The sequence below is a fragment of the Taudactylus pleione genome, unplaced genomic scaffold, assembly GCF_031769625.1.
Source record: "Taudactylus pleione unplaced genomic scaffold, aTauple2 ptg000218l, whole genome shotgun sequence".
Taxonomy (NCBI): domain Eukaryota; kingdom Metazoa; phylum Chordata; class Amphibia; order Anura; family Myobatrachidae; genus Taudactylus; species Taudactylus pleione.
In genome coordinates, this window is record NW_028284620.1 from 400 (window position 1) to 72,488 (window position 72,089).

The 72,089-nt window shown below is 42.6% G+C and overlaps 1 protein-coding gene across 1 annotated transcript; it reads left to right on the plus strand.

Annotated features, from left to right (window-relative positions):
* Positions 1–969: 969 nt before the first annotated feature.
* KIT (KIT proto-oncogene, receptor tyrosine kinase) lies at positions 970–31,525 on the plus strand (the record flags this gene model as incomplete). Its single annotated transcript, XM_088478782.1, has 18 exons — positions 970–1,104; positions 4,011–4,170; positions 5,286–5,475; positions 6,458–6,573; positions 6,669–6,783; positions 8,100–8,281; positions 8,441–8,541; positions 8,648–8,774; positions 9,370–9,474; positions 9,559–9,669; positions 19,020–19,170; positions 21,470–21,549; positions 21,833–21,960; positions 23,757–23,879; positions 25,908–26,019; positions 26,565–26,664; positions 27,852–27,957; positions 29,954–31,525. Coding segments are annotated over 18 exons (2,265 nt in total), but the record flags the coding sequence as incomplete, so codon positions are not given.
* Between the last annotated feature and the right edge of the window lie 40,564 nt (positions 31,526–72,089).

Genomic DNA, 72,089 nt, shown 5'->3' on the forward strand with positions numbered 1-72,089 from the left:
TACAATTTGTGGTGCTATTGAAATGCATTACGATGTAAGTGGCCAAGACACATGACACTTAGAAGTACGAGGATCCCATATTTATGCAAAAGTGTCACAAATATGTGGGATCGACTTTTTTTTAGAAAATAAAGAATGTGTTTAAAGTAACTTATAGATATATATATATATATATATATATATATATATATATATATATATATATATATATAGTTTATTTCCAGGGGATATATTGTAATTATCGGGGGAATAAATGTCATCCTGTACCAGTGTATATACAGTATAGCTGTGTACTAATCTGTTACATTATGAATGCAATGAAAGGATACCTACTGATATGTAGTAAAAACCCCTGTGGGAAGCCGCCTTGCACTGCATCGTATTACAGGCCAATGGGAAAATGCACTCATAGGAGTGTTCATTCTAATAGCCGTGAACCGGCTCACCCCACCAGCAAATGTGCGCTTAGGGGCTGCGTACAAGAATCCGCAAGCTTGGAGCGTAATGGGGGAGCTTGTGCCCTGGCTGGCGCTTCCTAGTCGTTGTGGCTAATTGAGTTGACCCCTTAGTTTTGTCCTCCTATACAACACAGCAAACCAATAGGCTACAGTTTCATTGTAGACGCTAGTCTTATTGTATCTTATATGTTTTAGTCAATAGTAAAAACCTAAAATATTCTATTAATGTACACCTTTGTGTAACGGGCTGTCTGTCGGTTTTGTTTCTCTTATTTTCCAGGAGAGAGAGAGGGTGACAAGATCTGCTATAATGTGAGATAATAGATTGTAGCTGCTGCAGCAGAAAAATAATGTTTTCATTACATGATCAAATACTAGGCTTTACTTTAGAATATTTCTATGCAAATATAATTATTTGCACAAGACATAATGGTTTGTTGCCATGTTCTAACTAGAGCATATTGTTGGCATCTAACATTTTGTTTGTCTTGTCAATTTTTTTTTTTTTCAGTTCAAAAAAAAACTACCTGTGGTTTTTGTAACAAAATCCAGACTGCTTGTCAAGACAGGGGAACCGTTTGAGGTGACCTGTGTGGTGAGGGATGTTAACGCTGTACAGGTCAACTGGATCAATGCTCTGCATATGGTAAGCAGGGGCTCATCTTGATATACTTAGGGTAAATAATATTAAAATTGGATGTGACATTTGCCACAACAGATCAATCAATTTGTTTTTTTGTCAACAACCCATTCTGTATTGCAAATGAAGACACCTCTTTGAATAATGGCCTTCAAACAGTGCTAAATTATTAAAACGTGGTTGTGCCACTTACGTATTAATTTGCTGTTTTGGTCACATAAAAGCTTTTGTGATTTAAAAGGCTCCTATAATGGAGAGATAGACTGCAGTGTGGTAACAGCTGGTGGGTGTCGTGAATTCTCAGTGCATTATGAACAGAAGTCTCTAGATTCAGCACTGGGCGCCTTGAAGTGTATTCACGTTTTATGTGAAACAATGCTTTTTCCAGAAGTGATGTCTTTTTAGTACCAGCTATCCTGGGAAATAGATTACTGCAAAAAAAATGTCCTGTCTACAAGTAATTATGTGTAAGTATCTCCCATATCAACATCTGACAGCCTTTTTATATGTCGAAAGGCAGATCCTCTTTTAGCCTTATGATTGGCGTTATTTAAAGTCCCCTATATTCTGACTTGGTGCTGAGCTTCAAAATGTGCTGGAGCATTACAATTGCAAAACTACGTCAATTAGTCTGCTGTGGGTGACATGTACTAAGCCATGGACAGTGATAAAGAGGAGAGAGATAAAGTACCAACCAATCAGCTCCTAACAGTCACTTTACAAACTGTATTTGAAAAAATGGCAGGAGCTGATTGGTTGGTACTTTATCTCTCTCCACTTTATCACTCTCCAAGACTTAGTACATCTCCCCGACATAAGAACACTCTTTTTAGAACACCTGTAGTATTTACGTGAAAAAGTATTTTTCATAATATATACACAAAAAAGTTTCATATCCCTCAAAAATTAAATACATTCTAATATATTACAGAAAGTTTTTTATTTGTTGTTTTCTTCATTTCTAATTTAATGTTACACTTATTACTTTATATAAATTAGTAATTAAGTAACTGCCTTAATGGGAGACATGGTTCGTAATCTAATATGATAGGATAGTTTACATCTTAAAACATAAATATTTCCTTCAACTGGTCTGTATTTATCCAGTTAGCGACTAGCGAGGGGACGTGCTATTGTTGTTTAGCCATAGGCTTTTCAAGAAATACAAGTACGCGTGCAATGTGTTCCCATATAGCTGTTACTATGGACATCTCAAATTACAGCATCATGGTAACAGTGTTGTTGAAAGGTCGTGCTCTTATATGTAGTGCAGAGATCTCTTACCCATTGTCCTAACATCATGAATGTAACCTGTGCTGTCTAAAGGGTCAGCGAGCCAGTTGCAAACAGCGTAGACTGGTTTCAGTGTCACAGCATTGGAATTTAGCTGTTCACATTGTAAATACTGCATTATAAGATGTGCCACGTTATAGTTTCCTGAAACAAAACCGTAAACAAAATCGTAATTATTAGTGGAAGGTGTATAGTGCCATCCTTACCAGGATAGTGCACAAGATTTACATTTGTACTATGCAGCTGAAGCAGGTTATGATTATAAACGTATTTATAGATTTAGTTTTGTGACAAGGCGTAAACAATTCAGACTAAGTCATGATGTCACCGGAAAGCTTTATTTGGAATACAGTGTAAACATACTGGCTGAGAGGAGAGCTGGGGCACAGACAAGAAGAAAAAAAGAGATATCTTTAATAGTCATAACTGACCTAATATTAATAGATCTTCTGTTGGCTCTAAAAAAAAAGGCAACAGAAGATCTTTTAATATTAGGTCAGTTATGACTATTTAATTAATTTTTTTAAACTAGAAACAATATATAAACATTATACATAAATATTGTGTGTGAGGTTTGCGTACATGTCCGATGGCGGGGGGAACTGCACATGTGCAGAACTGGTCCTGCAAAATCGCTCGCAGTGCTCCCTAAGCCACAGCTTGATTGAAAGGCTGCGGATGTTTGGGGGTGGGGAGGGGGCGGCCACCGGTCCGTTTTACAAAACGTGGACATGTCAACCCAGGTTTGTAGGTGTGACGAGGCCAGGGTCTGCAGTTTATGCTGGCCCCAGCTGAGCAGTTCCAGTGACAAGTCTAATCAAGCTTAGGCTTACTCACATGGCCAATGGCTACGACCGATGGTTGCGATGGTGATCCTATGCTGAGTTTTGGGACGCAGCACTGGGATCCGCAATGCTGGCAGGAGGCGTCTTTTGTTCTCAGACGCAGCAGCGATGCTATTAGCGTCCATCTCGAAATCACCCCCGATATTTCCCTGTAATCTAGTATTGACCTGCTCCATTGCAGTTTATACCTAATTTATTTAATCTGGTCATTATTGACAGATTTTATTTTACGATAGGAATTTTTCTAGCTTTCTTACAGTAACTGCCTTATACTGCAACAATCTTAATGGTAATCAGTTGTCCCTCACCTTCCCTGCCATAATTAGCATATTCTCTGTAGCATCTTTGAAAACGAAGTAGCATTTTTTGGAGTCTTAAGACCCCCGCTTCCTTCCTCTTTTATAGCAATCCCTGCAGCATCGACCTTCATTTCCTATCTGTCACTTTGTTACATTCCTTTTGTGTGCACATAAAGATATGGCCACCTAGTATTCCGCAATTAGCATATTTTAATGAAGTTGAAACGGTGAATTTACTATCGGCAACATCGCAATAATAATCTGTTCTTCTGTACTAATTCACCACCCAGTGTCTGCATTGTTGTATTTATCAATTAATCTGTCATTAACCAATTGTAAGGAAAATGTTTGCGTTAGACAGTTTGGCGGGCAGATGCTTTCAGCTATTTCTTTGGATGCTTTCTAGCTTGTCATGAGGAATCGGGGTCAAGGTGAAGGAGTTTTTTGTCAAGTTAGTTCTGTAATTTCTTTGCAGACGATCAATGAAAAAAGTCAGTATGTCGACAATAGAAACTTTGAACGGAACAGCACACTGAGAAGCAACGCGGTTCAGTTTAATGAGTCCGGGACATATGTCTGCGAAGCAAAGAATGACATTGGTGCAGTGAAAGTCATGTTCACATTAGATGTTCTTGGTAAGTCTCAGAAAAAAAAATGTCTGGCTTTAGAATTTTTTGTCAAATTTTGATTTAAATTTCTATAAATGAATTCAGCTGGCTGTTTGGTTTGCCGGCCTAAACTGTAATATGTTTCCCAGAGCTTACTTTGTTTTCTGCTTCAGTGTTCGTATTGAGCAACATTTAGCCGATTTGTGGTACTCCAGCAGCTGAGAGTACCTCTGGCCTTCAAGTCTGAAGTGCTAAAGCCAATATTTCTTTCTAGATCGTTTATTGAAGGAATTATTTAGGAACTGTGGGCCTGATTCAGAGCCGGACGCTCTGACCAGAGCGCTCGCTCTGAATCAGGGCCGGCCTACCTAAAATTGGAGCGGCCTCTTGGACGCTCGCATAGCTGTGGGTTACCACCCACAGCTTATGCGAGTGTCCATGATGATGGTCGCGATGGTCAAGACCATCGTGACCATCGGGCTTGCGACGAGACAATTGCGGTAGGGTCTCGTTGCCGCAAGCCCTGGAGTGATTTTGGCTCTATCAGAGCCAAAATCACTCCCACTGACATCACTAGTGATGTCAGTGGGGCCGGACCCAGACGGAAAGCGTTCCCATAGGAACGCCTCCGTCTGGGCAGCCACACCCCCGGCACGCCCACCAAAGGGGGCGTGCTGTCACTCACCATCGACAGCACGCCCCCTTTGGTGCGAGACCCCGAGCGACGGCTTCCCCGTCGCTCGCCGGTCTCGCGCATGCGCACTTGGGCACCATTGACCCGCTTGCGAGCGTACAGCGCTCGTGAGCGGGTCTGAATGAGACCCTGTATACCATGTGAGAGAAACAAATAAATGGAAATATTTAGCTCTGTTCCAGCCCATTATTATATATTTATAACATATAATAGATTATTAATATACTTATCATGTATATGCCAGAAATGTTTACGTGACTTAGGTTTCCACATGAATGGACAGTGTAAGAAGATGAGGACTATAGGCTTGTCTAATAAAATACGGTTATACAACTTGTGGTCTTCAAATTGGAATTACATTTCCTATTATGCTGCACTTTTATATTGTGCTTTTTGAAGGCTCTAATACAGGTTGTAAATGTATGATTGTTGTTATTTTTGTGGCTAGAGATGGGATACATCAGCCTGGATGTCACAGAGAACACAACAGTTGATGTAACTGCTGGGGAGAACCTTGTGTTGAGGGTCTATATTGATGCATACCCCCGACCTGATGAAATAATCTGGACTTACATGAATGAATCCCTGCTGAACACTTCCGGACACTTTGTAGAGTCTCGAGATGAAGGTTACAACAGGTAAATTAATCGTTTCTCCTTCTGGTGATAGTTCTGGACTGAAACATATACTATATAATATGTTCTTAAAAAGTAATAATACATTTACAAAATGACGTCAAATAATGTCAGTCGAGATTTAGACAGTTCAACAGTGTACAGTAATGATATCACGTTAGTGATCATATCAGGGAATTGCAAACCCTACTGTAAATATTACAGATATTGAAGGTCACCTCTGATATTAGTGACCTATATAAAAGTAATCTGCCTACAGGCTTGTGCTCTTAAATTACACCAGGTAGAGCTCATGGGAGGATTGGGACGGGGCGATCATTGTGCCCTCCCACCCTCTTAACACTTCTCCCCTATACACTGCTGCGATGCAGGGAAAGAGGGGAGACTCAGTGGCCAGCGGTAATGGACAGGTGAGAAGTGTTTCAGGGTAGAGGGGCAAGCGCTCTGATCCCCTTCCGCTACCTGGGTCTGCCACTGGTAGAGCTCTGTATGAAATCGCGAATATACCATATGTTTCTTGGCCTCATTATTCAGTCTTATTTGCAAACTCTTGTGGGTGAGCTGCTTTCTACCATTTGGTTTTCTGCCTTTTATGTGTCTTTCTAGTTTGCTGCTATGTGCATCTTTATAGTATATTTTGGTCTTATGTGAATAAATGTTGATTATAATAATTATCATGATAAAACATAGTACATATATCACGATGACGCCATTGATTGGCTGATCACTTAGATGTGATGCTCACATTTTGATATATTTCAGTGCTTTCAGGTTAAAAACAACAGTGTTTTATAACTAAATCTTGGATAGCATATGAAGCCATATTTGCATAGTTTAATGATAGAATCGTGTGACTTTTATTGCTTAACCTTTAGTTGCAGACTCATGCTTGGGATTTGGACTGTGCAATACACAGGCTTGTTCCTGCATCTCATGTAGAAGCTCATATTCCCAATTACTAAAGTGCACTTTATTCACACTGCAGGTATATTAGTGAACTACATCTGATCCGCCTGAAAGGGAGCGAGAAAGGAATTTATACGTTTTACGCCGCCAATTCTGATGCAAACTCATCCGTCAGCTTCAACATATTTGTCAAAAGTAAGTATATTTCTAATTACTCCGCATGGGTTAACACAGCTGTGTTTTTCTGACCAGTTTATATCTAACACTGGTTTTCTTATATATTTCTTCAGCAAAACCAGAAATCCTAATTGCAGAGAAAGTTAGTAATGACGTGCTGCAGTGTGTGGCCTCCGGGTTCCCTCTGCCCTCCATCGAATGGTACTTCTGTCCGGGATCTGAGCAGAGGTAATAAGAAAATTAAATGTTTTGAGATAAATAAATGTTTTTAGATATACTACCATTGCGGGTACATCATTTAGGTAATTCCATAGGATCACCTGTCAGCAATATTGGCACATAATCTTCAGGGCACAGATGGAAAACAGATGGCACTCCTGCTGCCAACCAAGATAACTTGGGGGGGCATATTGAAAAAAAATGATGTACAATTTTCAGAAGCTTTTTAGGGGGGTCTACTTTTGATGGTGGAGGAAATCTGGGCATGTAATCACCCACAGGATACCCTGGCATTCTGTCCGTGGTATTAGCAGATACCTGGCAGAGTCAAATATAACTGAAGGGAACAAGTAACAGGGGGGTATTTGCATTTAGTTGCTCATACACATAAAATAGATTTAGATGGAGAACTCTTTTAATCCTGCTTGAAATTCATGGTTCACAAAAGCAAAATTGACACTGTCTAACTCAGGGTTAATCTATTCAAATATCTCAACTGACAGTAATGTTGGATGCACAGTAAATACTTGTGCATCCAAATAAAGGATGTTGTCCTGATTGCTCCTAACACACTGCCAGGCATTGCTTCTTCCTATATTGGATCTGGTATAAAATACTGGCAGCTCATTAGCCGCCAGTTTAAATCCCAACAACGGCATCCTGGTATCTGAAGATCCCAACAGGGGTGGTAAGTTTTCTATCCCTACCCCTCTCCTAATCCTCCCTTAGTTGTGCCTAACCCTAACCTCCCGCGGTGCCTAACCCTAAAGATGGTGCTTATCCCCCCTGCCGGTTGGCTAACCCTCCCGGGGGTGCCTATACCTAACCCCCCCCTGCAGCTATGATCTAAGAACCCCCGCTTATCTTCGCTCGGGATGCCGGCTATCGGGATTTAGGCGTGGAGCTAAAGATAGGCGTCGGGATTTCGATGCCTGTCTTTAGTCCCGGGTCGGGCTTCCACTGTCGGGATTCTGATGGCCGGCATCCCAGCCACCGGTAATCTAACTATATCCCCCTATATTTCCATGTGTTCTGACATCGACATTTTGTGAGGTTCAGAATCAGGCCCACTGTGTGCTAAGTACAATCACCAGTGTGTGATCCAGTATCATGGGAGTAACACACAAAGCTGTTTTGCAAGGACCACAGTTCATCTAACAATATCTGCCAACTATGCCCTATTGAAGTCTATAAAATGAGGAGGCAGAGGAATGGTGTTTTATTTCCATACAACTGTTCCTGCAGCTGTAAATTGTTCCATCATTCTAGTATGTTACTACAGGATCTGCATTTTAGTTCCTAATCACATGACATTGTTATTGCAGGTGTACAGATTACGCGATGCCGCCATCTGACACTAAGTATAGCCAGGAGAATTCCTCACTTGGGCGTATGGTTGTGGAAAGCTACATCGACGTCAGCTCCATTAAGAAAAACGGCACTGTGCAATGCATTGCGTCCAATGGGGTGGACAGCATTTCATCTCATTTCAGCTTTGCCATCAGAGGTAAATAAAATAATCGCAAATTATTGTTTTCATGATGAGCCAAATTGGTACATGGTCGTGGTAGTACATTGCTATGCGTTTATGAAAGAACACTTTTATGTATTTTATTAAGGTACTTATGAAGAGAATCCTAATGTATTACTCCTCTGTTTCTGTTAGAGAAAGCCCACACTTTGTTCACTCCCCTGCTGATCGGCTTCATAGTAGCTGCTGCTGTGATGTGTGTCGCTGTGACTGTCCTTATGTACAAATATATGCAGGTACGGCGCACGTAGCACAATAATTGCTCATCCTTTGTCTCACGTTGTACTTCTATTTGTATTTAGCGATTACATATTTTTATTTACATCTTCTTTTACTTAATAGAAACCCAAGTATGAAATCCAGTGGAAAGTAGTAGAAGAAATCAATGGAAATAATTACGTTTATATTGACCCAACACAACTTCCTTACGACAACAAATGGGAATTCCCTCGAGACAGGCTGTGCTTTGGTTAGTGCATTAGACTATACAGTTACTGTATTAAACTAGGCACTTCTAAGATTTATTATTTAAACCATGAAATAATAAATTTAATGTCTGGACTTTGCTTCTTTATTTACCAGTTTAAGGGGTCTATTTACTAGGCGGTGTTAGGAGACAGAGTGAAAAGTGATAAGGTACCAGCCAATCAGCTCCTAACTGCCATCTCACAGGCTGTGTTTGAAAAATGACAGTTGGCAGCTGATTGGCTGGCACTTTATCACTTTTCACTCTGTCTCCTAACACTGCTTAGTAAATAGACCGCTAAAACATAATACAGATAGCACACAGTTGTATAAGCTTTGAAAAACTATAAATAGAATATATGATCTGTAAAAAAAATGGCAGAATCTGATTGGTTGCTTTGGGTTACAGATGATTGCTATGGGTTACATCACCTTTATTTTTTATTTTATTTTTTTGCAATTGCCTGCAAACCACATAAATATGCCAAATGTGTTTTATTTTATTTCTTAAACCCTTATATATCATTTTGTCTTACTTTTATATTATATGTATAGTAGCTAAAGTTTTGTTTATTTTTTTTTATTTCTTTTGCAACTAGGCAAAATTCTGGGTGCTGGTGCTTTTGGCAAAGTGGTTGAAGCCACTGCTTATGGCCTTTTGAAAGAAGACAATGCCCTTACCGTTGCTGTGAAGATGCTGAAACGTAAGCTTCGGTGCCTTTTTGTCTCCTGTCAATAGTTAATTACGCTTTACATGTGATGCTGAATAAAAATGTCTGTAATTGCAGCAAGTGCTCATGCCACGGAGAGGGAAGCACTTATGTCTGAACTGAAAGTCTTAAGCTATCTTGGCCATCACAAAAACATTGTGAATCTCCTGGGAGCCTGCACTGTGGGAGGTAAATGAATATATAAGTAACTATCTGGAAATAACCTCATGGAATATGTTTCTTGTAATATAAATCAAATCTACATCCAAGTGTTCTGAAATAGAACACTGGGCAGCTAAAGAGGAAACCACAAATTACTTTTTTAATCAATTGCTGCATGTCATTTAGGGGTTTTCCGATTTTATCAAATCCTTTTCCAATTATAGTAACTTGGAAGGGGTCCCGCGCCCAGAACCTCAATCCTTTGATGTAATTAGCAGGGCCCTGACATTTAAATATAGCTGTCGACTGTGACAATTACTGTCAGCACAGCGTGGCTCTCGCTGCAGACGGGGATTGGCTCTCGCTGCAGACGGGGATACCGACATAGTTGTTCTAATGGAAAGTTGGACTGTAATTGGATCAGCATATGTTGTGTTTATATGTAAGAACCAGGGCGCTGAAAAATACAGCTGATGACATGGCCCCCCGGAACAACGAGTAATATTATTAGGAAAGAGAATCATTTATAAAAAGTGGAGAAAAGCACTTTATCATTGTTGTTATAAACCTCACAGAGAAGTCTTTACCAATCACCCTTTTACACCCACAACCACTGACCTAGATGTCACATACATGTAGCAGCTTTTATGGCAAAGTAGGACCTAATTGTATGGGCCCAAATAGTCTACTGATCAAGGTCAACATCTGGTCAGGATCTATCAGATGTCATTTAGGATGGATAGTAAACCTGATGGATGATCATCCAATTGCACTACAGGTGACTCATTGTGTGTGGCCTGATCAGTCTGAACACTAGACCACAGAGACGTCTGATCGCACTGCTGATGGGCGCAATCATAGTGTCAGGACGGAATGTGTATAGGTTTCAATTTACATCAGTTGAAACTATAATTTCATTTAAAATGTTAAGCTTCATGCTTTGGCACGATTCAGATATGAGCTGTTAAATTATCCAGAAGTGTTCCCAGATTTACCATTGAAGTAACAATCCTTTATTTACCAAGACTCAGTCGTCCATGCTGTATTTATATGTAACCAGTGCTGGAATTGAAAATGATGTGTGTGTGTTTTCACATCTTATAAATCACAAAAACACAGAAATATCTGTAGTCTGGTGATTAGGTGACAGAACGTTTATATACACCGCCTTACTACTTATATTACACCTGCAGTAAATATAGCTCTTTGCAAGGTAACTAAATGGGGAAGTTGGACACACAGATAGTGTGTATTCATGAAACAGGTTGTAAATGCTAAATCTCTGTCATGTGTTACAGACAGGTAATATGATAGATTAGTCTGGTGTATTTTTTTTTTTTAAGAATTACACGGTACTGACAAAAGCGTACGTTCGCGACATAAGCCACCTGGTTGCCTAAGGGGTTAATGATAATTGCTTAATTGCAAGAACAGCTTAAGTCGCAGTGTGTGACTAAGCCGTTGTGGAGCCAGTGAAAATTAAAGCACTGTTAATGTGGACTTGTGCTGCTATATGTGGAGCATAGTAAATGTGTCATCGTCAAACAGAAACACACAATCTATTCAGTAGAGTTCAAGCAGCGATATGCTTTAATGTGCTATCTCTCTCTGTGGTAGATTACGTGCATTGTAAACATGCGCTGGGGCAGATAAAGGGAGCTCACCATCTTATCACTCTCTCACTCTATAAAGCGGTTACAGTGTCTCACACAAGTACAACTTGTGATAATGTATGTGTGTGACAATCAATTTGGTTCTACAAAGAAAGGATCAGTGTTCTCCTTAGATGAGACTAGCAACCACAACTCTTTAATCTGTGTACATGTCCTTGCGTGTGCTGACTCTCCAGACAAGTGTCTCAGTCACATGCTGTTTACCTTAGACGTGTAACTGATTGCAGACTATCTAATAGTTGAAATGGGGGATGGGACTGATTTTTGTGGTAAAAGCTATGCTCATTTAAAGATCGATAAATCTGAAATTTAACGTCTTAAATAAAAGAGATGCTAAACTTATACAATTTTTTTCGGTGAAAGTTTCCATGTCTTCACAGAACTGGAGATATCTGATAAAAGTTGGGTGACAGTGCCTGGTGGTCTGTGTCCTTCACTGATGTTACTGGCAGGGTGCCCGCCCCTATGATCACACATTTTCCTAAAATATCTTCATTTCGAATAAGCTTGTGATAATGATACATATAGATTTTTGAATATTATTAGTAGCTATTTAATATAAGCCCACTTGTATTTTAGGATTAGTCGATTTATTATTCAGACTTCTTTAACTTGTGAATTTTGTATTTGCTATTAATTGGAAAACGCCAGCCTCAGGAACGCTGGTTTACGTTCCGGGTACACTGGTGGAATGGAGGATATTTATTTCCCTGAATTTAATTTCCTACAACTCGTTGCCTATGATAATGGTGCTCCAGCCAATCAGCTCCCAACTGTGATCTGTTTGAAAAATGACAGTTGGGAGCTGATTGGCTTGCGCACCTTTTATCATACACAACGAGTTTTAAAACTCGTTGAGTATGAAAAAACATTGATAAATGGGCCCCAAAATGTTTAAAAATTAAAATGAACCTAATAGAAAGCAGAAAAGTTGCTAAATTTATGAAATTGAAGAATAAAATGATAAATACTACAACTGCATTGTGTTGGTCTGTTCCTTTATCGTTTGGACAGGTTGTTTGAATGTATCAGCACTTCAGCTATATCATGTGGCTCCTCTTCCATTATATTCTAGAGCACATTACTTTGGGAGTTAGTTGTCGTTTTATCCTGAAGACGATACTGAATTTTAAGATTAGATTTAAGAATTTTCAGCTAGATTGATGGATATTCCCACAGAAACCTGGACTACAGTGTTCTGCAACCTTATTTATCTCTGCTCTTCCAAACCAAAATAACCTCAGATGAAATAAATAATTCATTTAGAACACACTTTTTTACCATTAATTACTAACTATACTTGGAAAATCAGTGGGAAAATCATGAGCAGAACATTGTATTCTGAGCCAAATAGGACGCGCTGGTAAGTTTGCAAACTCCTAGAGCGTGTATCTAATCAAAACCAAATATATATATATATATATATATATTAGGGGTGAGCGGGTTCGGATTTCTGAAATCCGAGCCCCCCCGATCCGAGTCAGATCCGAGTCAGGCTCGACTTTTCCCGCCTGACTCGGATCTGAAATCGAGGCAAAACGTCATCATCCCGCCTTCCGGGTCTCGCGGGTTTTGGATCCTATATAAGGTACCCGCGTCGGCGCCATTTTCTCACTCAGCTGTGGACAGTGAAGAGGGAGGGTGGGAGTTAGGGCTGGCTGGGCTGTGTAGTGTAGTGTAGTGTAGTGCAGAGTAGTGTTGTGCTGTGCTGCTGTTGTCCACTACTTCAAAGTCCATAGGGGCTGGCTGTGTTGTGCTGTGCTGCTGTTGTTAATAGGGGCTGTGTCCACTACTTCAAAGTCCATAGGGGCTGGCTGGACTGTGTTGTGCAGTCAGTTCTCCATAGGGGCTGTGTCCACTCCAAAGTCCTGTGCAGTGTCCCAGTCCTAAAGGGGTGCTGTAGTGTTGTCCAGGGGGTGCTCTGTCCATCAGGGGTGCGCCCCCCAAGTGCTAAAAAAATAATATTTTTTCTGTGTTTGTGAATTGTGTGCGCAGTAGCCGCACGTGCATCAACAAAGTAGTGCCAAGCGTGCGCCTGTGTCATAAGTAAAGGGCCGGCTGGCTTGACCGTTAAAGGGTGCTGTAACCCCCAAAGTACACTCCAAACCAAAAAAATATATATTTTCTGTGTTTGTGAATTGTGTGCGCAGTAGCCGCACGTGCATCAACAAAGTAGTGCCAAGCGTGCGCCTGTGTCATAAGTAAAGGGCCGGCTGGCTTGACCGTTAAAGGGTGCTGTAACCCCCAAAGTACACTCCAAACCAAACCCCCAAAAAAAATTATTTTCTGTGTTTGTGAATTGTGTGCGCAGTAGCCGCACGTGCATCAACAAAGTAGTGCCAAGCGTGCGCCTGTGTCATAAGTAAAGGGCCGGCTGGCTTGACCGTTAAAGGGTGCTGTAACCCCCAAAGTACACTCCAGTCCAAACCAAATAACAAAATATTTTCTGTGTTTGTGAATTGTGTGCGCAGTAGCCGCACGTGCATCAACAAAGTAGTGCCAAGCGTGCGCCCCCTGCAAGTGCTGAAAGGAGCACCCACAGTCCACTTGCTGATATGCAAATTGAAGATGTCACTGTTGAAGTACAACAGGATGAGGATACTGGTGTAGCTGGCGCTGAGGAGGAAGTTGGCGAGGAGGATTCTGATGGTGATGTGGTTTGTTTAAATCAGGCTCCGGGGGAGACAGTTGTTGTCCGTGGGATGAAAAAGCCCATCAGGGTCATGCCTGGGCAGAAGACCAAACATTCCACCTCTTTGGTCTGGCAATATTTCTATCCAAATCCGGACAACAACTGTCTTGCCATATGTACCATATGTAAAGGTGACATAAGTAGGGGTAGGGACGTCAACCACCTAGGAACATCCTCCCTTATACGGCACCTGCAGCGCGTTCATACAAAGTTACTGTCAAGTTCAGAAACTTTGGCTAAGACCGTAAGCAGTCCAGGGAGACCTAAATCCCGTTGTCCCTGTTGTATCCAAGCGCCTGCAAACCACACCGTCAACTCCCTCCTCGTCAATTTCCTCCTTAGTCAGGATCGGAAGTAGTCCTGCAGGCCATGTCACTGGCATGACTGACTCTCCTATCCGGGATTCCTCCGGAGGATCCAGCATTGCTACGCCTACTGCTGCCGCTGCTGCTGTTGCTGCTGCTGGGAGTCGTTCATCATCCCAGAGAGGAAGTAGGAACACCACTACTTTTACTAAACAATTGACCCTCCAACAGTCCTTAGCGAGGAGGATGAAGTACGACAGCAGTCATCCTGAAGCAAAACGTATAACTGAGGCCTTGACTGCAATGTTGGTGTTAGACGTGTGTCCGGTATCCGCCATTAGTGCAGTGGGATTTAGACAATTGATGGAGGTAGTGTGTCCCCGGTTCCAAATCCCGTCTAGATTCCACTTCACTAGGCAGGCGATACCGAGACTGTACAGAAACGTCAGAAAAAGTGTCCTCAGTGTCCTGAAAAATGCCGTTGTACACAATGTCCACTTAACCACGGACATGTGGACAAGTGGAACAGGGCAGACTAAGGACTATATGACTGTGACAGCCCACTGGGTAGATGTATCACCTTACGCAGCAACAGCAGCAGCGTCACCAGTAGCAGCATCTCAGAAACGCCAGCTCGTTCCAAGGCAGGCTAAGCTGTGTATCACCGGTTTCAGTAAGAGGCACACCGCCGACAACCTCTTAGAGAAACTGAGGGAAATCATCGCCCAGTGGCTTACCCCACTTAGACTCTCCTGGGGATTTGTGATATCTGACAACGCCACCAATATTGTGCGGGCATTACATCTGGGCAAATTCCAGCACGTCCCATGTTTTGCTCACACAATAAACTTGGTGGTGCAGAATTTTCTGAAAAGCGACAGGGGCGTGCAGGAGACGCTTTGGGTGGCCCGAAAAATTTCTGGCCACTTTCGCCATTCAGCGACTGCGTGCCGAAGACTGGAGTGCCAGCAAACACTCTTGAACCTGCCCCGCCATCACCTGAAGCAAGACGTTGTGACGCGGTGGAACTCAACCCTCTATATGCTTCAGAGGATGGAGAAGCAGCAAAAGGCCATACAAGCCTATACATCCACCTATGACATAGGCAAAGGAGGGGGTATGCACCTGACTCAAGCGCAGTGGAGAATGATTTCTGTGTTGTGCAAGGTTCTCCAGCCCTTCGAACTTGCCACACGTGAAGTCAGTTCAGACACTGCCAGCTTGAGTCAGGTCATTCCCCTCATCAGGCTTTTGCAGAAGCAGCTGGAGAAAGTGAAGGAGGAGCTAAGACGGAGCGATTCCGCTCGGCATGTGGGACTTGTGGATGAAGCCCTTCATTCGCTTTGCCAGGATTCCAGGGTGGTCAATCTGTTGAAATCAGACCACTACATTTTGGCCACCGTGCTCGATCCTAGGTTGAAAGCCTATGTGGTGTCTCTCTTTCCGGCCGACACAAGCCTGCAGAGGTGCAAAGACCTGCTGGTGAACACACTGTCAGCTGAAGCGGAACGTGACACGTCAACAGCTCCTTCTTCATTTTCTCCCGCAACTGGGGCTGCCAGGAAAAAACTTAGGTATCCTAAGCAACCCGCTGGCGGTGATGCAGGGCAGGCAGGACCAAGTTTGGACATCTGGTCCGGACTGAAGGACCTGGCAACAATTTCTGACATGTCTACTGTCACTGCATATGATACTGTCACCATTGACAGAATGGTGGAGGATTACATCGATGACAGCATCCAAGTAGGCATGTCAGACAGTCCATACCTGTACTGGCAGGAAAAAGAGGCAATTTGGAGGCCCCTGTGCAAACTGGCTCTATTTTACCTGAGTTGCCCCCCCTCCAGTGTGTACTCAGAAAGAGTGTTTAGTGCAGCCGGGAACCTTGTCAGCGAAAGGCGTAGGAGGTTGCTTCCACAGAATGTGGAGAAGATGATGTTCATCAAAATGAATTATCAGCTCTTCCAGGGAGACCAGCCTCCAGAACGTACAGAGGGACCTGTGGTGGTGGATTCCAGTGGGGACGAGTTAATACTCTGTGAGGATGAGGATGTACACACTGAAGAGGGTGAGGAATCGGTGGATGAGGAGGATGAGGATGACATCTTGCCTCCGTAGAGCCAGTTTGTGCAGGGACAGATTAATTGCCAGCTTGTTTTGTGGGGGCCCAAACGAACCAATCATTTCAGCCACAGTTGTGTGGCAGACCCTGGCGCTGAAATGATTGGTTTGTTAAAGTGTGCATGTCCTGTTTATACAACATAAGGGTGGGTGGGAGGGCCCAAGGACAATTCCATCTTGCACCTCTTTTTTTTCTTTGCATTATGTACAGCTTGGGGCCTAGTTTTTCAAACTGCCATCCTGTCTGCCACTGCAGTATCACGCCTAGATGGGTCACGTGTTGTGCCGCCCACTCGTGTCGCTTAGCATAGTCATCCAGCTACCTCGGTGCAACCTTTTGGACATAAAAACACTATTGTGAGGTGTTCAGAATAGACTGGAAATGAGTGGAAATTAGGGTTATTGAGGTTAATAATAGCATAGGAGCAGAAAAACCTACAAATTCTGTGATTTTAGCTGTTTTTATGCTTTTTTTCAAAAAAATACAGATCCAAAACACAAAACCCAGAACCCAAAACACGGAAGGGTGGTTTTGGCAAAACCAATCCAGATCCAAAACACGAAGAAAGATCCAAAACCAAAACACAAAACACGAAAAGTGGCCGGTGCACACCCCTAATATATATATATATATCAAAATAACGCCGGCACTCCACAAATAAATACACTGTACATGCCTGGGTGCCCTCTGATGGTCCCAATGGATCAAAGATATACATGCAAATAACAGCGGCACTCACAGGACTTGTAAAGAAGACTCCAGACTCCCAAGGTCAAGTTCAACGTTTCAGGCAAACGACTTTTATCAAGAACTTGATAAAAGTCGTTTGACTGAAACATTGAACTTGACCATGGGAGTCTGGAGTCTTCTTTACAAGTCCTGTGAGTGCCGCTGTTATTTGCATGTTGCATGTGTGTATATATATATATATATATACATAGCGATGGATGTCACTCGGATAAAAACCATGTACCAAATCTGAGGTGGATCAACGTTTCAGGGCGCAAACCCCTTTATCAAGACAAGATCAAGGGGTTTGCGCCCTGAAACGTTGATCCACCTCAGATTTGGTACACGGTTTTTATCCGAGTGACATCCATCGCTATGCATATATGATACCTGGGTATTCTGGATGGGCACCGGGACTGTTGTTACTTTAAGGTCAGTGGAGTGCCGGACATTGTGCTTGTTATATATATATATATTAAAGAATAGCACTACTAATGGATTCATGGGAAAACGCACTTATCACATGTTCATGTGATGCTTGATGAGTGCAGCATTTATAGAATTAAATATAATGGGAGGTTTATGTTACACTGATCAATGGCCTTATTGCTTATTGACGGCTAACTGGTTCTTTAAACTGAGAAAATATACTTACAGGATTTTCTTTTACTTTACGTTTAACTATTAATGATCAGTAACAATTACTGATTAAATGCAGTTAAACAAATCATCTGTTAAGCATAGGAATACCATTGTTAAACTCAGATGGAATGTTTGTACAAACAATTAATTTTTGATCTTTCCTGTTACCTATCCTTAATCACTGCAGTGGAAGTAGATTATTTAAAAAATTTACTACATCCGAATGTGACATCTTATTAATGCAGGCCATTGCCTTTTTAACTAACGTGACAATTAGTAGGGACATTGACTCATTTTAGTGCATGTTATATAGAGTACAGGTCTTGTGATTCCTCGCATCTTTCTTCCAGACAGTGAGCTATTTCATCTATTTAATTAGACTTTCTCCTGGCGATTCAGGACCTGATTCAGAGGTGGTCGCAGTATCGATGGTTGCGCAGTTGAGTGATTATTCGGTACTGTACATGTGTAAAATGTCCTTAAGACCCCAAAGACGCATACATAGCACAGAGTGTACTCAGAGACCGCCGCTGTATATGAAATCGCTCAAATTTGAGCTGGCGGAATAAAACCATGGACATTCCTGGGAGGTGGCTTGAAGTGATCGCAAAAAAAGCCAGTCTCATGGGCGTGTTATGGGAGTGTCCGTGAACGTGGCGGCGCTCTGAATCGCAGATCTGCAGCCACAGAGGCTATGATTATAGAAAGTTCAGAAAGAGACACTGCACCTGCCATAGGTTGTCATAAGTGGCGATAGTGATCGCGATGGTGCACCGATGGTGGAATGTCTAAGTCCACCTGCAGATTTGCACTGACCGCGTACATTGTAAGTGGACGTCACTGGGCTTGCAATTTCTGGCGCTCACACTTACACAAGGGTAAGGCTGAGACTAGCATTTGCATATTATCGCAGCTGCAAATCCAAAATAAATGGCAGCCGCACACGCATTAGCGTCCACCTCTGAATCAAGCCCTCGTTTACTAGCAATTTGCTGCTGAGCATCACCGGAATGTACAGCTGTGCACATTATCAGCCATTTACTGTACTACTCAGCTCTATGTGGTGCGAGGAAAAACTTGTGATGTGGATGGACGTATTGTGCCTCATCCCCACCATCACGTTGAATAGAATCGCCACCATGGTGTGATAAAGTACAGTATATGTTCTTTTTTTCTATAATGTTTATGAATCTTGATTTTTTTTTTTTCACCAGGCCCAACTCTGGTCATCACTGAATATTGCTGTTTCGGAGATCTGCTGAATTATCTGAGAAGAAAGCGCGATTCCTTCATCTGCCCAAAATTTGAAGACCATTCAGAAACTGCCCTTTATAAGAACCTTCTTAACTCACGGGATCATGTTTGGTGAGCAGAGAGACGTTTTTCATATATTTTTTACAAATGGTACTAATTAAAAAGTAGCAGGATTAGAGCGAACTCATACTTTGTCCAGATATGTTTTGTAGATAGATAGATCAAAGTAGGAATGTGTGCTTTTTGCATCCATTTATTTAATTTAATGACTATTAAATCCAATTTTTGCATGTTGGTGTGAGAGTGCACACAGTCAACAGAGATCTTGCAAATCCGCACACTTACCCCACGCTGGGAACAACTGTGCAAGTGACTTTACAAAACAGAATTTGATCTGTTCGACCCAGATGGCTCTTATGGTCTGAATGACTAAATATAAAGTGTGTGCTAACTTAGAACTTTTTTTAAATAAAATTACTGTTATTGACTGAAGGTGCCCAGACGGATCGTGCTGTCACCGCCGGCAATTGTGCGGTCCCCGCTGACCGCACGATATGCCGGCTCCCCCCTCCTTCATCTGAATGGGATCGTACATCGCATCCCAGATCAGATGAACATGCAGGAAGACTTGGGGATCCGATTTACGATCCTGCAGGAGTGCGCAGCACGATATCAAGTATGATATCGTGACCATACACGGCACGATATAGCACCTATATCATTCTGATCCGTTCGATCGGCACGTGTATCATGCCGTGTATGGGGGTCTTAAGAGTAAATGTTTCAATAATATTATACACAAGTGAAATAAATATATATCCAGTTGAAATATATCCTTATGCTTGGTAATGTCACTCAAGTAAAATAATTTGGAGAGTAGTGATATCACTTCTGCATAATATTACTTCTATTTGGGGAGTGTGATGTCACTTGGGTTATATAACTTATCTTCAGCGTCTACTGTGATGGAATGTGTAGCTGTCAGTAAAGGCAAAAGACACCTGGATATGAAGATGAACTCATACAAGCATCTTAGTGCTGTAAGGCAGTAATGCTAGCCACTACACCATGCATGCTGCCCGTTATAAAGAATACCATACCCTCTTATTGTTAAAATAAAATCATATTAGAAGTAGGGATGTGCGCCCACCCCCGTGTTTTGGTTCTGGATCTGTATCTCCTTCAAGGTTTTGGATCTGGATTTGGTTTTGCAAAACCACCCTCAAGTGTTTTGGTTTTGGATCTAAATTAAAAAAAACAGCTAAAATCATGTAATTTATACAATCCAAAACCCAAAATTAGGATTTAAAATCCGAATTCCGAACCGCAAAAAGATCAGAACCACAACACAGATTTACCCGAATCTCCTCAGGAGATCAGAACCGCGACTCAGATTTACCCGGATTCACAAAATTCGGGTGGATTCTGATTTCTGGAGAACCGAACCGCACATCTCTAATTAGAAGTTACCTTTAGAGTAAAAGCCTTGTGCTTTTATTTGGTCACGCTGCACCTGTGCACTTACCCCTTTTACTTTCTCCTTCCCGGGAAGGGGCGTGCTTTTTACATCATTATGCAATCGCATCATTTTAGCCCGTCCCCTCCCTATGGACCCACGATAATGCTATTATCTCCCCATCCTGCCAATTTTACTAGGAAGAGGGTGGGATTTGGAAAATCCACCCACTCTTCCCGGGGTCCGGGGGACTACTCAGAAAATTGTGAGTCTCCCGCACATTTATGGGAGAGTAGGTAAGTATGCTCTGTGGCCTCTTCTATCCTTCTATTTTAAATTAGGGGTTAATTATTCTAATTATCTGGACTGTCTATTGCCGTACCATGTATTCAGTCATATCAACATATTTAAGAGCAGAAGGAATGTACCTGACCTATTAGCAGCATATGTAGAAGGTCATGTTACATGTAAACAATATTGGCTTCAAATTTCCCCAGAGACGGGTCTATTGTTCATCACTCGCTGTCATCCCCCCGATACTAATTGTTATAACTTCTGCTCCCAGCATATGTTATGACTTTATAGGACAGTGGAGCGTACCTGATGCTGCTATCCTGCATAAATAAACCAGCATATGACACATAAGAAGCCTTTGTAAAAAAAAATGTAGGTAGGATTTGAAGACAGCAATTCATGTATGAAATAAAAGGGACTATTACTCTCTATGGCTTTGTTGTTGAAACCAATGGTTGTGTCTCAGTGAGCTTCTGCAATTAGTATTTAGACGTGCATCCTGTGCTGCAGTTACTGAAGAATATGGATGTCAGGAGTTGTTATGCTTTCCTCTTGCCAAGTAAAACAATTCATATCCTTGTCTTTGTTCTTGGAATCTTCATTTGTGGAGCTGTAAATAGGGACAGTGTTTTCAATCCTATCCTTCCTCTTGTGTTCCAGTGATGGAATCAGCGAGTACATGCATATGAAGCCGGGAGTACCTTATGTAGTGCCAACTAAGCCAGATAAGAGGAAATCAGGTAAGTTGCATTCATTCTCCAAAATTGGTTTTACAACGGCTTTAGCCATTAGTATTCAGCAGACGTTTACATGCACGTCATTTGGAAGAAACACAATTTACACCAAAGTGAAAGCTAAACTTATTATAGTTGTTATGAAATTGCCATATTTCTTCAAACTGGGCATTTTTTGTTTAAGTTTCACATAGTTTTATTGTGGAAAAATAAAGAGGTAATTGCTCAGAACCAAGACACGCTTATTTAAGACTTCAGTATAACTGTTTAAACCGTTTATCTTGAATAGGTCCTTATGTTGATCGAGATGTCACCATTGCAGTGCCTGAAGAGGATGATTTAGCTCTAGATACAGAAGATCTGATTAGTTTTTCATATCAAGTTGCACAGGGCATGAACTTTCTGGCGTCTAAAAATGTAAGTTAGTACACAGATGCGTACAGACACACATACGCTTGTACGTGACATACAAGGCAAAGATACAGCTGCAAAAAGAAATATATGGACTGATTATCTGCGTGGTTTATGCAGTTGTCTTTAAAGTAATCTCAGCAGTACTTATAGGCAAAAATACAACCATGCCCATTCTTGCGCTGTTAATATTTTCAGACATCTTTATAAATTATACTTAGTTGGACAAGTGGCAACAGATACATTTTACACACTGATCCATATGGCCAGCTGAATATTCCATATATACTCACTGTAACATAAATGCAATAATGATGCACAAATAGGCACTAGTCTTGTACTCGCTTTCTTTCATTCTAAGTTAAAGTTACAGTTATGTCCTTGCTCGTCTAGCCTCAATACGCCATGCAGCGCGATATGCCTGGCGTGAGTGAGCCGTTAGGTCCCATGGAGCTCTGCTATCGGCGGGCTTTTTTTTTTTTTTTTTCCAGAAAATGCATCTAAGTCGCAGTGGGAGACTGTGCTGATTAATCTGATATGTGATACTTGTATATCTGTGTGTGACTGAGGCCCTGATTCAGAATCGGACCCTCGCTCTGAATCAGGGCGTCTTTTTTCTTTTTTATGGAGCGGCCTCCTGGCCGCTCGCATTGCTGTGGGTTGCCACCCACAGCTAATGCGAGCGTCCAGGATGATGGTCGCGATGGTCAAGACCATCGCGACCAACCGACTTGCAACGAGACCCTTGTGGTAGGGTCTCGTGGCCGCAAGCCCCAGAGAGCTTTAGGCTCAGACAGAGCCGAAAGCTCTCCCACTGACATCACTTGTGATGTCAGTGGGGCCGCCCCCAAACGGTAGGCGTTCTCATGGGAACGCCTCCGTCTGGGCAGCCACCCCCCCCGGCCCGCCCACCAAAGGGGGCGTGCTGTCACTCAACATCGACAGCATGCCCCCTTTGGTGCGAGACCCGGAGCGACGGATTGCCCGTCGCCATCCGGGTCTCACGCATGCGCACGACGGAGGCGGCTCCGTCGTGCGCATGCGCTCTGGGCCACCATCGACCCGGTTGCGAGTGCTCAGCGCTTGCGACACATGGCCCTGAGACTAAACGGAACGTGGCTGGCATGGTAAATAGCTGTGGCCGCTGTATTGAAGCACTTTGCATGCTGATATACCAAGGTCACATATCCAATTAATCAGCACAGTCTCCTGGTACGTCCTAGTCGCATCACATTGGTACATGGATGCATTTCAGCACAAAAAAGACGCCTGGTTCTAGCAAAGTCTCACTGGACCAGGAGGACCAAGAGGGGCTGTTTGATGCGACTGTAGCAAAGATGAGTGAAGACACATCTGTATTTCAAAACCACTATCCACTTTCACGTTTATGTCTTCAATTATTATTACCAATGTCTAATATTCACCTCAGATTTTTTCCTAGAATTTTTGCATTTGCATTAGCTCCTATAGAGTCTGAAGTTATTTACTTAATTATACAATTTGTCACATTTTTATTTAAAAGCGAGAACATTTTTATTATCATTATTTACAGATGAATAAAGGGAATGTGTATAGGTCAGTTAAGTAAGTCCCCAGGCAAATTCCATTTTCAGTAAATTAGAAAATGGAATTATTAAAGTGGAACATAGCACTACACATATTTTTTTTTCTATTTTACTCATCTCTACATGAAATTTAGTTTCACATAAAATCTATTCTCGAGGGTTGTTTGCTTGCTGCGTGAGGTGTTTTTCTTCTCCTATTCTTACCTAATTTGCTTTATTTTTATTTATTTTTTATAGTGCATTCACCGAGACCTTGCAGCAAGAAATATCCTCCTCACTCATGGACGAATAACAAAAATCTGCGACTTCGGCCTGGCTAGAGACATCAAAAATGACTCAAATTATGTGGTTAAAGGAAATGTAAGTCAAATCAGGTGTAATTCAGTTAGGGTTACTCAGCGTTCTCAAATTCACTTATAAAACATTGAGAAGATAGCAAATCACATCAGGACACTCTCTCTTGTAGAGTACATAATGATTTGGTGATATAATGTAAAACTTCATGTAAAAATGACACTTTAGTAGACCTTTCAGACACACTTTTATTGTCCGTAATGGAAGTATTGTACATAATGTACATTTTACAGAAAAAAAAATAATGTATCGACCGTTTTAAACCGATTAACAATTGACGGAAAAGGTAATACAGCTGGAATTATTGGATAGGAATACATCAGAACCTATATTTATAAGATATTTCTTTTTCTAATATTTCACTCAGTGATAAATAGACAAGCTTTGTTAAATTACACATTGGAATATAATTTTCTTTATTCCTGTATTCTTTCTTGGAAACATTTCCACTAAATACATTGTCACAAATATCAAATAGTAATGTTGTATACAGAAGGGTCAGCCATTTTCTGGAAACCAACCAATAGTAATGAGAACTAGTAACACCATTGATGCATGGGACACAAAGGGCAGAATTCAATTGTTTATGCTGTCCGGATCTCCCGTCTAAAGTGACAGGAGATCGCGGGCTGCTATTCAATTGCTGCCATTTTTCACGCTAATCGTGCCCAAAGTGGTTGGGTTTAGCTGCGTAAAGCAGCTACCCCCGACCAAAGTGCTGGGTGCAACCGCGAAAAGTGATATTTGGGTGCCCAAACAGGTCACTTTTCGCACATTTCAGCTCTCACCCCTCTGGGGCTGCGAGCTGATATGGAGCGCTGACAGCTGATCGCGCCCGACAGGAGCAACAATTGAATAGCTCCGTCGGGCGTGATGGGGGCTGGAAACAATTGAATTCCGCCCATAGCGTTCATTCACTACTGGTTTAACTCTATAATGGTGGACTCCGTTGTGTTCATGTGATGGGTCCTCTTTTAGAACCAAAATAGCATTTTTCTTGTCCCCAAACCTTTAATTAGCAAGATTATTCACAGATCCCACTTTCATTTTTAATAAAGTAGGTGCTGAAATCTAAACTTGTCTTTTCTGAAAAATGACTCTATCATAGAAAGCAGTTGAAGCTTCAAACAAACCTTGAATTTAGTTTGATTTACATTATCTATGGCAAATCAGCATAAAACCACGTCTGACTAGATATATAGTGTATAGACTGTGTATATTTATGTAGTGTATGTATATAGTTTATAAACTATGGGTCACCTTTAGATTTAAAGGCACATCAATTATAGAACTTGATGCATAGTTCATAAAACGCATACAGTATTATCAAGCCTTTTTATCTTTTTTCAGATATGAAAAAAGCACATTTCACCTTCGAAAATAGATCAAATCTTAAATGCACAACACGGGAACAGCCACAAGAGATATATAAATGTGTCATGAAATTCAGCCCTTGTTAAACTGATAAGTAACAGATCAAACTGCAAATTTTTCTAGTGAGACCAGGCATATTTATTTTTTGTTTAAAAAAAAAAAAGTGATTTTCATATGTCAAGTAATGTAAGCAAAGCCTGAACCGAAATTATAGACAACCTTACGAAAAAAGAAGTTTTGGTTAAAAAACGAAAACAAATGGCATCTTTGCAAGAATCTTGCTGGGAAACAAATACAAGGAGCCCATACTGTTGTGGTCTGACCTTTCCTGTAACTGGGGCAATATATTAGCAAAAGATTTGAATAGGAGATTAGTAAAAATGTTTTTTTAGGTCAGACTATTTGTTTTACCTAGATACGCTACTTTTAAAGAAACGATAACTTTATATAACTAATTATATATTTTATATGTATCCATTAGCTTTATTGCTAATGGCATTATATGTTAATGTGGTTTAGCAAGTGATCTAGATAACAGTTTCTCAACATGGCTCTTCCACCTCTATAGCGTTAGATACAGATTTATACAATATTTATTGAGAAATATGCAGCTCCCAAAGCTATTTATCAATCAGATCTTCAAATATTGTTTTTCAATAGGCTCGGCTCCCGGTGAAGTGGATGGCACCTGAAAGTATATTTCATTGCGTGTACACATTTGAAAGTGATGTCTGGTCTTATGGGATCCTACTTTGGGAGATCTTTTCTCTAGGTATGTTGTGTTTGGATGTTGGGCAAAAAAAAACCCATTGAAACCAAGAAGTTTGAAATGCATTAATTATTCACCTAATTATTCTATGTTTAACACAAGTTCATTAAAACAAACTGAACTGTACAGAAACTGAATATATACACAATCCACGCAGTGTTTCCTAGAAATTCATTTTTTTATAGCTGATAATCTTAAAGAATAAAATTGTATTATTAATTTCTTTTATGATAGAAGTAATATAAGTTAAGACACTTTATTTGTTTTTTGCGTTTTGAAATATTAACTTAAGATTTTGTAGAATTCTTTGTTATTGAGGTTTTTTTTTTTGCAAATTATGTTTATTGAATACTAACACAAAATACAACAAATACAGCACATCATAAGAAAATAAAATAATAAGAATTTGTTATTGAGTTAATCATGAGGCCCGTCAGCTGTAACTGCACCCATTTCATTATTTTCAGTGTAACACTCCCCATACTATAGTTTTCTTCTCCAGCAATTCCTGTCCTGTTGTAACACTTTGTTGTCTGATTAATGTACAGGAAGCAGCCCCTATCCTCGCATACCGGTGGACTCCAAGTTCTACAGAATGATAAAGGATGGTTACCGCATGCTAAGCCCAGAATGTGCCCCGGCTGAACTGTAAGTAACCGCAGAACACTTTACCTGTTTTCTTGTGAATTTTTAACTGGGGGTTTAGATTGCAGAGTCTATAACAGGGAAAAAAAATAAATAAATATATATATATATATATATATATATATATATATATATGTGTGTAGCAATAACAGCAAATCCAGCTTAAAGGATGCAAATTTACACCCAGACAAAGCAATGCTGTGATGCCGGAGAACATTACGGGCTGCTTTTGCACATAATACACTGATACTGGGCAGATTTTTTTTTTATACTGCGATTTACATTTGAAATAGAACATTAGTGTTCCTTTCTAGGTCCAGCATGCCATACTGTAAAGAGGTGCGCACGAAAAGGGGGCGTGGTTACCAGAAAAAGAGGGCATATCCTTAAGACGCGACCCCTTTTCATTAGTCTTGGGCATGTGCCCAGCACCTACAGGATTTTGTATTGGGATTACCATGGAAATCTTATGACATCATTATAATGTCACCAAGACTTTCTATCAGGTTAAAGGCAACCATATCAGAGCATGAAAGACCTATTCCAGTACCCCTCTAGATTTGTAGATCATCGGCAGTAAGGATCTGCTGCTAGTTCGCATATCAGCTTACATTATATTACTATTATAAAGTAATCTAATGTGATATGTGGGGGCTGGATCGGATAATATCAGCATTGTAGCAAATGAAAGTCATGTATTACCAGGAAATAATATTGCTTGGGAAGACTTAAAAAAAATAAAGAAAAAAATATTCCCAGTGAAACCAATGCCAAAAATATCTAAAAATGATCTGATCATGAAAAGGTAAAAACATTCTGGTCATTAGAAAAACGTAGTAAACACAAGCGTCCTGGGTGCTTTTCTGATTAATTTCTTGGAATAAAATAGGGTTTAAATTGATATCTCGTATAGTGTTTCTGTACTCTCGTGGTTGTAACTAACATGCGATCAGTGAAGTAACTGCTTCTGTGTAATGAGGTCTTTGATGTTTATATAGCACAAATCCCTATTTATATATTTATGCCACGGGGGCCTATTCATTTAAGAGTCTTATTATCTGTCCAAATGATTCACATAATATATGTATCTCAGAATATCTTGAGAAATGTGTTCTGGTGGCTAAAATCCTCTTGTGTGATGTATAAATAAATCACCGTGTTACTAAAACATATCATTTGATTTTTTTCAGGTATGAAATCATGAAGAGTTGCTGGAACTCAGACCCACTGAAGCGACCAACCTTTAAGCAGATTGTACAGATGGTGGAACAGCAGCTGTCGGACAGCAAGGGGCATGTAAGTGCAATTCTCCCTACACCTAAATGGGACTATGGGCTTGATTCAGAGATGGACGCAATGGCAATATTTACGCAGTTGAGCAATGTTTTGCTACTGCATATGTGCAAAAAGTCTCGAAAATCTTTACTGTGCACGCGGGGACCAATGTGAGTGATGCCGTTCACAATTGCGTACAGTATAGCTCACACTTGAAAAGGGTTTTGCGATCCCTGGGAGTTTCAGGGTGGAGGCTGGGAGGTGACCTTAAGTGATCTCAAAAGAGGCCATTTCCTGGGCATGCTGTGGGAGTGTCACAGGTGTGTCTATAAACGCTGCTGCGTTTCCAATCGCACATCCAATGCTTCAGACGCCATGTGTAGTTGGATTAGAGGAGAGTAGCTAGAGTAAAGCCCAGGCTACCGCAAATGTTGATGATGCAACCAATGTTATTACCTCGATGTTGGTGTGTTTACACTCTTCATCTCAAATGCACAGACAATGCAGACTTTCACCGCTCATACACTCCCATCGCACTGTCCCACACAAAAGGAAGGCTGAGAATAGCATTTGCATATTCCCGCAGCCTCTATTGCCAGAACGGCTGGGACCGCGGCTGCATTACCAATCATCTCTGAATCAGGCCCTATGCTCTGTAATGGTATTAGCAAGTGAGTTTCTTATGAGATGCAGAAGTGCCTGAAATGCTATAATAGGTTATCAGGCTACAGTGCTAAACCTTGTTATTTAAATTGACTTTTATTACTTAACTATTCCTGTAATATTTCTTCATACACATAATAGTACACACCCATATACAGTAGATACAATAACATATTATAATGTTTGAAATTCATCCATGATTAGGGGGAGATGTACTAAGCTCTGGAAAGTGATAAATTGGAGAGTGATAAACTGTCAGCCACTCAGTTCCTAACTGTCATGTTACAGGCTGTGCTTGAAAAATGACAGTTGGGAGCTGATTGGCTGGTGGTTTATCACTCTCCAGTTTAGCACTTCTCAGAGCTTAGTACATCTGGCCCTAGGTCAGTACTTTTCTGAACCACTAACCCTGTTGCAGTTTAGGTCATTGTAAACTAACTTAAGGAAGAGCCGCGGGTCCGATATTGTGGAATAAAGTATAGCAGTAAGGCCTAGGGATGATCAGCTGCTGTTAAAACTATGTGTACAGAAAAGATTCAATCTTAGGGGGGGAATTCAGTTGAACGTGATGACTGCTTAACCCGATAGCCAGACATTGCTACCTGTCTTGTGTACCTCCATTAGGTGCGAGGAAAAATTGGTAATGTTACGGGTCACAAAGTGCCTTTTTGCCTGATCCCCTAGAGCGTCTTGGGGCACTTTGCGGCCATCATGCTGTATTGTATTCCCCTGATGCTATGTGATCAGTGCTATAAGATGGGACTTCTCATATGAAGCTTCTGGACTCTATTTATTGTAATTTTCTTGTGTCCTTTCTGCACTAAAGTCAGAAACACTTAGGGGCAGACTTAAAAAGACAGCTTGGTGGAAATGTATCAAACCTTAGAGAGAGATAGAGTGGAGAAGTTGGCTATACAACAATTCAGCTTCTAACAGTCATTTTATAGACTTTGCTAGATAAAATGATAGGTAGAAGCTGATTGGCTGCTATGGTAACATCTTAATTTTTTCTCTCTCGAAGGTTTCATACATCCCACCTCTAAAATGGTAAAGTGGAGCTCTTGTCCATAGCAACCAATCAGATGCCAGCTATCATTTTCTAAACTGTACTGGATACATGAAAACTCGAATCTGATTGGAGCTATGGGCAAAATCTCCACTTTACCTTTGGAGAAGTTGTAATAATTCTAGCCAATTGCATGCATTTCTAGACCAGAGATGAGCCTGATGGGGCCTTCTGGGATATGTAGTTCCACAGTTACTGTATAACTACAGTTAGGCTAAGCTTGTACTATAGCTGCACAACAATCTGTGCAAACAATAATCTTGTCTCCAATTGTTTTCTTGGAACCAGGCATTTTCAAACAGCTCCCCTGTATGTCCGAATCATGCGCCAGTGGATCACTCGGTGAGGATAAATTCGGTGGGGAGCAGCACCTCATCTACTCAGCCATTACTAGCACACCGGGATCAATGAGTAGCCCATCATGTCACCTCAAGCTGCTTGTGGATTTCCTCATTTTCATACACCAAATGTTCCAGTGCTACCACTGTCCTGTACAGAGAGAAAGTGGGAAACTGAGCTAATTTCAGGAAGAGCCGTCACTGCCATCGGTGATCCAGGCATCAAACTTCTCCCCTCCGAGCAATGTGATACCTGAGCAAACTGTGACATCTATCTACAATCAAAAAATATTTGTTGTTGTTGTTTGTTACTGGAGACAAGGTAGTATTGACTTATTAGAACACAGTCCAGCTCTGCATAAAGCTCAGCAACCATGACAGGTACCTGCCGAAGACTATAAAGGTTGAGATCCATGCTTACTCCTACTGACATTCCAGTTCTGAGCGCTTTGATAGAGACTTGAAGAAGTTAAGATGTTCAGCTGTAGCATTAGAAAACGTTGAAGTGCGTTTGCAAAACAGATGCAAATCTGCTACTGAACGGTTCCTGCTGTATAACTTCACACACATACTTCTCCAGTCCATTGCTACTGAATCAGTTCTCCTATACGGTCTCATACATGCAGATATTTATTGTTCATTCTCATGCACTTAATCACATTGATAGATGCAAGAAATGTTATAGTTATTACACTTAAATTATTTGGGTAAGTAAGTTTCATCTTCAGTACCAGAGGGATGTCATGCCTTATGTAGATAATGCTTAGCTTGAAGCGAGAACTCCCAATTGGCTTACTGCAGAACTACAGCTTCCATCATCCTCGATTACGTTTTACCTAGACCAGGATAAAAGGAGTAGTAGAAGATAGACTGGCCGTTGTATCCTAGCAACAGCTGTCAATAGCTTAACCCTATATTACTGTTAACCCTTTCTTTGATAGCTTGTGGTTCTTCTACAGAAAGGTTCGCTGAGGCATCGCCCCGAATTTGCACTGCATTTGTCTCCGCTGTTTTTGCACCTTTTAATATGTTGAAATGTTTTCTGGGGGGGAAAAAATAAAAAAATGCTTTGACCTTCCTGCTCCTGGCCGACTGCGCTGTTCAGGGAGTGAGGTGGAAAATTCCACTGTGTGATCCTGGACAGATCACCTCAATATGCGTGCTAACCAAACCATTAATACTAAGGTACTTTGGGGGGCCACTTAGTCGGACACATTTATTTGAATAGTTTAAGATGTTATATTTTTGTACATTTTTTACGGCAACTGTTACTTTCAGTGTGACTTGATGTTACAGTTTCTTCTTTCATTTTGTGTTATTTTGTTTCTGTAAATATGGAATATATTGTAATGATTTCTTTGGAACCCCCAGCTTTTCCCCACACCAAATATTCAAAGTATTTTTGTATGTATGTAAATAGGTGTAAGTAGTGTTGCAAGTTTCCAAAACATTTGGGGTATTGTTGTCAGAACAATTGTTAATAATAAACGGTTCTGTCATGTTACATGACACTTTGCCTTTTTATGTGGTGGGTTTATGTTCGGTTGATAAGATAATGTCATTGGATGGATGGATATATGGATGACTGGATGGATGGATGGATACAAGGTTCAAGAAGATCCAGATTTGTCCACACAGACCCAGAATTGTAGGGGCGTAATGCTGCTCTTTATTTTAGCATGTTGCTAATATATTTTCTTATGTTCCTGCAGGACATTGGTAATTTAGTTATTGTTTTATTATAGTTATGTGGCAAAATATATTTGTTCAATGCAAATGGAAAATGGTGAATGTTGGTGACATTTTAAGGAGTAACATGAGGATGGAGCAGTTGGTAACACACCACAAACGGTCTCAGGGTGCAGATTATATAAATCCAGGACTGGATTTATCAGAATTGAGGATATTTGAGATGAAATTGCAATTGTGGTTGCAACAGAGATTTTTTTTTTCTGATACACAAGAGACGTCCTGGCTGTAAGCCAACTAAAGGAGTCGGCAGTCAGCCTCTCTCAGTCTGAAGTGGCTGTTAACAGAATAATATCTCGCACTCAGCTACATAGTAAATGTCCATACAGAGCCACACATTTTGTGAGACGAAAAAAGTGCTACCGCAAAACTATTTCCGAGAAACAGAGGTTTTAAAACCAAAGACGTACCAAACAAAACACTCTTTCTTCTTCTTCAGGGTCCAAAGGGCACCACAGGGGAGACAATGGGGGTGTAGGTGGGGCCTGGAGGACCGGACACCAACAGCAAAGCTTTTCAATCCCAGGATGCTCCGGTCCTGTCCCCTATACCCACCCACAGCCTGAGGGTAACTCAGTTTCGTTGGTGTCTGGCAGGAGCTGGATCACTGGGCCTGATTCAGACCCGCTCGCGAGCGTTGAGCGCTCGCAAGCGGGTCGATGGTGCCCTAGTGCGCATGCGCACGACGGAGGGAGCTCCGTCGTGCGCATGCACAAGACCCAAATAGCGACGGCCAAGCCGTCGCTATGGGTCTCGCACCAAAGGGGGTGTGCTGTCGATGTTGATTGACAGCACGCCCCCTTTGGTGGGCGTGCCGGGGGCGTTGCTGCCCAGACGGAGGCGTTCCCATGGGAACGCCTACCGTCTGGGGCCGGCCCCACTGACATCACTAGTGATGTCAGTGGGAGTGCTTTTGGCTCTGATAGAGCCAAAAGCACTCCTGGGCTTGCGGCAGCGAGACCCTACCGCAGGGTCTCGTCGCAAGCCCGATGGTCGCAATGGTCTTGACCATCGCGACCATCTTTTTGGCCGCTCGCATAAGCTGTGGGTGGTCACACACAGCTATGCGAGCGGCCAGGAGGCTGCTCCAATAATAGGTAGGACGGCCCTTATTCAGAGCGAGCGCTCTTGTCAGAGCGTCCGGCTCTGAATCAGGCCCACCGTTTTAACAGAGGGCTTTTAAGGAGCCCAAGCTTATTTTTATGATTTAAATTTATTTTCATTTATCTACTATGAGCTGCAGCACGAGACAGTCCATGGGACGTCTGCACTGCTTCTCCATCACCCCTCCGTGGCGCCGTGACACCAGCCCTCGGCTAGGTACTCTCAGCGGGACTCTGAGGGGGACCTAGCTAACAGAGGCTCCCGGGCCCCAGACTGCAGCCGGGAATCAAGGGGACAGGTAAGGCGGATCCCTGCTCGCCCGGGATCTGCATGTATGTGCAGTCTTACCTCCGGTCTTGGAAGTCCACTAGACTACTAGGTCATTATTAGCACTGGTGCAGGACATTTGTAATGCCAGAGGCATTTGTAAGGTGCTCTCCGTGCGGCCCCTCCCCTAGCTCAGGGCGCCATTCCACTGCGGTCTTGCTGCTCCCTGGGCTGCTCCTCCCTCACCCTCCGCCCCCTGTGAAACTCACGGCATCCATTTTCTGCTTTCAGGTCTCTTGGAACGCTGGGTCCAGTCTCCCTGTATACCTCTCCCAAGGGCCAGGTTATACAGAGCTATATTCTACCAGCCACTGCGGTCTGTGTAGTTGATTTTAGTGGCCACTGCAGTTATATTGTATTTTCTGCATTGTATGTGACTTATGCTAGCGCTGATGTCTGATTTCTTTTTCATATGACTGTCAGCTTATACCTTTCCCTTTCTTATGCTATAACCCTGGCATATTAAGGTATAGGGGGTTCATTGTACCTCACATCTCCATATATTTGTGAGGGCTATCACATACTACATATTGCTGTTGCGCACTACACTGTGCCATATTACACATACATCTGTGTTGCTCACTGCACTGTATAAGATTGTGTGTTACATTATTCGTGCAGCTATGTCTGGCAGAGGCAAGAATGACAAACAGCCTGCTCCTCCCACTCTGGTGTAAGTCCTGCTCAGCAGGCTTAACTTCAGAGGGCCTCATTCAGGATGGTCTTTGTGTATCGTGTTACACTGCCCCGGGCTCATCATCCCCGGTGTCCTTTCATCAGGACCCACCCTGGGCTACTTTTTTCACAGGTACTGGCAAAAATTGCGGACCATCTAACAGTCCCTGTGGTAGCTTTCCCTATGGGATGCCCACAGCAGGTACTCCCTGCAAAGCCTTTGCCTCCCCCATGGGTAGACGTACTTTCTACCTCAGGGCAGAGTCTGGCGGATACCTCTACAGCCTTTCCGCAAATGCTGCAAAAAGAGAGACCATTACCTAGTAAATCTACTAAGCGTGCTGTATCTTCTCAGTCCACCCAGCTATCAGATTCTGATTTATCTGGGGAGCCAGAAGATGCAGACCTCTCTCACTCTGACTCCCCTTCGTGGACAAGGAACCCCCCTCTAAATTGAATATACCTGCACTGGTGAGAGCTGTAAAATCTATTCTTCAAATAGAAGAGACAGAACCTGCTCCTAAGGCAAAACAGGGGTTAAAAGGGGGTACATGCAGGAGAGTGGTCTCTACATCCAGAAGTCTTTCAGCTTCTGGTGGACAAATGGGGTCTACCAGATGTGGATCTCATGGCCTCAAGACACATCCACAAACTTCCAGTGCATGGAGCCAGGACAAGGGACCCCAACAAAGCATTCATGGACGCAGTATCTGTGATATGGATCTTCCATTTGGCGTACCTCTTCCTCCAATTTCCCTTCTTCCTTGAGTTCTTTGGAAGGTCAAACAGGAAGGGGCTTGGCCCAGACGCCATTGGTACTCCGACCTTCAACGTCTCTCCATAGACGTTCCTCAGAAACTTCTTCTACGACCAGACTTATTGTCTCAGGGTCTCTGTCTACATCCGACCTGGCACGCCTGTCTTTAATGGCTTGGCTCTTGAGACATCCCTCCTATGGTCTAAGGGATTTTCTAGCTCTGTGGTCCAGTCCATGATCTTACCGGGTGGCATACATATTTTCAGTGGTGTGCCCCTAGATACTATGACCTTCAAGTTTTTAAGGTTTCAAGAATACTTTACTTTCTTCAGGCTGGATTTGATCTTGGACTCCGTCTAGCATCTCTGAAAGTGCATGTCTCTGCTCTGTCCATCTGGTTCCAGCGTAGAATTGCTCCTCTACTGGATGTTCACACCTTCCTGCAGGATGTTTTACGTATACAACCTCCCTATGTCCCTCCTGTGGCTCAGTGGGATTTGTCAGTGGTTCTCCACGCACTTCAGGAACCTCCAATCGAACCCTTGGCATCAGTGGATGTCAAATGGCTCACTGCGAAAACTGTTTCTTCTGGCTATAGCATCTGCTCGTAGGGTATCAGATTTAAGGGCACTTTCATGTTGCTCCCCCTTTTTAATCTTTCACCAGGGCAGGGCTGTTCTTAGAATGCGCCCGGGCTTCATTCCCAAAGTGGTTTCTCGTTTCCACATTGAGGAAATTGTGGTTCCGGCCTTTCGATCACCAGACCTCTCGGCAGGTGAGGCCTCTTTGGATGTGATCTACGTGGGCTGCACTAGAGTTCCTTCAGGAAATCAGGCTCCCTCTTCATCTTATATGGATTCAATAAGAAGGGATGGCCAGCAAACAGTCTCTGGCCAGATGGATTTGCTTGACTATTCTTTAGTGTACCAGTCTTCCTTCTCCCTTATCCTGCCTTGGGCTTGTTAACAAAACTGAGTTACCCTTAGGCTGTGGGTGGGAGTATTGGGGGAAGGACCAGCGCATCCTGGGATTGAAAAGCTTTGCTGTTGGTGACCGGTCCGCCAGGTCCCACCTACACCCCCATTGTCTCCCCTGTGGATGCTATGGACTTCGAAGAAAGAGTTAACAAGGGTAGTTTTACCATAACTTTCCTTTTTATGAAAAACGATTCAAGTTTACAAAAAAAACTATTTACAAAGTGCAAAATGCCAACTGAGCTGTGCAGAATCCACTTTGGTCCAGCCACATACGTGGACCTACTGTTCCTCTAAAGAACATTTAATCTGCAGAGAAAGATGGTGGCATTTGTGGAGGAGTAGAAGTTTGTGCAGGTTAGAAATGGGTGGAGCAAGGGCAGGTCTTGGCAATACGGAGTTACCGCCCTGATTTGTACCTAGATTTGTGAAAACAAGAGGTACTTTTTGTGGAGCAAGATTATTGAGATGAGATTATGCATTTTTATATTATTATTAACAGCAATAATTAGCAAATCTCATTTAAATAATATGACTAATACATGTAAATATAGTGCATGATAATTATTAACAATAAATTGTAAACTTGCATGATTTAAATATATAATTAACCACTATTACACAGGGCAATTTTAGAATTGTCTGCGATAGTCTTTTTGTAACAGATATCTTATAAGATTGCCTTGTAGACGACATTAGTGGTTTTTTCTCCTGACGTCAACATGAAAAGATTTAGTCTTGACGTGACATACAAAAGGTCCACGTAAAGTTGTATATGAGAAGAACAGTCTCCACTTAGGTCAACAGTAAACAGGGCTTACACCAATTTTACTGGATAATATGTATCAGTCTCTTCATGGTATAAAATAAACTCCATCGTCGTGATATATCTTGAACAGTTTAGGCAGTGTAAGCCAAGAAAGCACTCGGACGTCCATTTTTCATTGACTTGAGATGTTGCGTCTTGTGGCAGTGTCGCAGATGTGTCGGCTGCATAAACAGACACTCAGCCACTCACAGTGGAGGCCATATTCAGACGGAAAATCTGCGCCTACCATAGGGCTGGAGCAAATTTCGATGGTGCGTCTGAAGATGCACCACTCTGTATTTCTACGCTGCATTGGCCCATTATCTTGTAGGTGAAAAATAAATGTCATACAACATTTTAAATCGGAGTAATCTTCTTACAAAACGCCATAATTTGTATCCAGGAGGCTTGCAAGCTTACCCTACATGTACACCCTGAAATAAATGCAGCTCATGCAAACAATAGCAAACTCAAAAATGTTGTTTAGAGGAATCTGGAGAGTAAATTGTAATTTTATTGCAGATTAGAGTCCTGTGTTATTACAATGGTGGCGAGTTTCCACTATAAAATATTACAACACTAAATACTTTGCTTATTAAGTATTCGCAGTTCAAGCAGGCCAGAAAAAATGAAATACTTGAAATAAATTTTTTTCTGAAAGAGTTTATGGCCTTTCATAACACTGAAATCTGGAGAGTTATCAAATGCTTAGCGGTTCTCTTCTCTTCTGTACAAACATCTTGAAAGTAACAAGTTCATTATTTGTGCAGTAAAAGTTCAGACAAAATGACATGAAATGGTAAATAGTTCAGACCAGACTGTGCTCCCATTGTGAGATTTCCAAAGCTTCAATTCTTTTCAATTTACTTTTTAACCCCTCGAAGACAAGAGGTCTTTTTATTTCTTAATATATGCAACCAATTTTTTTTTTCAGGACACACTGTATTATAGTTGTCTTTTCTTTAGTATAATGAGCTACAAGTCCTAAGAGAGGGGTAGGCAACCTATGGCACTCCAGCTACTGGGGAACTACACATCACAGCATGCCCTGCGACTGCTTTAGCATGCCAAAACTATGGCATGACATGCTGGAATAGATAGTTCCACAGCAACTTGAGTGCCACAGGTTGCAAACTCCTGTATTAAGATATTATATTTAAGTGTATTCACCTAGATCACCCCTGTATAATGATGGGGCTGTACTCATGGACTGAAAGAGTTAAAGTGGCAGAATTTTGTCTTCATTCTCTTAATTTCTCTTTTTTTTTTTTTTTTTTACCAGTGCAGACCTTTAGGAGACAGCAGATGGTTAAATAGGTCTCCTCTGTTTAATCACTAATTGATTCAATACATGACCAAAATAGCAGTTAATGTTAAAGTCCTGTTACAGTAGCACAGATATAGGAGTCCCGCCAACCTGAAAATGATCACATTTTTCCCAACTCTTGGGAAGATTGGAGTTACCTCCCTATCACAATCATCAAAAGGGGTAGTTCTGTGGGTGCGTGGTTTAGTGGATGGGAAGCAGAAGGGGAAAGGCAGCTTAGAGCTTCTTATCTGGAAGATATGCCCTTGGACAATGTGGCACATTCCCACATGGTTTGCCCACTCTGCAATGGGAACAATGGGTCAAGTGTGGGATTAGGTGCAGTGTGGGGTGAACCGAGGAGAACCAGCATATGCCAAGTTCTTTTTACTAGGATGTTATTGTCGTGGAACTCCGGAAACTTTTTTGGTTTAAACGTCCGGCACCTAAGTAGAAAAGTAGAAAAGCATTGCCTACCCCAGCTATAAGCAATGCCTCGTCTTGGAGAGGTCATTCAGCTCAGCTACTTGCCTGGTGTAATTGCATTGTGCTGTGCGTTAACTGACATGGTCGCAAACGATATAACCTGTCAGAAATGCACAGTGAGCGGCTATCGGAAGATAATCTAGCAGCCACCAATAGCAGAGGGATCTTCTGGCTAATGCGTCCGGCGGTATTCCATACCGATCCCCCTTGGCCAACCACATTTTAATATCTGCCAGTCACTATCAATTACTGAACCGAACCAGCAGACAAGGTTGGTTTAAAAGAAGAAAAAAGCAAAAAGAGATACTTGTGTTATTGCATCATGTAAGCGACAACTATATGAACTTGTTCCTCCTGTTGCTGTCAATCAATGTAATGGTATGACAAAAATAAGGGTAATAGTTTTGTTATAAGCACACTATAATATCTTACAGACTTGTTGTTGTCTTAAACTACTACAAAGGAACTGATGTAGCTTCAGGCAGCATAGAGCAGACCCAGTCAGTATCTGAGTCACGATATTACTTGTTTTTGTGGGCTGCACAAGATCCACAAGCTGAACAAATGTGTAGGACATCCTGAGCTTTCGCAACAGGAACATGATAGTTAGTGTTTTATGAGCTCGACCTCTTTACAGTGGTTTGTGGCCCAGAAGATATTTTTTGTAGACTTTAGTCAGATTGAGGCAAGACTAGGAATACCACAATGGTCTCTTTCTTCTGCATTTACTGTGTGATGGACTTTTTTTGTTTTGCAATAAATTAAACTATTTGTAATTTGGTTTAAAGGAAAACTTTTATCAACATTGTTTTGATACATTACATTGTTATAAAACATAAACATATGTATTGATTGTTTAAAATACCAATCCTGTGTAATATTTTGGTTAGTATGCTTCTCTTGGTCTTTCTAAGTCACTAAAGGGGCCTATCCATTAGCATATCGTTCTGTAAGATGAAAGACAAAAGATTCGTCTCTTGAAAATCCCTGGGGCTGCTGTGACAGATATCTGTCATGTACATGACCGATTTTTGCAAACGACGAACGATATTGCATGACGTCATTCTGGGAGTGGATTTTTTTAATGTTTCTATTCATTTTCATTAAAAATATCGTTCGTCGCGACAGATATTTCTAATATCTGTCAGCGATAAACGATAATTGACCAACATGTTGGAAAGACCAAATTTGTCGGCCACGGGAGTGCGCATTTTTATTGTTTAGAGCCTATCCATTAGCAGATAAATTGAACAACTGAACGATAAATCGTTCATCGTTCAAATTTATCTGCTAATGGATAGGCCGCTTTAGGGTCATTTCCGAAAAGTCCATTTTAGGGTGGACTTTGCCAGATTAGAGTTTGAGGGGGGTACGGTATATTTTCATGTGCACAAAAGCACCAAATCCTCTTACTTATGCTCAACAAAAAGAAAACCTTCATTTTCTTCAACTACATGGCTTGCTGGGCCACTCTGATGAGCCTGGGCCTGGGTTATGCGCCCATGACAATACTCATACTCCATTAATAACCTGTCCTGGCAAAGAGTCTTTAGAAAAGTAATAGCTTTTGCTACGACTTTACCTCCAGGCCTGGCTTTCTCAATGCACAAGCGCCCCCGAAAGTAAAGGTGCCTACACACTAGACGATGTGCTCACGATGCATTATCATGAACGATTTCCCTTGAACTCACCCCAGCAGATGCCCGGGACTCCAGGACACGATATGGTGCTAAAAAGTGTCCAATTTGACCAACGATCTATGGTGCGTCCTTAACGATTTCCAGTGCGTTGTGTACGAGATTGGCAGATCTTGCCTGTTGTAGGCAAGATCTGAAGATACGATGTACGACCCTTGGGTACGCGCATCGGCAATGTTATCGTGAGTGGACATTCATGACTTGCACATATTTTGCACGATTTATCTTTCTGATTCGCCGAAATTGGGCGATTTGTGCAAAATATCATCTAGTGTGTACTCATCTTTAGTATTTTGTTTGTGTAAGATAAGCATTTACATACTGTGCATTACAATCAAAGGATACATCTGTATTTAGGCTTTTGCCTATCATTGACTTGCATCTCCTTATGCTTGGAGAGTCAGAATGGTGGCCAGCAGTGGGAGGCGAGCATTGACCAAGTACATTAAGGCTGTGTTTATATAACTACAGTGAAATTATACATTGATACATCTGCAGGTATGACTTTTAGGAAGCAACTCTCTTGCGGCTACCAGAGGGCTGGTCCAATCACATGCAATTATGATCATTATAAGCAGCATTATTTAGCTTCTGATTAGCTGATTGCAGATTGTCCCTCCTGTTTATAGTACTTAATTAGCAATATAGCTATATTATATAAAGTCGTAATTATATTTATATAATTGTTTTTTAGGATTTAATTACATTTACTATGTGATTTTCGAATGTATTAATAGCACCAGGTTGTTTCAATTCACCACCCTCTTCTCATATCTCACATAGAACTTTTTTTGTTCTCCCTTTTCCACATCAAATTATTAATTTCAGAGTTTACTTATACAATTTCCTGACTTTGTGGTAGTATTCAAGTCTCAGTTGCAGATTGGTAGCTGTGATTGCCAAAGTCTCTATGTAGTTAAACCTAGGTTCCTCAAGTAAACAGAGAGCATACATACTATACAAGATATATATCTGCCATGGCTTTACTCCACTCAGCATTATGCGAACTATGCCAGAGTGTTGGGCCCTAGTGAAGGGATTGTACTCGCAGGGGGAGGCTACTAGAGAGCAGAGGGTTCCCACACATAGGACCTATGTTACTAGGGAGCAGAGGGTGTTCCACATAAGACCTATGTTACTAGGGAGCAGAGAAGTACCCACATAGGACCTATGTTACTAGGGAGCAGAGGGTCCCCACACATAGGACCTATGTTACTAGGGAGCAGAGGATTCCCCACATAGGACCTACATTACTAGGGAGCAGAGGATTCCCCACATAGGACCTACGTTACTAGGGAGCAGAGGATTCCCCACATAGGACCTATGGGCCTGATTCAGAGCCGCGCTCGCTCTGAATCAGGGCAGCCATTTTTTTTTTTTAAATCTGGCATCCTGGCCGCTCGCATAGCTGTGGGTGACCACCCACAGCTTTTGCGAGCGGCCAGGTGATGGTCGCGACCATCGGGCTTCCGACAAGACCCTTGTGGTAGGGTCTCATTCCCTCAAGCCCCAATGAGCTTTCGGCTCTAATAGAGCCGGAAGCTCACCCACTGACATCACTCGTGCGCACTGGCCCATAATCAACCCGCTTGCGAGCGGGTCTGAATCAGGCCCTATGTTACTAGTGAGCAGAGAATTCCCCACATAGGACCTATGTTACTAGTAAGCAGAGGGTTCTCCACATAGGACCTATGTTAAAGGACCTATGTTACTAGGGAGCAGAGAATTTCACACATAGGACCTATGTTACTAGAGTAGCAGAGAAATCCCCACATAGGACCAATGTTACTAGGGAGCAGAGGATTCCCACACAAGGACCAGAGGCGGATCCAGGGTGGGAGCGATCAGGGTGACTGCTCCATCACTCCTGCTGTGGCCTTCGGGGTCCAAGGCACGTGCCACCCTACTCCACCTGGAAAAGGTGTGTGTATAACGGGCTAATTGCCCTGATCGCTTCCGCCCTGGATCCACCACTGCATAGGATGTGTTTTTGCCACCTGAGGGTATTCTTTAGGGGGAGAATGATAAACTGGAGAAGTAGCCCATGGCAATCAATCAGCATATTTCATTTATAGACTGCTAGATAATTGATAGCTAGAAGCTCATTGGTTGTTATGGGTAACCTCTACTTTTTCTCTCTAAGAGGCTTGACACATCCATTTTTGAAAGAACCGACAACACTATAAACAGGAAAGTACACAATCAAATCATTGCAGCCTAGAATATTTTGTTACACTGGCACTCATCGTTTCCTGCATTTACTACTAACATGGCTCAGAACAGCAGAATTATACTGGCATTCCCGTAATACAGGCTTCATAACGGCCTTTGACATTTCCAAATCCCAAATTAAAGTACAGTAAGTCATCTTTCAATTGGTACGTCAAGCATGATAGTGATTGTGTAATGGTCATCTGCTGTTTCATATGATAGCCATGTGCACAGCTACACCAGCCCCATTCAAACATGGTTGAGAGATGTTATTTATAAACTGATTAATTCACCCATGTACTGGAAAAGCTGGTTTGTGATTACTTTGTAACACACTTACAGTGGTTTTACAATTCTGTACTGTACTAGTAGCCATGAGAGTTTTATTAAAATGGAATATAATAATTTCTAAGAAAAATAAAATATTTCTCAGCATTATGCAGACAGGTATTTATTGCATGTAACAACATACTGGAAGGAAGCGTGGACGGCGCTCCTGCGGGCCTAGAGATAAACGGCCTGATTCTGAGTTTCGTGCAACTTTGAATACGTCCGCATGTAGCGGTTATTCGCATACTGCACATGCGGCTTTGTAAACGTGTGTACAATTCAAAGTCATGCGCATCTCAGACATGAAAGAGGCATTTCCGGGAAGCAACTGGGTGGCAGCAATTTGAACGCAGGCATAGTAACTGTTTTGTGGGTTTGTTGGGGTGTATTACTATTCTGAGTCATGTGCATGCAATGTGGACACCAAATTCAGCCGCGTCTCCTGCACCTAGTATGGCGGAGGTGGAAGTGCAGATGATAATTGTGATGGCTGTTCTAATGGATGCTGTGTAATCGCATAGATGAGGACACTTTAGAACGTACGTGTACAGTAGTTGCATTTGTATTCCATTTACAGTGGGCGTGGGCGTCAGAAGTGGTATTCACATTACCAGAGCCGTAACTATACTTTTTGGTGTCCTGTTCCAGAAAGAGCATTGGCGCCCCCCTCATTTTTCAAAGGGACATAATGCACCCAAAAAAGGGCCATGGCTTCATGTGGAAGGGCCGAAGAAGAGATAGGAGAGGCCAGGAGATGCTGGGGATGAAATAAGAGGAAGCTACAAGCAAGAATGATAATAAATAGAAATTGGACAGGCCCAAACAGCACCCTCTGACCTGTGGTGCCCTGTGCGATGGCACCAGCCGCACTACCCTAGCTACGGCCCTACGCATTACGTACAACTCAGTACCTAAGCTGTTAAACACGAGCCTGAGCGCTGAGCACTAAGACCAATGTCTAGTTTGGTTCACACTTAGTATTGTTAGTGTGGCCAGAAGATTTATTTCAGGCAAAGCTCTACACACTGTACAGTATAATACCTGTGATATTGCATTGTGTGACACCTGCTCAACATTTAATTTCAGGTTGATCAATTCAGGAAAAAAGGCAACTTGGGTGAAAGTTGGTCTACTTAATTCTTCACCAGCAAAGCAGCAATACCTAAGGTAAATGCATTTATTCATTTTCTGAAAATGATGCCAGCACAGGTCTTCTATTACAAATCCCCATAAGGTAGTACCCCGGACCCTGCTACTAAGCCACTGCAGGAGCAGAGTGGTAAAGCTCTCATGTCTCAGTGCTCCCAACATTTTCTTAGAATTTACAGATCTAATACTGATTGAAGCAGAGATTTTTGATACATATTGGTCTGCTTAGTGACACCCTCATCATAGGACTGCCCTACTTTTACATGATTGCACATTGATTCAACCCGAAATGCACATGATGAAAAGCGTTCATCTCACTACAATGAGGCTCCTTGCATTACTCCAACATTTCCATTTGTCTACAAAAATACTCCTTGAGCATTAGGGGGCAATGGGACTGTATATATTACATGTGACACTATTTTACATTGGTCAAAATGTGCCTTGAAATGTGGTATCCCAAATAAACTGTATACCAGAGCAGGTATTCCGCTATGCACTGTACTGTGGCTCCCCCCCTCCCCATACACCTGCGCACACACACACATTACTCAAGGAGCAACCCCATCATTTTGCCATTTCAACACCATAAATCTCATTTAAATCTTGTCCTACACAAAAATGTTGGTGCATACTAGGGATAAGTGGTTCGGTTTTACTCGGTTATGTTCAGATCTCAAAATCATCTAATTGGTTATCCGACTCTCACATGTTTTGGACAGTCAATAAGATAACTATGAACTTGCAGTAATTTGGCGAAACAAACCGACTCAATACTGAACCGCTCATCTCTATGCATAATTCAGTGTATTTATGTGCCCATCACTCATCAGGAGACGTAAAATATTATATTCCCAAATTGATGGGTTTGCTTTTTAATTCATACAAAAATAGGTGCAAATGACATATGCATGTGTTGTACTTTTGGAAATTACCTTATATGTCTTGAAAACTACAGGTCACTCTTGCTGAGGAGGCAGCCACATTGTCTGCACAGCGGGGGGGGGGCATGGCGCAGTCTTGAAGGCATGATGGGGAATAACCAGCATTCTGCAGCTAGGAGTGGGGCCACGAAGACGCAATGCCGTGCGAAATGCATCATTGGCTCCCCCCAGACCAGCCACCTATACAAGGTGGGAACGGAAACCGGTGGTCCGGGAAACTTGCCCGCTCTTCCAGGGGGCTGGGAGAGTAGGCATGCATGTTATAGGTACTCATGCACACTGCAATTATCCTTGTCAGTGAGGGTGTTTTAGACCAATGTAGCATCTGACTGATCTATTATTATACTCTAATATGAGAATCTACATTCTTCAAGCTCCAAAAATAGATAGATTTCAGAGTTTGATTGCAGAACTAATGCCATCTTCAGATGGTGTTAGTTCTTAGGGACCCAATCCTTCTTATTGGAAGGAGGTCCTTGTTGTGAAGAGAGATCCCTTCGAATCCCTTTGCCCCCTGCACGCAGTGCATTTGCATAACTCAGTTGCACAGTGACACTGCTTGGTCAAACTTTCCAATAGAAACTTTTGCCACTAGTAATTAGCAGCTAAAGTGCTAGTGGTAGGGCTCGTGGGCATTGCTGCTTTTTGGAGCAGCTGTGTCCGCACTGAAGCAATATTGAATGCTTTAGTAATTTTGTATTCACCGCCACAACTCTTGGCAAATCGGATACCTAATTAATGAATTAATGTGGGGCAGATGGGGTAATATGATGAATAGGCTCTTGAGTGTAAAGCCAAACAAAATCCTGTGACGGCATTAACGATCCTAAATTTATTCCAAATTAGACAGTGAATGAATTAACTATTTCTAATATCAATAAACAGCATTAAGTTTTACATGTTTTGAAAATGTTTGTTCTTGAAAACATTCCTATTTTTAAACAATTTCAATTAATAGTTTAAAACTTAAATATGTTTAAAGATGAATGCTTAAGATGGAAAAAATGATATTACAAATTGTGCTCATTAAAGGTGTTATGGCCGTAAGGCCCACCACTCATAACATGCAGAAAAGGGTCCCTAAAAATAAGTTTATATTGTTGGCAACTCCGTAACTCATAAAAGGAAGAGGACATCAGTGATACATTTACATTAAGTTTTTACATACACTGGTTTACTTGTCTTATTGATTAATATAATATCTGATATGCTACTCTGTATTAAACTACGTTACTATGAAGTACATGATGTTCTCTGAAAGTCTGTTCCTAGTGTTGGGAGTAAGTTATTACATATACAGAACGGATCCGTCCTTCACAAAACTTCTCCCTTCACAAATAAAGACCACCTCATCACCTATATAAAATGGATGTAATGGCAAACAGTAGACCGCAAAATACAACAGAATAAAGTGTTTGGTCACAAATCACTATCCACGATAATGGTAAGTCTGTGCATGGATTAATCGGTCCTCTGGACACAATGGCATTTCTTAGTGGAAGCTCCTGTCATGTTAGATTACTGCTAAATTTTCAAAACTGTTCCACAAAATATTCACCTTATTATACATTTGGCCACAAAGTTTTGCATATGCTCTGGGAAGAAGTTATATGCTCCCAGTCCTACCCTGACACATCACACAGCAGAAATTATTCATTTTTCTTGCAATTCACTTTCATTTTCTAATGCAGTATTTCAGTGAAAGTAGTGTAACCTGCACCTAATACAGTTTTTTTTCCGATAATTAACAAAGAAATCTGGAAGCTCACTTAGAGATCATTGATATGTGTGGTGTGACGTTGGTGTAATGCACATCTTTCTCACGTAGAAAGTAGAACATGCTCTATACAAAGATGTTCTACTTTCCCCAATTGTGCTCTATTGTCTGTCCTTCCACAGCTGCCCATACCCAATAATCGTATTGCCTCTATACAATGCACGATGTATGGAGGCGATCTCCATTCACCGCCTAATGCCAGATACACACTAGATGATAAGTTGGACTGTATGAACACTACCGATATCGTTATTGTTCATCACATTCAATATCATCCAGTGTGTATGCAAGATATCGTTATCGATGCGCGTTAACGATGTCTTTCATCACCCGTACTTGCAGGGCAACCTGACGATATCGTCAGGTTCTGCAAGTACGGTGATGAGGGAGGGTGTCGTCACTAAACGATATAGTTAACTATATCATTCAGTGTGTATGCTCAATGTCGTTTTCGACATTGAGCCCGGAAATGCAGGGAAAACACTTAACAATATCGTTCATGGAACACATCGTTAAGTGTGTATGAGCCTTAAGTTGTCTGAAAGACAGTTGGGTGCATCAGACTGGTTTGAAAACCAAACTGTACGATCCAGACAGTTTTTCAGGCTGTGATTGATCATCGTTCAGTTCCATGCACTGAACGATAATCTATTTGTTGGCTGATTTGCACAATTATCACTCAGTGTATGACCAGTTTAAGAGAGAGAATACTGTGCACTGAACTATTGTCTCTCTGTAGAGATCAATGTGAGTTTTCTTTAGCTGTCAAAAAAGGGTCAGAGGAGAAAATTAATTAGTACAACTTTGCAATATTACTGAACTGAATAAGGAATCTGGATTCACTCGTGCGAGAATCAGAGAGGGCATTGTAGTTAAATTGTCGACATGTTGCTACTGACAGTCAAAATGTTGTGATGTTGATGGGACAATGCTGACAAAATAGTAATGGGAGTTAAAGCATTAAATAAATAATAGATAGAAGCTGATTGGTTTGTTGTGCTCATCTTTGCCACTTTATCTCTCGAAGGTTTCATATATCTCCCCCTTAAAATCATAATGCCGACAGAGTTAACATGCTACAAATCACATTACTACCATGCCGGCATTCTACCGTCAACATGACACTGGGCCTGATTCAGAGCCGGACGCAATTAGCGCTCGCTCGTCCAGAAAATAGGGGTGGCTATTCAAATGAACCGTTCGCTCTTTGCGGTCTGTTCACGCCTCTAGGTCTGAACGAGCGAACAAAACTTGTGGTCGTTTTTTTGAAAAATACGCCCCCCTGGCCGCTCGCATCCTACGTCATGTCCGCTATTTATTAGATTAATCGAGTACATCGACCAGTGTATGAACTGCTCGCTATTCTTGGGGTTGGTTTTTGCTACCACAATCTTGCGAGCAGTTCAGGCTATAAAATAACCCAGTGACGTGGTCAGTGACACTGCTGTTTTAATTATGCACACCCATAAAACGCCCGTTTTAACCTTTAAGCACGCCTGCGTTCGGATCTCCACTCCCCGTTTTCAAGCACCTTCCCCTGTTACCACCCACTTACGCCTCTTTCTGTCACTCAAATTTTCAGGCATTCGCTATTTTGCAAGCACATGAATTTCGACCGCACTGACTGGTTCGCGCATGCGTATAACGATCCGTACGCATGCGCAGTTGGGCAACCATCGCTCAGAGCGAACGAGCGGCCGCTTACGAGTGGCTCTGAATCAGGCCCACTGTCCGCTGTCGACAGTTTGACTGTCGTACAGCATACATATTTCTACCAAATTTATGTATCCGACCGTAGGGAAGATTCTCAACCCATACAACCAGGACGAATTGGTGGGGAACTAGCTGCATATTGCTTTTTAAGGTTATACTCATGTGATGGCTGCTGTTACTTTGTGATTGGTTTCTTCTCTTTAAATTGACTCTCGTCTGATTCTACTATAGGGTCTGTTTGTTTTTAAGTCTCGGAATGTTGTATGAACCAGGACCGATTCCCAAAGACAAAAATTGAATGCAAACTCTTTATCGGTCAGACTGATTTGCTCACCTTGAGGCTCTACCCACTGTATAATGCCCATTATTGTGTTCTTGTTTGTGGTTTCAGTATGACACGGGTTAATGTCAAGTGTTTGATAATGATCAATAATTCATTCTGACTAACTGCCAAGAAAGTTCTTCTCAACCTGTTCTCCACATCTACGTGAAGAGTCATTTGGCTACACCGTTTAAAAAGCAATTATCACATTATATGCCAGATATAACCATTAATAATTTATATATCGTTCAGTTAAAAACAAATGCATTAAATGATAATTTTCACTAACAGACCCTACATATATACCCATGTGTACACAAAGCGTAATAAAATATATACTTGGGGAGAGTTCATGATTTAAAATTCATAATTAAATACTTCATTTTGGCACAAATTTTGTAACAAAGACCTAGAATAGAATCTAAATTAGTATGCATGAAAGAAATAAAATGAGTTGTTTGCATTAGTAGCTGCAGAATGCCTCAGGGTCTTATAGTGTCTCATAGTGTTAAGTCAGAAAATAAATATATCATTTTTTTACTGAACTACTGTCATGAAAAATATGTAGATCTAAAACAATAGCAATGTTTCTCTATTCAGCTGCTGAGAGCTGGAGTCAGGTTGCATGAACGCATGACTCTAAGTATGACGGTGACCTTATTTGACCTCAGTCATAAATGATGTGTGAACTATTAATGAAAACACTACACACAGGCTAAATTGATCTGTAAAGAAACAGTTATAGATCTCGGTGGCCAGTCTTTCTCAGATAAGCTTCTTCTCCAATATCACTGTAACTATTATAAGTTCTTCCCTATCTTGGAATCGTTTGACCATTTGAAATGTTGAGAGGTAGGAAAAGTATGGTGATATGTAATAATATATTTGAACAGTGCTTCTAATTTACTTTTTGTCCATACTGAAAGTAGTGTATTATTGTTTATTTGTACGGTACAATGATCTCCCGTATATTATTAGTACATACATGCATACTCACCAGAATGCCACTACTGAGACGTCGACGGCAGACCAGGAAGAAGATGATGTAGCCGCCGGAGAAGGTAAGACACTACAAGATCACCAGGGAGAGTTGTCGACAGTTCATCATGTCATCACATCATCTGTGTAGACATTATGTCAACATGGTCACTGTCGACCAATCATACCACATCCACAGGCTCATACTCAACATTAAAGTACAAATTATACTGTCACCATTCTTTTAATACCGCCATTTATTGTCTTTGTATTCAGCTTCTCTTTATTTTTTTGTTCTTGTCTCCGCCTGGATGTTATACTTCTGGTAATTGCACACCTTGCCAGATGTAACCTATGCAGTGTACCCCAGATGGCTACCACGGATAGTTCTTTCTTGGGCAGGATGAACAACACGTGGATCTATTCATTCAGTGCCTATCATATTACACACGTTTTAGTCACCCGTATATGTCATAGTTCCTTGTATGGCTTATCTCACACATTGTACTCTTTGTAGTGCACCCAAGATGGCTGTTTCTACTGGTACGCCCGAGGGTGGGATGAAAATACTTGGAACTGATGGTTATGTAAGGGCTCTGTTTCTACTTTTAGTATGCTGGAAAATCCCCATTTTGTGCCATCTCTTCTAGGTGTTCCTTAGTTCACCCAGGGTAACCTATCTAGCATGCCCAAAATGTCTGCTTCGTCTGGTACCTTTCATGGGTGGGTTATATAACCTGTGTAATTTATTACCCAAAATGAGGGAGACAATGGGGACATACATAAGCAGATGGGTAGAGGAGACAAGGAGGGCATACATAAGGCAGGAGGGGCAGAAGAGGCAGGATAGAGACAAAGAGGGCATACCTAAGGCAGGAGGGGCAGAGAAAACAGGATGGCAACAAGGAGGGCATACATAAGGCAGGGAGGAACGCAGCGGGATCATCCTCCGATTATCACCCTTTGGATTTGTTTGACCCGGAACACCAAACTGATTCAGATATGAAAAGGTTAACATTCTTGCAACACACTTTTATATTACCCAGTAAGCTATAGCTATTATTCAAACCAACATGAAAGAACTAAAATGGTGCTTAACACCCTATGTAAAGTTATATAACAACTTAAATCCTTTAAAGACAATTACCTGTAACAACTTATGGGGCCTATTCATTAAACCTAAAATTTCGATAGAGATAATTAGGTTTAGAACTCGCATGGAGTTCTACCTAATTATAGGTGGAATTCATCATTCCACCTCTCCATAAGTATCTATTCCGAAAAGTTGTCATTTTTGCGATGACAGCTTTTCGGGAAATAGATACTTTTCCCTGCCTACACTACCTTATCGCATCTGGAAACAGTGCTACGCATGCGTTGTTACATCTGTAAAACCAGCGCATGTGCAGCACTGCCTACAGATGTGGTAAGTTTGTGGACCCCCCCTCCCCCCTCCGCTCACCTCCCCCCCCCCCCCCGACTTACCTGTCCGCGCAGTAGCCTCCGGCTCCGTCCTGCTGGTCTGTCATGTGGTTTCCCAACAGACCACATGACAGATTAGGGAAAAAAACAAAAACTTTTTTTTTCTTTTTCTAAACTTTCTTGTGCTCTGCTGGGGAGCACACATGTCCGACCAGCCTCCGGAGCCTGAGGACGGAGCAGAGCGCCGGAGGGACTCGTCGGGGGGACCTGCACACGCGGATACAGGTAAGTCGATTCTGCTATTAGTAACTGCATCAAATTCCGAAAATTCATAATTTTCTGAATTTGATGAATACCACAATTTCCACATCCCCATACTAATGTATGGGGAGTGTGGAAATTAACGCAGGGGAACTTAGCAAGGAGATATCTGTGATATTTCCTGTGCGAAGTCTGTTCATGAATACCAATATAACGTTATTTAAGTAAAATGTCCTTAAAAACGTTATTTCAGTGTTGATGAATAGGCCCCTATATCACTACATTACACTTTGGAATATATTAGTACATTTAATACATAGTTGTCCAGCTGGGTCTGTAGACTCTACAGACCCAGCTGGACAACTATGTATTAAATGTACTAATATATTTCCAAAGTGTAATGTAGTGATATAAGCTGTTACAGGTAATTGTCTTTAAAGGATTTAGGTTGTAGTAGATTTAGTAAACCATACGATGGTTTACTAAATCTACTACAGTATATTAGTATTGTCAAATCCTGAGGGAACTGGTTTGCGCCAACACACTAAACCCAGTTTGTGGCTAAAGGGTTAAGTGATAGATAGTCTATGGTGGCCTATTATCACACTGTCACACAGTCTGCTGTCGTATGTAATTTTCAGCTGGAGATATAGGGTGAAAGCAGTGAGGAGGGATGAGGTATAATATGGTCCTGCTTGATCCAGCACACTATGGGGCATATACAATTGAGCGCGAGGTTTAGCGAGTTAAAAACCTTGTGCACCTCGCGCCCAATTCTGGAATCCCTGCTGGTATGCGCGCTCCCGCTACCTGCGGTATTCAATAAAAAAAATAGTGGTCGCGGATTTTCAGCTCTGAAAACCCCGTGCCGCATAAAATGGAAAAAAAAAAATCCTACCTGGTAGGGAGTATCCGCGGCTCCCAGTGGCTTCCTCTCTCTCTTCTTACTGGAGAGGGGGCTGCTGGGAGTCCCGGGGGCTGATGGGAGGAGCCATGGCTGCTGGGAGATGTAGTTCTCCCAGCGCCCATTCCGGGGGGGGGCCACACACACCGCACCGGGGGTCACACCCACACACTCATACACACTCACTCACTCATACACACTTACATACACCACACACACTGACATACTCACCCTGCTGCAGAAGACAACACTTCGGAAGGTGAGTAATTAAGGACTAATTAAGCGAATTGGATACTTCCAATTGCTTAATTAGTCCCCAGGGGGGGTGCCACGGGGGTGTCAGAGCAAGTCCCGGTGATTTTTCCTAAAATCACGCTTGCTCAGGAGATTCGTGAAAAAAACCTCCTGGTTCGTGTTTTTAAAAAAACCAAGCACCTAATAGAATAGCAAAAAACCCGCACCAGCAGGAAAAACCTCGCAGGTGCAGGTTTTTTGCTATTCTCGCACACAATTGAATATGCCCCTATAAGTCTATATCACACCTGCTGGGTAGGTATGCAGTTCTCAGCTGAAACCACTGAATTGCTGCTATAGGGAGGGCTGAGGGTTACTTTAGGCTCTTTACCTATCTTGTGCAGATTTTAGATACGGGCGTCTGCAGTGTATAATCTGGAGGTGGAGTGGTAACTGAATAGTTACTACAGACTTGACAGACGAGACCTCAGGTGATCGTGAGCACTGGCGCTCTCTACTTGGAAATGCTAATTACAGCCAGAGGAAGGGCAAAAATCTCAGTTTGACTACTGCTTAAGGCCATGATCCAGACCCACTCGCGAGCGGCTGTCCGCTCGCAAGTGGGTCGATGGTCTGCACTGCGCATGCGCATGACGGAGGGAGCTCCGTCGTGCGCATGCGCGAGACGCGACGAGCGAAGGACTTTCCTTCGCTCGTAGTGTCTGATCAAAGGGGGCGTGCTATCGATGTTGATTGACAGTTGATTGAACAGGGCGTGCCTGCCAGACGGAGGCGTTCCCAAGGGAACGCCTACCGTCAGAAGCTGGCCCCACTGACATCACTAGATGTCAGTGGGAGTGATTTTGGCTCTGATAGAGCCAAAATCACTCCTGGCCTTGCGGTTGAGAAACTCAACCGCAGGCTTCTGCTCGCACTGGCGATGGTCGCGATGGTCAACCCACAGCTATACGAGCGTCCAAGAGGACGCTCCATATTTATGGAGGTGGGCCCTGATTCAGAGCGAGCGCTCTGGTCAGAGCGTCCGGCTCTGAATCAGGGCCTAAGTTCAGTCCATGTTACAGGGGCTGCAGCCATCCTCCATAACTGTCACACTGCTCTCACAGCTCTATTGCCTCAAACAAACCTCTGCACTCCCCTCACTGAGGTGCCAACTCCTGCACTCAGATGTGGCTCCACACTTGCAGCCTCCGCAGTTAGCTGTCCCCTTGCAGCCTGGACCTTCTCTTAAGCGGGCACCTCAGGACGCAGGTACCGTGCCTCAGTGCAGGTCCGCTTCCTCATACCGTCTCTCACAGAGTCCCCTGCGCAGGCCTGCTCCCTCAAACTGCTGCCTCAGGACACCCTGTAACTGCCTAAACTGTCCACCTCAGCCCCCTACCGGTTCTGTCATGTCACCTCCTGCAGCTGACCACCGCATTACTCATGCCTCCTCTCTTTCCTTTGTTGCTTTGGGTTACCCCAACATAGTAAATACACAGCAGCAATATGAATATTGACACTATATATACATAAATCTATATATATCTCACATACAGTAGGACACAGCATCAGTAGGAACACCTAGGGTCTGGGGTACCACACATGAGGTTAGAGGGGCAGAGAAAGCATGAGGGAGACAACAAGAGCATACATAAACATATGTGGAAGAGCATATATGATGGAAACAAGGAGGGAATACATAAGGCAGAGAGGCAGAAGAGTTCCAGTATAATGGAGACATGAAGGGCATACATGAGGCAGGCAGACATGTGAGACATAACAGAAACAGGGCAGGGCACGCGGCACCAGAGGAGATGGCACATGGTATGTGAGAGTTGAATGAGCAGAAGTGAAGTAAGGTGGCAAAGGTGACAGACATAAAACTAATGTCAGAGTTCAGCTGTGGATCGGCCGTCCCTTAACGTCCCGCCGGCTTCCTCTGACTTCCTGGGCAGTCGGGCGGCTGGTGTGGCGACGTGGGAGGTGCTGAGCATTCTCCCTGATGCTGGTGTGTCGGGCGGCCTGGTGCGTGGGGATCGGAGTCTCCGTCATGGGCGCCGCAATGACACTTCTTCCTCTGACTTGCCTTCCTTCCCTGACAGTCTGGCCAGTCAGCTGACGCTGTGGACCAATCAGCGGGCTTCCAGGGGTATACATCCGGCTCCTGTGTATCAGGTAGTTGCCTGAACAACCACTGTTGCTGCTAGTGTTACTAGTGGTCTCTCGTTCCAGGTTCCCTTGCTTTCAGTGAGCTACCCCAGTGTGTGCAGCTATATCGTCCATCTCACCAGTGCTTTATCACCTCAGCCTGTGTGCAGCTATATCGTCCATCTCACCAGTGCTTTACCACCTCAGCCTGTGTGCAGCTATATCGTCCATCTCACCAGTGCTTTACCACCTCAGCCTGTGTGCAGCTATATCGTCCATCTCACCAGTGCGTTACCACCTCGCCTGTGTGCAGTATACCTCCATTTCACCAGTGCGTTATCACCATTGTCTGTGTGCAGTATACTATCTATTTCACCAGTGCTTTACCATCACAGCCTGAGTGTAGTTAAACGTATCCACCTCTCCAGTGTTATCATCTCTGGCCGGGCCCTATACCACTACCCACCTCGTTACTGGACTCCGTGGTTCCTACCTACGTTTTACAGTATTACACCGTGGTGTACTCCTTCTGACCGGCAACCCGGTAGAGTGTGTCCGCAGTGCACACTCTCTTGTACCTCAAGTACAGTATCCCGAACTAGGGGTTCCACCCCAGCCCCTACGTGCCTCTTACTGGCACCGACCCATTGGGCCACAAGTGTTCGTCTCTCCTTTTCCCACGGGCTTTGGTCACCTAGTCAAAGGACCGCGACCTGATTGCGGGGTGCAGCTCAAGCCCACATCCCGATTGGAGAGGTCACTGGTGAACACCACCTCGTGGGTTAGATTCCGCATTTTTGACTAGGTCTCGCCAATGACCAAGAGCCGTGGATGTGGAGATCGTACATCCAGGCCCCTCGCCTCCGTTTTCTCCCGCAGCCTCAGTCCTCAGCTTTCAAAGACCCGCCTCCCAGCGTGACAGTTTGTTCAGGCCCAATGAAAGCTGCAGGCTCCCCAGGTACTGGGACTCTTCAGGAGCTAACGACTCACATGGATAATCAAGAGGCGGCACAGCAACATGTGGCCCAGTACCTACAAGAATTATCCGGTCAGCTCATGGCCATCCAGAACACTCTGGCAGCTATGTCTCCTGCGCCGCCTTCTGTCGCTCCCGCGGTTTCTTCAGGATTACCTTCAGGGGTCGTTCCACAAAAGTCCCGTTTGCACTTGGCTACTCTCCCCATTGTGGGAATGAGCGGATCCGGTGGTATAGTAAAATTTCAAACCCTGGCGTCCGAACTAAAGTGGAAAGAGGAAGCACTTATGGCAGCCTTCCTACATGGCTTATCTGAGAGGATGAAGGACGAATTGGCATCGAGGGACTTACCTCCCACCTTCTCAGCTATTATATCCCTCTGTATAAAAATTGATTTTCGCCATAGAGGGCGGTGGGGAAATAGGAGGCGTGGAGATCGTTCTCGGGATTGTCCATCCTTGGGAAGTCATTCATTTCCTTCCTCCTCTAGCAGCGAGGAGCTGATGCAAATAAACAGATCCCGGTTAAGTACAGCCGAACGGAATTGGCGTTTTCAGAATAAATTATGCTTGTATTGTGCTGCTCCGGAGCACATATTAAGGAATTGTCCTTTACTGGCGGGAAACACAAAACCCTAGTTGATGTTGGGAGCATTCAATTGGGGGTTATTACTGACTCCTCCTAGATAACTGACAGTTTTTTGCCCGTGTCGCTCTCCTACCAGTCCAGGACAAGGATGATTAAAGCCCTTGTAGATTCCGGGTTGCCGGCAATTTCATTTCCAAACCACTGGTTCAGACCCTAGGCATTCCGGTGGTTCCGTTGCCAAACAGATTACTGCTCTCTGGTGTAGATGGCAAGACCATGCTAGGGAAATCTATTTCCTCAAAAATCCTGCCAGTGTTCCTCCAGATTGGATGTCTGCACCAGGAAACAATTTAATTTTTCGTTCTCCCTGATTCAGCTTATGAGTTAGTTTTAGGCCTCCCCTGGCTAAGAAAGCACAATCCTACGTTTGAGTGGTCCAGTATGCAAATTTTATCTTGGGGTCCAAGTTGTTTCCATGGATGTCTCACCCAAGTACTCCCTGTCCACACTAACGCTGTTCTCTCCAGTGGAAACGTAAGCTCCTCCTCGTCTGACAAGCCAAAGAGATCCTCTGTTTCCGGTCTACCGGCAGATTATCAAGATTTTGCCGATGTATTCTGCAAACAGGCTGCGGATAAACTCCCACCTCATCGTTCCTGGGACTGTGGTATTGAGCTCCTGCCAGGGAAGAACCCTCCTCGGGGTCAAACCTATCCATTGTCAGTTCCTGAAACAGCCACCATGGCAGCATACATAAAAGAAAATTTAGCTAAGGGATCTATCCGGCCCTCCACCTCCCCAGCAGGGGCAGGTTTTTTGTTTGTTAGCAAGAAGAACGGTGGGCTCCGGCCCTGTATTGACTACCGTGGTCTCAACCAGATTACGGTAAAAAATGTATACCCTCTGCCGTTGATTCCGGAGCTTTTTGACAAGGTTTGCGGGGCTTATTTGTACACCAAACTAGATCTACGGGGGGCATATAACTTAATACGTATTATAGCTGGAGATGAGTGGAAGACCACTTTTAATACCAGAGATGGCCACTTAGAATATCTCGTAATGCCCTTTGGACTCTGCAACGCCACAGCGAAATTCCAGGGTTATGTGAACTAAATCTTCCGGGATGTCCTCTACAGTTTTGTCATCGTCTACTTGGATGATATTCTAATTTTTTCTAAGAATCTGCAAGATCATCGCCAGTATGTTCGTGAAGTCTTGTCACGTCTTCGGAAACATCATCTTTATGGAAAAATATCCAAGTGCTTTTTCGAACAAACCTCGGTACCCTTCCTAGGACATATAATTTCTGGGAAGACCCTCCGGATGGATCCGGAGAAGTTGAAAGCCATTTCAGACTGGCCGCTACCCAGATCCTTGAAAGCTACTCAACGCTTCTTAGGATTTTCAAACTATTACAGACGATTTATACCAAATTTCTCCACACTGGTGTCACCTATTACTAGTCTCACCAGGAAGGGTGCCAACCCCATCCGTTGGCCAGATACTGCCATACAAGCCTTCCAAAAATTAAAAGAAGCCTTCTCCTCTGCGCCTATCCTGTGCCAACCCCAATTGGACAAACCGTTCACAGTTGAGGTAGATTCCTCTTCAGTAGGGGTAGGGGCAGTTCTGTCTCAAATCTCAAGTGATGGAAAGAACCACCCCTGTGGGTATTTCTCTCGTAAATTTTCCACTGCCGAAAAAAACTATGGAATTGGTGATCAAGAGCTACTAGCAATGCGGTTAGCTTTAATGGAATGGCGGCATTTGTTGGAAGGAGCCAGCTTTCCAGTTACCGTTATTACGGATCATAAAAATTTAATCTACCTCCAAACGGCTCACCGTTTAAATGCTAGACAGGCCCGTTGGTCCTTGTTCTTTTCAAGATTCAATTTTAAACTTCAATTTCATCCTGGCAGTCTAAACAAAAAGGCTGACGCCCTCTCACGGTCCTTTTTGTTCAACACTCAAGAAGAGGATCTTCAACATTCCCAACCAATTCTAGATCCTGTGGTCTTCGCCTCTACTCAAATTTTAACTCCTACTCTAGGGAAAAATTTCGTGACCCCAGAACTACGGAAAAAATTGTTAACTTGGGCTCATAGCTCTCTGTTCACCGGTCATTCAGGTATCCTCAAAACTTACAAATTCCTTCAGCGTTCCTATTGAAATGAAAAGGGACATTTGAGAATTTATTCTATCATGTGTGAAATGCTCTCAGCATAAGACTCCCCGTAAGAAGGCAGCAGGTCTCCTGCGACCCCTATCCATTCCTAATACTCCTTGGACTTCATCTCTGAACTCCCATGCTCCAAAGGATACAATACCATATGGGTAGTGGTGGATCGCTTTTCAAAGATGGCACACTTTATTCCATTGATGGGTCTCCCTTCTGCTCCTCAGTTGGCAAAAGTTTTTGCTAAGGAGATATTCAGGTTGCATGGACTTCCTAAAGAGATCATTTCCGACCGCAGAGTCCAATTCGTAGCTAAATTTTGGAGAGCTTTATGTAGCACTTGCGGAACCAAGTTAAACTTTTCATCAGCCTATCATCCACAAACTAATGGGCAAACCGAAAGAGTTAACCAAGAACTGGAGACCTTCATAAGACTCTTCGTTTCTTCCTCACAAGATAACTGGCTGGATCTACTACCTTGGGCAGAATTTTCACACAACTTCAAATATCATACTTCCTCCAAAGCCACTCCTTTTTTACGGTGTTCCGAAGACATCCTCGAGTCCCAGATTTTCAAAATTTACCCGCAGTAGAGGTTCCTGCAGTTTCTAACTTGGTGGAGTCTTTTGCAACCATTTGGAAGAGGGTTCATTCTTCTCTGAAACAGTCGTCTAAGAACTACAAAAAAATTGTGGATAGACGAAGTGTCGCTGTTCCACTGCTGAGAGTTGGAGATAAAGTCTGGGTGTCTTCCAGGAACACTCGATTAAAAGTACCCAGTATGAAGCTAGCCCCACACTTCATTGGTCCTTACCGTGTTCACAAGGTCATCAACCCAGTTGTGTATAAATTGGACCTCCCTCCTCAACTAAGACTATCCAATACATTTCATATTTCTCTGCTGCGTCCTCTGGTGTTGAATCATTTTCAGACTTCTGCTCCCAAGTTACCTCAAGTGCAAACCTCTCAAGGTACAGAGTTCGAGGTGGGGAAGATTCTGGACTCTCGGTTTACCAAGTCTAACAACCTCCAATATCTCATTGACTGGAAGGGGTATGGTCCTGAGAAAAGGGCATGGATCAGAGCCACAGATGTTCACGCGCCTCAAATGGTTCGAGCCTTCCATATTAAATTTCCTGGTAAGCCTGGTGGGTGTCCGGTGTCCACCCTGAAAGGGGGGGGTACGGTCAGAGTTCAGCCGGGAATCGGCCGTCCCTTACCATCCCGCCGGCTTCCTCTGACTTCTCGGGCAGTCGGGCGGCTGGTGCAGCGACGTGGGAGGTGCTGAGCATTCTCCCTGATGCTGGTGTGTCGGGCGGCCTGGTGTGCGGGGATCAGAGTCTCCATCATGGGCGCCGCCATGACACTTCATCCTCTGACTTGCCTTCCTTCCCTGACAGTCTGGCCGGTCAGCTGATGCTGTGGACCAATCAGCGGGCTTCCAGGGGTATACATCCGGCTCCTGTGTATCAGGTAGTTGCCTGAACAACCATTGTTGCTGCTAGTGTTACTAGTGGTCTCTCGTTCCAGGTTCCCTTGCTTTCAGTGAGCTATCCCAGTGTGTGCAGCTATATCGTCCATCTCACCAGTGCTTTATCACCTCAGCCTGTGTGCAGTATACTATCTATTTCATCAGTGCTTTACCATCACAGCCTGAGTGTAGTTAAACGTATCCACCTCTCCAGTGTTATCATCTCTGGCCGGGCCCTATACCAATACCCACCTCATTACTGGACTCCGTGGTTCCTACCTACGTTTTACAGTATTACACCGTGGTGTACTCCTTCTGACCGGCAACCCGGTAGAGTGTGTCTGCAGTGCACACTCTCTTGTACCTCAAGTACAGTATCCCGAACTAGGGGTTCCACCCCAGCCCCTATGTGCCTCTTACTGGCACCGACCCATTGGGCCACGAGTGTTCGTCTCTCCTTTTCCCGCGGGCTTTGGTCACCTAGTCAAAGGACCGCGACCTGCTTTCGGGGTGCAGCTCAAGCCCACATCCCGATTGGAGGGGTCACTGGTGAACACCACCTCATGGGTTAGATTCTGCACCTTTGACTAGGTCTCGCCAATGACCAAGACCCGTGGATCCAGAGATCGAACATCCAGGCCCCTCGCCTCCGTTTTCTCCCGCAGCCTCAGCTTTCAAAGACCCACCTCCCAGCGTGACAACTAAAGACTGGAGCAAAGATATGTTGATAGCTCTCCATATGTAATGCTCAACTAGCTCGGAAGAAAAGCCTAACCTCCAACGTGACCCATTCCACCAGGTACAAAATGCTTTGCTCCTGGATTTCCCACCTAATTTATGATTGCAGTCACCTATGTTGAACTAGTTAATTGATGAGACAGGTGCTTCAACACAGGTGGCTGCAATCATACATTAGGTGGGAAGTACAGGAGCAGAACATTTTGTACCTGGTGGAACGGGTCATGTTGGAGGGTCTAGAAAAGGGAAGACAGGATACTGGGAAGGAGCCGTAGATACTAGCATCAACTGCTTCATAGGATGTAAAAATATTTGTAGAGCATGCTCTGTGGAAAAGGCATCTTTTCTGCTTAATACATATGTACAACAAAGAAAGAAAATAAATCAACACCGTGAATGAAATGCTAACAAAATCAAAGTAGGCCTATCACTATTGACCAAGTGTAAATAATATGACTTATTATATATCATACTACAAAATATTTATTAGAAGCAATGTGTATGAATCATTTGTTTCCAAAGCAGGTGAATAGGTGTTACTATAATGTCTGTGATGTAGTGTGGGGGCGAGCTGTAGACCATAGTGCTAGACAACTGTCTCAGTGACATGTTTCCAGCCTGGCTGTAGTAGGATGTTAAATAGACTAAGCCCCTGAGGGCAGTCATTATGGAAGGGTAAGAGGAAACTCATCCTCCCACATACACACTATAGCCAATTAGCCGGCACAGCAGATGGTATTGGCTTAGAAGAACATAAATAGTACACAAGTAATCTTTCTTACTATAATTAATATTTTACATTTTTTTCTTAAATTGAATCTATGTTAACAATATACTTTATTTCTATTAATCAAAATGCTTTTTACTTCTCTCAGTCTCTCTAAATATAATACACTCACAATTTCTTTGTTAGATCAAAAGTTCAGCATTGCCCAGTACGCATTTCCTATTCCTTAGCAATCCCATTTGTTGGAGGTTCCGAGCTCTTATTTTCCTATGGTGTGACAGCTTAGGACTTCAATAACTTAACCATGTGCTCTTACTGGTGGCAAAGTGATATGGAACAAACTGGCAGCATCTGTGTTTAAAAGGTAACTAAATCTAAAATTCAAGACGAGGCGACAGTAAAGGTCACGTTTAAAAGCTGGTATTTTTAGTTTCTGTACTCTCTACTGTTCCATTATTGATATTCATGTCTATTACCATCCTTTGTATCTGCATGGATAGATTCACACACTCAAGTTTTATGATTAAATGAATCAAAGTTGTTTGATCCGTGTAACGTTTTTCAAAGTTTTTATATTAGCCTAAAAATAATACTGTATATTGTATTACACTCAAGTAAAGAACCTCCCGCCCCCCCCCCCCCCCAGATTTACCCCTGGCAAAGTGCTAAAGGAACCCAGTGCGACCAGTTTTCTTATGAAATTGTTAAAAAAAACACTATAAGGACTTATTTTGTGGGATCTCTGCTGCTGTTACACAATATGATCTGTATTAAACAGATATACTCAATATTTTCTCGAGTCTTGACGGTACATTGCCCGGCCACCACTAGAGGACTGTGATCTATAATCAGCACTTTGTATATGGCAAAATGATTATTACAGTTTGTTTTTACAGGGATGTAGTTATAATCTCGACAGTCGGGATGGCGGTACTTAGGGTTAGGGGTAGGCACTAGTGGGAGGATTAGACACTAGTGGGAAGGTTAGGGTTAGGTACCAGTGGGAGGGTTAGGGTTAGGTACTAGGTTGGGAAGGTTAGGATTAGGCACTAGGTTGGGAAGGTTAGGTTTAGGCAGCGGGGAGGGAGAGTTAGGAGTAGGGGGAGTGTTAGGATATTGACTGAACGGGGTCAGTATCCTAACCCTGTCAGGATGCCGAAGTCAGGATTTTGACTCCCGGGACCTCGAGCTCCGGCATCCCGTACACAACTCGTTTTTACACTGGGAGGAAACCCACACAGACATGAGGAGACATATAAAAATCAAAGAGAACCCTGGTTGGGTTCAAACCCATGACCCCAGTTCGTTCCAGCAGCAATACTAGCCACTGTGCCACATCCTAGGTAAACATACGAAGCGATGTACACACCAGAACTGCAAACAACTTATTGAGTGTAAAAATTTGTATCTAGTTTCTGGAGAACTTTCATTAACTATTAATGTTCTTTATTATCATTTCTTCATATAGTACCACCAAATTACGCAGCGCTGTACAGGGAATTAGTCATATTTACATCAGTCCCTTCCCACTGGAACTTACAATCTATATTTCTACTACAAACTACTGTAGGTCTGTATATCCATTTTGACAGGAGCAAATTAACCCTCCAGTTTGTTTTTGGACTATGGGAGGAAGTCTGGGCACGGGAGGAAACCTAAACAAGTATTGGGAAAGCATTTGTGGTATGGAAAATGTCAGGCATCAATGCTAGCCATCCTGTAATTTGTCACTTGTGTAATTTGTCACTTTTGTTGTACTTTGTTATATACTACGGGCAAAATGTAGTAGCTTGTGATCTTTAGCCCCAGATAAACTAAGCTGATCTAGCCTTTAAAATGATTGCCACTTTAAAAATACGGGGAGACTCGCATAAATCCCAGCACTGGCTAAAGATTACAAGCTATTACAGTCCATATTGCAGGACATTGATTTCATAATTTTTCTATTTCATTGCAGGTTTTTGTACATATGTTCATCACCATGGTAATGGTACACTAATTTTAGCCACGCCCCCTGGAGACGTCCGCTGCGTGGGCACAGGGTCGCGCCGGTGACGTCATTGGGTCTCCATTCGGGAGCTGTTGCAGTCATTGCATCACAGAGGTGTAAAGCACAGGTATTTATTGTAAGTTTTTTATGATATATGTAACTCTTGATAAGAGGGATTGTCCCTGAAATGTCATTAAACTGCAATGTCATTAAGCTGATGTGAGCGACCACCATACATTTTGTTTGCAGTTTTGAGAGGCATGAAGGGAGCCAGCACTGGGAGGATGTGCTGGTCCGTATAGTACCATGTGGAATTTATCTGGGATACCTCCTAGGTGAGTCAGCTCTCGGCTTGTACATGTGCTGTTATTATGCAGTACATTAATTTGTAATTATATGGCCCAGAGTGGGTGCTACTATTAGGTAGCAATAATTATTTTGGGGTGAGCATTTGGGTGTGGGACCCCAGAGTTGCTCTGGCTGGGCCTTTTTCAGGGCATCACCACTTAATTCACATAGATACTTTTTTCATCACCTTCCTATTTGTTTGTTTATTATTTATGTCATTTTAATTCTTCTTAATTTTATTAACACTTATTGATTATCTTTACACATCTATACTTTACGCTTCACTATCACCTTTTTTTCCCCCTTTCGTGTGATGCCCTGGGGATGATCCTTGGCTGGAATTTTCTGGGGAACCTACGCCTCGCATGTGAACCCATTAATGTTAGGGACGCCAGTATAGAGGAGCCTTGATGCTGGCCTGGCGCTTATTCATATATTTGCAAATGCATGTAACTAATACCTCTGAATTTCTATTATTATGTAGAAGTATTTTTGTTGATATTGCTGCAGTGTGCTGGAGGGAATCTCCCTTTTTTCTGTTGTCCAAATGTTGTGCAGCAAACTTTAAACGATCTTCAACATGCTTTTTTCTTCAGCAATGGAGTCTTGCGTGGTGAGCGTGCATACAGGCCATGCAGGTTGAGTGCATTACTTATTGTTTTCTTTGAAACAATTGTAGCTGATAATTCCAGGTCTTTCTAAAGCTCTCCACAAGTGGTCCTTGGCTCTTGGACAACTCTTCTGATAATTATTTTCACTCCTCTGTCAGAAATTTTGCAAGAAGCACATAGTCGTGGCCGGTTTACAGTAAAATTATATTCTTTCCACATCTGTATTATAGTCCCGAAAGTGCTCACTGGAACATTCAGAAGTTTAGAAATCCTTCTGTAACCAATACCATCAGTATGATTTGCAACAATAAGGTTGCAAAGGTCTTGAGAGAGCTCTTTGCTTTTACCCATCACAAGATGTTTCACCTTGGTAATGAGACCTTTTTATAGGCCATCAGTTGGGACTGAACCAGCTTACATTAATTTGCACTGACAATGGGCAGGATTGCTTTCTAATTACGGACAGAGTTCAGCTGGTGTCATTTCACATTATTATACATAACTTAATTTATGGACATCTATGGTGTGATTTCTTTGCATGTGTGGATTGCATGGGTTGTTGCTGACATTTGTTGAAAATTTCATTACAATAGTCCCATTACAAATATATTTACTGAGAAAAATGTTGATGTGTTCAATACTTATTTTACCCGCTGTATATATACTGCATATATATATATTTATATATTATATATATACATACACACACACCTATGATTGACACTTTATTCAATAGGATTGGGTCACAATAAGAACACTTTAGAACACAAAATATCGGGGGGACTTACAAAACATTTTTTAATAATATAGAGTTGCACGCAAGTCGGCGGTAATTGCCCCACAGTGCATGTACAGAAATAAATGCGTAATATAGCCCTCATGTAGACTTGTATACATTTCTGGAATGCACCCACCCAGTATTAGTATGCCAAGTGGGAGATGCACTTGAAATGCGTACGACTCGCCTGAACATGCATGTGCTTGGTTCCAGAGCAGGTACAAGGCAAAAACGTACGCTCAACTCTGCATCAGCCCCTAAATCAAATTCTATATCATTATAAACTTAGCACTCAGTTCTCAAATATTTTTCAATGAATCACAATAAAGACAAGTAATATAAAATAGTGGTTGCTCAAATCAACTTAATGCCCCTCCACAGTTGCATGAAAAAGGAGGGGTTAATCAAGACAAGAAACAGGACCAGCAGTGAGACTTGAATATTACATGATAATAGAAATACAGAAATCTCAGTTCGCATATATTTGCAAAGATATATTTAAGCCACCAGGCTTCTTTGTTCTGATGGTCCCTAACACTACGTGATAATACTACCCACACTGGGTCATATAATTGCATACTGTTAGGCTGCTACATGATAATAGCACATACATTAATATATCTAAACTGAGAGCCAACTCACCTGGAGAAACCCCAAAATCCCACCAATGGCACTACAGTAACTAGAACACCTTCCTGATGCTGGTCCTATCCATGTGTTTCAGATAGTAATATAAAATGCTGGTTGCTCAAATCAACTTAATGCATACCGTGAGCCACCGGAGAGGACCTGCTGCTCTCATCTTTCAGGAGGGGGGGGGGCAAGACCAGACTATAGTCATCATTAGGCCCGCCCCTTCACAGGGAAGCCCTGTGATTCGCAGGGGTCCGTGAGGATTCGCATCATTTAGCCCCGCTCCCTCCCTATGGACTCAAAAATTTCTCGGAAAATCTCCCAATCCTGCCCTCTTCACTAGGAAGTGGGCGGGATGCGGGAGATTTGCCTACTCTTTTGGGGGTGCGGGGGGTTACCCCAAAAATCGGGAACCTCCTGCGACTCCCGGGAGAGTAGGCAAGTATGACAAAATGGCCCTTCACAGGTGCATGAAAGGGAGGGGTTAATTGAAACAGTCCCAGACATCACCCAGGAAGACTCATGGTTTTGTCTCACCAGTTCTAATTCCAGAGCCTCCGTATGCAATCAGGGCTATAGTGATTATTTCCAGGCCCCGGTTATTTTTGGGAGGCGTCGCATTATTGCAGTTGGTGTGGCCACGCCTTCAAGGGGAGGGGATTTGCCATGTGCCCCTCAGCCAGGGGCAAATACGAAGGGAAGCACGATCAGTGGGATCGCTCTCCCCCTGCACTGCCAGAGAAGACTGCTGCTGCTAGTCAGTGACAGCAGTCTCTCTTGTTCCACTGCAGCCCAGCACACAGCAGCGTGAGCTGGGCGAGTGATAGGTAAGGGAGAGAGGGGAGGTGGGTGGCGGACCTGGCCCCTGCCAGGCTCAATCATGATGCCCGGGCCTGGGTAATTAGTATCCGCTCCCCCCAGATGGCCACTCGTGTAATAAATCTTTTTTCATCTCAACCAAAGAAAGAAAAACTTACAAATATATAAAAATCTATATGTTTATCTGGCTGTATTACAGGAACCTTTACATGCATGATTGTTAGAGAGCTGTATGGTACTGCCTTCTTCTAGTTTTTTTAGCATTCCTAACACTAAGGGGTAAATTTACTAAGAATCGAGTCTGGGAGAGTTTGCTTTTTTCAACTCAATTAGCTTCACCGAAACTCGGGTGATTTGAAACCCTTTTACCGAGGCTCCGAGGCCAAAGCATTATTAGCCCAAGCCAATCAGGCCAAGTCGGGGATCTCAGGGGAGGTGGGGACCCCCCAAAGAAAGGGGTCCCCCCCTCTTCTTGAACCCCAGGCTTGGTCTGAAGCCCGGGGCTCTTCCCCGCACCCCTGGAGTATTGGGTACGGGGAAATATAAGTAAACTATTGTATTTTAAAGTGGGACTACAGGTGCCAGCATGCCTGCCCTTTGGCACTTGTGGAACTACAAGTGCCAGCAAGCGGCCGGCACCTGTACCCCTACTGTAAAATAAATAGTTAAATAAATACAAAACACACACACCGTGTCAAGTATAACTTTATTACATACACTTACCCATTCACACATATTTACCTTTATCAGATGCTTCTGTCCTCTTCTCCAGTAGAATCCTTAATGACTGGCCCATTCAGATTGCATACTCACCTATATCCTGGTGCTAGTCTCCGCAGTATGGACCCGGTATCAGTATGTGTGTTGCCACACATACTGATACCTCCCGAATGCCAGCTGACGGGACTGCACGGGCTTTGCAGTCCAGCCAGCCAATCAGCGGCTGTGCTAACTGTAGAGCGGCCGCTGATTGGCTCCGGCTACTGACAGTTCCCTGGCGGGACGTGCAGTCCATGGATTACTGCAGAGACCAGCGCCAGGATATAGGTGATTATGTAATCTCTTTTGCATGGCCAGTCATTAATTTCTGACAGAGGAGTGAAAAGAATTATCAGAAGAGTTGTCCAAGAGCCAATGACCACTTGTGGAGAGCTTTAGAAAGACCTGGAATTAGCAGCTACAATTGTTTCAAAGAAAACAATAAGTAATGCACTCAACCTGCATGGCCTGTATGCACGCTCACCACGCAAGACTCCATTGCTGAAGAAAAAAGCATGTTGAAGATCGTTTAAAGTTTGCTGCACAACATTTGGACAACAGAAAAAAGGGAGATTCCCTCCAGCACACTGCAGCAATATCAACAAAAATACTTCCACATAATAATAGAAATTCAGAGGTATTATTTACATGCATTTGCAAATATATGAATAAGCGCCAGGCCAGCGTCAAGGCTCCTTTATACTGGCGTCCCTAACATTAAGAGGTTCACATCCGAGGCGTAGGTTCCCCAAAAAATTCCAGCTAAGGATCATCCCCAGGGCATCACATGAAAGGGGGAAAAAATGGTGATAGTGAAGTGTAAAGTATAGATGTGTAAAGATAATCAATAAGTGTTAATAAAATAAGGAAGAATTAAAATGACATAAATAATAAACAAACAAATAGGAAGGTGATGAAAAAGTATCTATGTGAATTAAGTGAAAAAGGCCCAGCCAGAGCATCTCCGGGGGCCCCACACCCAAATGCTCACCGGGGCTCCAGGGCCAAAGCATTATCAGCCCAAGCCGGTCAGGCCAAACCGGGGATCTCAGGGGAGGTGGGGACCCCCCCAAGAAGGGGTTCCCCCCTCCCGAAACCCTAGGCTTGGACTGAAGCCCGGGGCTCTTCCCCACACCCCTGGAGCGTTGGGAACGGGGGTAATAAAGTGGGGAGATATAAGTGAACTATTGTATTTTACAGTGGAACTACAAGTGCCAGCAAGCGGCCAGCACCTGTACCCCCACTGTAAAATAAATAGTTAAATAAACACAAAACACACACACCGTGTCAAGTATAACTTTATTACATACACCTACCCATTCACACATATTTACCTTTACCAGATGCTTCTGTCCTCTTCTCCAGTAGAATCCTTAATGACTGGCCCATTCAGATTGCATACTCACCTATATCCTGGTGCTGGTCTCCGCAGTATGGACTTTGCAACAAAAAAAAACGAGTTTCCCGATCCACGCACCCGGTATCAGTATGTGTGTTGCCACACATACTGATACCTCCCGAATGCCAGCTGATGGGACTGCATGGGCTTTGCAGTCCAGCCAGCCAATCAGCAGCTGTGCTAACTGTAGAGCGGCCACTGATTGGCTCCGGCTACTGACAGTTCCCTGGCGGGACGTGCAGTCCATGGATTTCTGCAGAGACCAGCGCCAGGATATAGGTAATTATGTAATCTCTTTTGCATGGCCAGTCATTAAGGATTCTACTGGAGAAGAGGACAGAAGCATCTGGTATAGGTAAGTATGTGTGAATGGGTAGGTGTATGTAATAAAGTTATACTTGGCACGGTGTGTGTGTTTTGTATTTATTTAACTATTTATTTTATAGTGGGGGTACAGGTGCTGGCCGCTTGCTGGCACTTGTAGTTCCACTGTAAAATACAATAGTTTACTTATATTTCCCCACTTTATTACCCCCATTCCCAACGCTCCAGGAGTGCAGGGAAGAGCCCTTCATTCCAAGTCTGGGGTTTTGGGAGGGGGGGTCTTGGGGGGGTCCCCACCTCCCCTGAGATCCCCGGCTTGGCCTGACCAGCTTGGGCTGATAATGCTTTGGAGCCCCGGTGAAAAGGACTCTGGGCTGTGGCATTACAGCCCGGGCGTTTTGGGTCCGGTGCTGGTTTTAAATATAGGGGGTACCCTATGCATTTTTTCCCCCCTATATTTAAAACCAAGACTGGCCCTGCAGCCTGGTGTTGGTTTCTAAATAGTATATAGTGGTTGACTCCAAATTCCTGGTCCGGAAAATTGAATAAGTGTCCTCCAAGTGCTCTGGTATGTGGGGGTCCATATGAAGACTCAACGCGTTTCCGTGCAGAAGTATCCCGCACCTTCATCAGGAGCAAGTGTGTGTGTGAGCCACAAAGGCACTGTTATTTAAACTGTTCTAATTGCAAAATTGGTTACAGATGCACAAAATCAGATGACCAATTGACCAAGCCATGTAAAAAAGATTATTTACTTTTGCTTATATATAACAATATTGTCTAATAAAATGAAGGCAATCATATAAGGGACCACACTGTTGAGATAAGATACAGAAACGAATGTTCATACCATATAAATTAAAAGCATATTGCTGTGTGTTTATTCTCAGGATGCAGTCACATGATCGGCTTCCCGATCATGTGATCAGCAGTCTCTTGAGCACTCATTATAGGTCAACTAGCAACATGTGACAGAGTGTGAATAAGAGGATGTATATGGTAGACCACAATGAATGGGTTTAACTGCTTTCTTTTCACATTAGCGATCACATGACCAATCCTCATATAGAGTGAGTGGACATAGTACAACTATAGGAATATACAATTCACATTAAAAATCATAAATAAACATAAGAGGATAATGGTGAAATATAAGTGAAATATATTCACTGACTTGTGTAAATATTGATGTTAATACTATTATATAGATCGAGGAATATGTACAGTGAATAGAAGTTGGAACAGAAAAAAATACATATCGCTAAAGATTTAAAACAAAAAATAGGGAATAATGATAATAAAATAGAGAGTGTTAATAAAACATGCCATATATACTAATAACTTGTAAGTGACCAATCACGCTGGTAGTTTAAAGAGTATAATTCATACTATTGGTAACCCTATGTTCACGTCCGATGTAGGATTAAACATCGATACATCCGATGTCCAGAATAGAACCACTGTATATATAATTAACACTTGATAAAACAATAAGTATAAAGAGTATATATGAGAAATGTGTAAAAGGTTGCATACACATAGGTGTGTAAACAGATGCACATACATATTAGAAAAAATTATATATCTCTTATTCAACATATAATACTCAAAATGCAAAAATAAAATAAATGAAAACCAAAATCACAAGGATATTGATGTTGTGATTAGTAGGTCACATAATAAATAATTATAATTATTGTAATTATAGTCCTATCAGAAAGGCAAAGAAGAGAGTTTGCCGGGGAGAGCTAGTGTAACCCAATATTAAATAAACTAGTGCTAACCAAAAATTTAACAAATCTCTGTGGATAAGACATGCTATTTGTAGCATATTATAAAGGTGATGGGGAACCTATCTACCCTATATTGTCTACAAATCAAACTTATCACATGATGGTGTTCAATTCCACAGATTCGTTCAAACCATCTGGATATAGGTTGTTTAACTGAAAAATCCAATAGACCTCCTGGCGACATAGGGTACGGTACCTATCTCCCCCACGTATTGATTGGGGGATATGTTCTATAGCAGTAATTTGCAGGCTACTGCTATCTCCATTGTGAACCTGAGAGAAATGTCTCGGTACACTGTGGTTGACTAAACGATTAGTGATGTTACGGCGATGTTCCATAATTCTTGTCTTAATCGCTCTGGTGGTTCGGCCAACGTATTTAAGGCCGCATCCACAAGTAAGTAAATAGATAACATATATAGTGTCACAGTTAATAAACTGGTTGATGGTATGTGATTCACTTTGATGGCACAAGTTAACAGAAATGGTGCATCTTGGAATATAGGTGCATAAAGTGCACCTGTTCTTACCGCACCTAAAAAAGCCAGGTGGTCTGTTGGGCAACCACTGTTCTTTTTTGGGGTTTGTAGGGTTGGTATTAAGAGACTTGACTGTCTTTAGGTGACAGTGCGAGTATGTTGCGCAGAGATTTGTTCTTTCTGTATATAATGCGTGGTTTCTTAGGTATTATTTCTCTTAAAACTTTATCACAACACAATATTTTGTAATTCCTTGTGACAATGTTTCTTATTTCTTCATGTTTAGACGTATATTTGCGAATAGAAGCCAAATCTCTATCAAAATCAGGTTCCTTTATATCTGTTATCTTAGGTCATAATAAATCAGCTCTATTAATTTTCTGAGCCTCTGTGTAAGCTTTTTGAAGGATGGTTCCCGGATACCCCCTAGATCTAAAAGCATCCAACATTTTTATAGCTTGTTCCTTAAATATATTGTCACGGGAACAGTTTCTACGTAATCTTGTTAATTGTCATAATGGGATATTAGTTTTCCATGGTTTATGATGTGCGCTCTGGAAATGAAGGTAAGACTGGGTATTTACTGGTTTTATATAGTTAGATGTATGAATAGAATTCTCTATTATCTCGAGGGTCAAATCCAGGAAGTCAATGCGCTTCCTGTCATATGTGTGGGTGAAGAAAAGATTGAAAGAATTAGAATTGAGAGAAGAGACAAAGGATTGTGCTGAAGTGTGATCCCCATCCCAAATAATAAAAAGATCATCTATGTAACGGCCATAGAAGACCAGAGATGCGCCACAGTCATAGCCCCAAACATGAAGGTCCTCAAATTCCCCCATGTATAGGTTGGCATAGCTTTGCACGAATCTGGTCCCCATGGCCGTCCCCATGACTTGAAGGAAAAAAGTGTCGGAAAATAAAAAATAATTGTGTGAAAGAATGAAGGAAATGGAAGATATAAGAAAAGACTTTTGTCCCTGAGTGAGGCTCCCATCTCTGGAAAGACATGCAGCATTTTTTTCTACTCCTAATTGGTGTGGAATATTAGTATATAAGGACTGGACATCCAATGTTAAAAAAGCATATGATTCCTTCCAAATGATATTCTGAATATGTTGTAGAAAATGAATAGTGTCTTTGAGATGGGACCTCAATGCAGGGACAAAGGGCTGAAGAAAGGAATCTATGTAAAAAGAAA